The 67,607-nt window shown below is 45.8% G+C and overlaps 1 protein-coding gene across 3 annotated transcripts; it reads right to left on the bottom strand.

The window, feature by feature from the left end:
• Window positions 1-9,104: 9,104 nt before the first annotated feature.
• Window positions 9,105-39,799, bottom strand: FOXN2 (forkhead box N2). 3 transcript variants are annotated; one of them, XM_068186530.1, is made up of 6 exons: window positions 39,638-39,799; window positions 27,335-27,885; window positions 20,521-20,645; window positions 16,915-16,979; window positions 13,855-13,923; window positions 9,105-12,946 (listed from the first exon to the last, which is right to left on the bottom strand). In XM_068186530.1, the coding sequence occupies exons 2-6, from the start codon at window positions 27,869-27,871 to the stop codon at window positions 12,429-12,431; spliced, it is 1,314 nt and encodes a 437-aa protein (XP_068042631.1). In that variant the 5' UTR covers window positions 27,872-27,885; window positions 39,638-39,799; the 3' UTR covers window positions 9,105-12,428. The 3 variants fall into 3 exon arrangements, with proteins under 3 accessions (XP_068042631.1, XP_068042633.1, XP_068042632.1); XM_068186532.1 differs by having other exon boundaries at window positions 16,915-16,976; XM_068186531.1 differs by lacking the exon at window positions 39,638-39,799 and adding an exon at window positions 36,735-36,911.
• Between the last annotated feature and the right edge of the window lie 27,808 nt (window positions 39,800-67,607).

Below are 67,607 nucleotides of genomic sequence, written 5' to 3'. Positions count from 1 at the left end.
CCAACCCCAACCACTCTGTGATCCAGTGATTCTGGCTTTCTGCACCCAGTGTTGTTCTGGAGGGGCCCTTCTGTCGGGGTCGGGTTGGCAAGACCCCAGCAGTGTAAGTCCTTTTTCCCTAGCCCGGCAGCCAAAGAGAAGGTCTGGAAGGCGTAAAGCTGAGTTTTCAAGGTTGTTTATTTCTTCTTATCTAAAATACTTTCTTTCTGACCCACCGAGGTCCAGCTAGTACAGAAGCCATGGCAGTTTTTTGCCCCGAGCCCCGGGCGTCTCCCACATTATCTACTCAAAATTACGTGTACCATGCTTACAGTTCCCATACCAACACCTAAAATCTGTGTTGGACAGTGTGTCCCTATCCTAGACCAACAGAAAAGTGTCACCATCACACCGAGACATGGAGGACAAGAAGAAGGAAGAAAAGGCTAGGGCACGCCCAGATTCCTCCATATTGTACCCCTGAATTACATTCTAAAAAACCCCAAAATTCTACTTTTTCACCCTGTGTCAGTTCCCTTATTTCACTACTCGAGCCCTTTTGGCTTGTAATTCCTCATATAAGGTTGGCAGCCTCTCCCATGGGCTAAAATCGAAGCCACAGGTGTTTTTGACTTGCTGCCAAGGTCCCTGAGCCCCCTGCCAGAGTCTTGAGGCATCCAGAGCAGCCAAAGGGATGTTCTGGACTCCGACACCTTCTCTGCTCTCTTCTTTCCAACGTGTAGGTTTCTATTTCAGAGCCACCTTTGAGCTTCTCCAGCGTTCAGCTATCCTTTGGAGAACGCTGAGGCTCTGCTACTTACCTCCTATTTGCTTCTTTATCCTCAGACTGGCCAAACATTTGAATGGGTATGTACCATCAGCACACTTCAAGCAGAAACTGACAGCATCATAAAAGGTGTATTTGGTCCTGCCAGGTACTCAGCCAATGCAGAATTTTGTTTCGGAACGTGACTGGGAACAGATGTGTAAGGAAAAGAGTAATAAGGCAAAAATGTGGTGAGACTTCACCAGGATATGCTGAGCATCTGGTGATTTGCAGGTTAAGGCCTTCCTGGTCTAGGACAGAGATGTAGCAGCAAATTATTATTTTTGTTCTGTTTCCATGGTATCATTTTTTTCCACTTGATTTCAGCACGGTGTCTTCAGAGCTGTTCCTCAGTAGTGGGTACTGCTAGAGGTGATAAATCTTCGTTTTGTTACCTCCTTTTGTCTTTGTTCCCCCTAAGTAGGAGTGGATAGAAGGCGCCCATAATGGAAGCTGTTTTTTTCCTTAGTCTTGAGGCTTTGATGGTGTGTGTGTGCATGTGTGTGTGCTGTTCTTTTGCTTATCACAGTAGTGAAGTTGGCAAGCCCTAAATATGACATGGGGGCCAGATTAGTAAACATGTCTGTGTCTCCACGGGAAGTCCTAATGTTGGAGGACATGTTGCTGATCCCTATTGCCAACAACAGCACTGTGCATTTTTAGGAAGTGTAAGAAGTGGAGATAGGCAAAACACACATTGTCATCATTCATCCAAATGCTGCTGTTCTGCTTGACTAGTAGAGCTTAAACAGCAATCCTGGAATAAGAAATAAGGAAGCTCTATTTTTTTACTATTAGAGCAGATACACTTCTCTTTCCACTCCATTTTGCATGCCCTACAGAAGTTTTCTAGCGAAGCAAATGGGGTTTACAACTGCTGCAGATCAGGGTTAAGAGCAGCACACCTTCCGTGGTATATCCTTGTATGTCAGTGCAGTAAATTTCCTATAGGAAAATTATTTAAAGCTTTTACGTTTGACTCCAGCCTGTACTTTTAAGTTTGCATTTTCTAGGATGTGTCTTTCATTGAAATGTCACACTGAAATACTTTGAGCACACTTTACAAGTACTCCCGAGTTTGTGCTGCCTCCGAAGTTGCTTTTGTGATGCAGTTCTCCCCTTGTCTCCGGTGCAGTGAATGCTGGCAGAGGGGTTTCACAGGGAATTACAGTGCCTAGTTGTGGCAGGATGAATTGCTTGCCCACTGCCTGCCTGACTGGGCAGCAAGCACTCGAAGTGGAAGAGCACAGAATTTATTCACCTGCATCCACCCAGAGCGGCAAGACCCAAGTGTGCCTCATACAGGGCATTCCTCATAGGAGGCAATGCCAGTTGCTTGGAACAAGTGAAAGGAGCAAACAAAAGCTGGGTGCTTTTACTGCTTCAAGGCTGAGAGCTGGCTGCAGGATTTTTAGGCTCATCAGAGCAGCCCCACTTCAGTGTATTTAAGGATCAGGCCAGCCTCTTGTGTTTTGAAGTGGTACTGTCCCTTGCCCAGCTTCTCACAGATCCCTGAGTCCCTATAATGCCGGGAACATACAAAGTTGTAATTTATCAATTATCCCATGGAGGCTCTTGGCAAACAGCTTAAGCAAATTTCCCTGAAAACACAGGTGACAAAAGCTAGCTTGTTTGTCGGTCGAGGCTTTTTTCACTCTCTCGCAGGAAATTCTCAGATTCATCCTTTTGATTTGCCCCGCCAGCTGCAAGCGCTACTTCCCCAAACATCAGCTGTGCAAAAAAAAACCTCTTCGTTGTTCTGTTTCCTTGCAAGCACATCCTTAATTCTCACCTCTCCCTGGAGAGCAAGGCTGTCCCAGCACTGCAGCCAGGGACGTGAGGCTTCCACAGCACTGACTGGGTAATTGCAAGGGACTGCTCCTCATGTCAGAGGTTTGGAGTGAGAGGGCTCATGGCATGGAATGCCAGGTGGGGTGGGGTGGTTGCCACAGGACCCCCAAAATACAGTATTCTCTAACACACCCGCAGGAATAAGTACAGGTTGTGGCAGCAGAGCTTAATGGAAGCTCAAAGGTGACGTGTGGAGCAAAGGGATCGTTCCCAACACTCATATTTTTGTTTCCATAGACAGTGTAACAGAGGCTGTCCTTCCCTTGTGTCTGTGCTCAGCAGCTGGTGCAATGGGTGTTGAATTCTAGGTGCTGTCTCAAGACAACTAATTTATTTTAAAATTACAATGATTGTTTCAAACTCATTCTATTTTCAAGCTCACTTCTCCTCCCTTCCTGCTCAAACCGTGTCTTCCCCTCTGTCTGATTCGTCAGAACCTGTACTCACAGACCCTGGGAATAGGTGCAGGTAAAGAAATAAACAAAGAACACATTTCAGATTATCCAGGATGTTTCCTATGATTTGGGAAAATAAACTTCACTGTCCTCACTTTTGCCCTCAAAAGTACTCACAACAAAAGGGTTTCTAAGAGACAGAAAAAAATTCATAAATGATTGGAAGAGAGCCATCTTCAGTCATCAGACTATCACAAGCAGCAAATAAACCACATCCTCGGAAGCTGCAAACACCCAAAACCGGTGTTTTGTTTCTGTTATCGTAGCAACGACAAGTCTGAACAGCAGGATGTGTGCTCACAATGAACGCTCGTTATTTCTCATGGTGACTGTAACAGTCTGCTCGTTAAGAATAACCTTTCACCTCGTCAAAACCTGATTGCTCTGATAAAAAAAAAAAAGGCAAGTAGTAAAAAAAAAACCAAAAAAAAAAACCAAAAAAAAAGGTATATGTATGTACAGATAATGCACCTCACAGATCAGTTTAATCATTATTCATTATAGTAATTTCAGTGTTCCCATAGCATTTAAAAATAGAAATGAGAACAAGTCTCTCTTTCTCATATGTCCCTTCCCAGCCCATAGGTTAAATAGCTTGAGTCATCTATAGGGTGTGTGCACGGCCAGGAGAGCGGTGCCTTTGTACAGAAAGAAATTGCTGAGGACGAGAAGATGGAAAAACTGAGCAGGCAGCTGCCTGTGATAAGTCAGAGTTGAACTTTGCAGCTCACATTCCATGTGGGTACAACACATGCCAGCCCTGTGTGCAACAGCAGGAACTGCTGCCCCTCCGCAGCAAATCCTCACTGATGCTCGCTCCAGAAACCAGCAGAACTTAGTAACAGCTCCAAAAGTCCGTGTTTTCCCTTTTTTTTTTTTTTTTTTTTTTTTTTTGGAATGTGGAATTCCCCCTCTCCAGAGAAATGAAACCTCTTCCCTAGCTCTGCCATCCTTTGTTGAAGGTCTGTACATCTTCTACAGCCTCGTTTCTTGCTTTTCTTCACACTTGCAGGGGACATAGCTGAGAAACCTCACACTGAGATTCCAGAGCCTTGCACGTTTGCTGGTGAAAGAAAAATAAAAGCAATATACATTAAATCCCAGGAGAGAAATAGGTGAAAGAAAAATAAAAGCAATATACATTAAATCCCAGGAGAGAAATAGCCTGATTTCACAGAGAAAGAAATAATGGAGGAGGAGCATTGGGAAGATTATGGAGTGAGGAATGGATGCTCTCTCATGTACCCCAGTTGTGATACAGATCTGCAAGCCTTGGGAAGAGGTCCTGACTTACCCATGCAAGGAACATCCACAAACCTGTGGCTGTTACCACAGCCAAGATGCCATGGGATTGTCTTCTCTCCAGAGACAGATGAGCAGAGAGAGAGGAGAGAGCTGGCACATCTACCAGGAGTTTAGGGCACATTTTGATCAGAACTATTCCTGTCCAGGATCTATTTTTTATTATTAGTTTTAAAAGGATTGTGGTGCCTCTGGGAATAATCTGGACTTTTGGAACGAGCTAAAGCCAGGTCTCTGATGTGTAAAGACTGGGATGCAAAAGAAGAGGGGCATGGAGGAGATGTGGAGCAGGGCTCCTCACTGACAGCACAGGGAGAAGGCACAACACACCACACAGGAGGAGAAAGCCATCAACAGTTTTTGGGCAGCACCAGCCCAGCGATGGGAATGGGAACTTGGAGCTGTGGAAGGGAGGATTAAAAGAGTATCCCAATCAAATCGAAAAAAGTACCTTGGCAGGGACAGGTTTGTCTTTGTGGATTAATGTGAAATTGGAAGGAGAGACAGCATGAGGAGCAACGTGCTGTCAGTTTCAAACCCTAACAGGAGGAGGAAGAATCCTAGGTGGGATTATAAGGCTGAGATGAATTATATTAGCATTTTAAATATAAATAATCTAAATTTTTTTTTTTAATTTTACTGCATTTGCGGGGAGGAAGGGCTTGTGCAGTTCTCAGTGTTTTTTCTTTTGTTGTTGTTGTTATGATACTGACCAGTTACAGCAGCATTATCTCAGCTGAATCAGATATCACATTAAGAAGGTAGCAGTGAACTTGAGTGCACTTACAGGGATGTGTAGTAATCAATCAGAGTGACACAGCTAGTCAGAAATATTTTATTTTATTTTTATTTCTTTTTTCTTTTTTTTTTTTTGTAAAATACCTGAGTAGCATTCCAGCCCTCTACATTTTAGAAATAAATGAAATGCAGATAACTATTTAAAAAAAGCCACACCAAACCCCCACAAGAAACACCAACAAAAATTCTCTGTAAAACTCCATCAATATCTGTAATGATTTAAAATAATTAAAGTTTTCCAGTATTAAAAATCCCTTAAATTTCAAAATTGCATAATTTTTTCTCAAATGCCATTAGGTAAGATGACAAGCTTCTTAACCTAGGTGATATACAGCAAAAAACAAGAGGACACATAATATTACTAAAAATTGAAGCTTAATTGTTATTGCCACCAGCACTCATTCACTGGAAATCCAGCATTCCTTAGAAGGAGAGCAGGGGGGAGCCACTTGCACAAGCCAGCAAAGGAAGGAAGATTCCCAGAACAACAATGCAGGATTTTCACCTCTAATTGTGTCCCATATTTCTGTGTATAGATCAGAGCTAAAATGAAATTTGGTATGGAGCTCTACCTGGGGCGTTTTTGCTTCTCGTCGTTCTGAGACATTATCTGTGATAAATAAAACGGCACCACTACGAGGAGCAGGGCATTTGTGAAGTCGGGCACCAACAAGCAGGGATTAACCAGCCCACTGGAAATAATGAACCTTGACAGATCTAGGGTTAAATACTTTAAAATTAGATCCTGCTGAAAGCCGAATCTTGTCGCTTAGCAACGGCCGCACGGGATGCTGCTGTCACTCAGAGGATGCTTCTCTGGGGAGTTCACATCACGCTCCCAGAAAATGGGCTGTGATTGGGGCAAGGTGACATCATATTTTAAGGTAGCAGCCAACACGGTTGCACTCGAGTTAATACCCAGAGATTTAAGGAAACATCTTCTCTTTTGGAAAGGCTCAGCTCTGCCCACACCTCACCTGGCCCCCGGGAAGAGCCTGCGCAGAACAGCGGGACGGGTCGGCCAGCACATCACAGCCAAACTCAACAGGTGGAGTTTTGGTCTTTTAAATTACTCAGAGCCAAAAGAAAAGCAAAATGCCTGCTATTTGTGGAGGCCTGGCTGTATTCAGCGCATGGAAACCCCCAAAGCCAGTGAGAGAGAATAAAATGTACCCTTACTGAAAATAACTGAAAATCAGTTCACTGAGCTAATTTTAGCACTTGTAAAAACTGAGAACCTACTGGATTTTAGTAAGGAATCAAGATACCAAGTTAAATTAAAAAAAAAAAAAAAAAAAAAAAGCCCTTGAGGCACAAAATCTGTTTATCAAAGCAATGCTGTGTTAAGGTTGGTACAGGCACTTACAGAGATTTTTCTGAACACCTGCCTGGCAACTCTATAACACATAAGCACATCAGAGCATCTGAGGTTAGTCTGATAGGAACCATCTCGCATTTCTAAATATGAAAACACCCAGATTCTGAATTGCTATCAGCACCTCTGGAATGGATACAGAAATTGGGAATACAGTCCAACCTAGGATGCTGCCCAATAGGGCCTGGAGAGTCAAGATATCAAGGAAATGGAGATATGGAAACCAGCATAAAAACAACTCAGGTAGACATACCTAGATTTAGGATACTGGATGTCCTTCTCTGAACATTGAAGGAGCACAGACAGGTCCTTCTTTCTTTATTTTGGGCAGGCTGTGCCAAAAAGTTGCTCCTGGTGAGCAGGAATATCACCAGGAGGGATCACAAAGATCATGTCAGATCTCATTAAATCAACTTGCAGGTCTTGAACTACCAAATTTCCTGCTGACTGGGGCCTCACCATTTGGCAGTGATGGAGGAGAACAAAGATAGGGACATACTAGTTGATAATAGGATTAGTCAACTGCACGTGAGCAGGTGAAGGCCATGCAGGCAAAAGTGCTGCAAAAGCAGGGAAATATTAAGGCCAGGTTTCAAAAAAAAGCACTCTAGAAGAGTGGTTTTCACTCTTCTCACGCACGTGCCAGCAGGCTGACTTCAGTCTGGAACTGAGGTACAGAAAAGTGGTTAGGGAGGAATGAAGATCATGTCTTCCAAATGGAAAACAAATAATTCTGGTTTGTTTAACAAGTCAAGGGTCTAAGGAGGGAAATGATTGCTTTTGTACTGATGCAATAGGAAAATAAACAAGCCCCTGTTTAACAAAGAGCTGTTTAAATGAACCTTGGCAGAGGGTAGGTGGTCATTTTACGTTGGCTCTAAGGAGTTTACAACACTAAGAGCAGGCAGCTTTCAGGCGAGCCTTCTGGAGGAAAGGGGAGGGAAAAACCCCAACCGATCTGAAGACTGAAAATTCAAGCAGAGGTGATATTGCTTCTCCTTCCCAGATGCAAGAACCACCCTTATGGGTAAAAACAGGGAAGATTTTTATGGCTAAATATGCTGGGAAAGGTCACAGCAACAGCATTGCTGGACTACTATGCAATTATCTCTAAGCTACATGCATTCACTCAGACTACTCAGAATAAGAACATTTACAGCTACCTGTAACCTCAAAACGTGTGAAAGAATAACCACAGCCTGTGTCAAATTTAGACAACCATTTTTTCCAAATATATCTAATCTATTAGGTATTTCTTCAACAACTGTCCTTAAAATACAGCTGGTGTGAGTGCATAATTGCTGCAGTTAATGCTTTATTTTGAGAGTTGTGGCTCCATACAGAGGATAATTTCCAGCAAAGTCATAACAGAGGAAAACACTCCTGGGAAATTTAACAACAAGCTCAAGGTTCTCAGAATAATATAGTGAATAACAATTAGAAAAGTATCATTAACATACGACACATGGCTGTGATTTTGTCCAAACTAATTAGTGCAGTTGTTCTCTTACTAGCCTATTAAGATGAACACTAAATCAAATATATTAATAGTGCACACACATTCTGTAATGTGATTTAATTTTGTTAGATATAGCAATAAAACAAGTCTCTGTTATCACCTGAAGTACTGAGAAGGTTGTATTGTCATCAGATCCTAGAGAGCAAGCTTCACTCAGTAATTCCAGTGGGTTAAACAAATAAAAATCCAAGAGATGGACCAAAGTCTGCTTTTAATAGAGATAAGCATCATGTCACATCTTGTTTTCCTCCTCTGGTGCTTCTGCCTCTCAGGCACTGGAAGGGCACACACCATGTGTGTGCATTTGAGAGAAAAGCTGGCCCAGGAGCATCAAGCTGAGGTGTAAAATGGGATGGGGAATATTATTTCTGCTAGTAAGAGGGTTTTTTTCCCACCTGTGTGCTTTCCATAAGGCCTTCTGTATAAAGAACCAACAGACATCATAAATCATTAGAGACAGTAAACACTGGGGAAAAAAAAACCAAAACAAACAAACAAGACCTATGCTGCTTTATCCAGGGACCCATTTTTAAATTACCTGTCCTGTACTAGGCTGTTGATCTTTGAGTCTCATCCAAGTAACTTGGCCACAGCAATACAGAAGAGCAAATAATCACAGTTATTTCATCAGCAAAAGATTCAAGCTATTTCTGCTTAAACAAGTGCTTTGCACAGGAGGGCAGAAGTTAGGCAGAAGCGTTTTCAGCAATTCCCAAGATGTCAAAAGATTCCTTAGGTTCCAGGTTAAAGGGTGAAACCTTAATTACTGTTCTTCAAACATCAGGGGCCAGCTATGGATGGATGAGACTGTAAGCAAATCCTGCTGTGGACTGACAGGCGTTTCACAGATGACTTCCAGACAACCAACCCACAATGAATCACACACTGGGCTTTTTGCACTAGTCCAGTCTCGTGGAAGAAGTTTAAATGGGAAGGTGGAATGTTCAGCACCATCTGAGACCAGAGGCACGGTCTGCAGACAAAGAGAGAACACAGCGCTTTCTGTTTGCAATGCTGTTTATTTTAGAAAAGCCCCTTTGATCATCTGAATGAAAAATGTGGGCAGAAAAGTCACAAATGTTATAAAACAAAGTTTATTCTGCAATATTTTGTCATAATGAATTGCATCTCTTTGGTAAAAATAAAATTTATAAACATTTTAATTAACAGAGATTAGCATACAAAAAACTAAACTTTTGTAACAAATCGTCTTTAAAACGGGTAAGGGACTAAACCAGAGGAAAAAGGGTTAGAATTGGTCACCTACTGGCAAAATTATTCTAAACAAACCCAAGGACACTGCTTATGCTACATTAGAAACAAGCTAACGGGAATGGTTTTAAAACAACTCTGGTTCATTTGATCAGAAAGCATTCTTACAATTCACTTTTAAAATAAATAATAGTTACAATGAATTGGCAATTATAAAATGTTTTATATCACTATATGGCAGTAACATAATACTTTTAATTATGCACTTCTTAGTTTGAAGAAATGTACATTTATAAAACTGACTTGATAATGGCACTGGCAGTTAGGTGTGAAGAATGTGCTTTAAGATAAAATAGCAGGTGCAACATTTAAAATATTTTAACTTTTCTTTTCAATAAATATTTTGACCACACCATTATTAACGTGTACGAGTATACTTTGCTTTAATTAAAGCTTGTACTTTTCAGGTTGATGAAAAGTTGCAAACCACACAACTTCCATTTTGCAGTTGGATTTAAAAACGTTTGATGTGACTTCTGCAGATCAGTAACTTAGGATTGGAATCTGAAAAGCCAGTATATGTTTGTACAGTAATCACATCAGATCTACCCTGAACAGAGCAACCTCCCATGAACACAGGTCTCATACACTTCTTCACTGCATTTAAAGAACTGAATGTGGTTCATTAATACTTTTCTTGCCAAAATGTATCCAAGTCAACCATTGGCATCAACATTTTACATATGTCACTAAAAAAACCCAAAGCCCAACAACCAAAATAACTTTTAATTATACTCCATTTATACTATATACACCAGGGTCTTTAACTGAGGTGGCAAACAAACCCGAACCCAACAGATACGCAAGAGAAAGGAAGGGCAGCTCTTCTCCCACTGCCAAGAGAGGTGTTCCACGAGGGAGCTGTCGGCCTGCGCTGCCGAACGCGCGGGCAGAGGCCTGGGACAAGGCACAGGGCAGGGGCACAGCTCACCTGCCTTCCCCTTGGCACGCAGAGAGGGAAGACAGCAAAGCAGGAAGGGCAGGAAGAGCACGGCCCCGCTGCACTGCTCTGTGTCCCAGGGAAAGGCTCCCCGCTCCCACCGCTCCAGCCCTCCCAGCTGGGAGGATGGACGGGATGCAGCTTCCACTGCTAACTGCTGATCAGGTACCGGCTCTCACCGGGCACTGCGTGTGGGGACTAAATGCACTGCTAGCATCCCAGTCCTTCAGATATGCTGAAGTCATTGGCACCAACGTCAGGGTTTTACCAGCAGCACAGCCACACTCCCAATAACACCCTCCAAGTTTATCTGAGGCAAAAAATAATCCAGAACCAAATCAAACCATGGAGCTGACTGTGAACACAGCTGCCAGAACACCTGGACCTTGGTCCAGCTTTCACTGGAAGCTACAGGAAGCTGCACCCACTTCAGCAGGAGCCAGGCAGCAGCACCCCTCTTCAACAGTGTGACACTGAAATCATGGCACCGAGCAAAACCTCAGCTGCTCACAGTATTTCTGAGTATCTGAATCCTCCTTTTCACACTGACACAAGCTCTGCCCTTAGCAGTTTTCCATGAGAGCTCAAAAGCAACCCATGAGCAAGAAGAAGCAGTTGCACCAAGCGTTCACATCTTCAGCTCCTGAAATCCTAAAAACCACTACGTTGGTACCTAATTTTCATTTAAATGGTGAGTTTTACCCCTATTACCCATCAGTATTACATCCAATATCAGATCTAATTGGCTAATGCAGCACTTGTGACAGCCAGAACACACACACGTCTGCACACATGTTGCCCTGTTACAGGTGTAGGCTAACAGGAATGAAGCAGAGTATTTTCCTTCCTTTTCATGAAATAAAACAAATAATTCTTAAAACTGAATTGGAAAAAAAGAAAAAAACAAACAAACAAAAACCTGCAAAAAACAACTTTTTTTTTTTTTCTCTCCTAGTGTTTGTGCTTTAAATTCCAAAACACAGAGAACCTCAAATATTTTATGCTTGATCCAACAGCCATTGAGTCAGCAGGAGCACCACTGTTGTCTTCAAGAGGCACTGGACTGGGCCCTCAGAGCAACAGACCTTCAGCAGAATGGCTGTGCTTGCATTGGAAGTAGACAGCTTAGGACAAGATTCATGAAGAGACTGACAAATAAGGAAAAAAAAAAAAAAAAGAGAAAGAAAAAAGGGGCAAAAAACCCACACTAGTCTAAGAAAGGCATTCAAACAGCCAGGAAAATACTCCCTTAGGGAAAGGTTAACTTTTGGCTGAATCCAGCACTGTTTTCAACAGTGGACATTGGTTTCCTAAGTGGCTCTGCTCCTAATTTTCACCCAGCTTGCCCAACACCTGGTGGAAGCAGTAGCTTCACATTGGTGAGAACGTTTATGGCACATCATGCTACCTTTCAGCAACAGGAAAGATGACCTTGGATAGCTGTACACAATTCTGCAACATACTTAAGGCATCCTTGTATGCACAGTACTGTTAAAACCCACTCCAACAGAACTGCTTACCCATTTTTGAACAGAAAATTTAATAAAAAAAGGCATTATCTACAGGAAGATGTAAGTAATCACCACTGATTTTAAAAGAAAGATAGGGATAAAGTTCAACATACCACAAAAAATATTTTTTGGCTGAAGGATGTCTAGGAACTATAAAGAGGTTCTCTTATTGCAAAATGGATTTGAATCCTTTACATGGAAGTCAGAGCCCTTAGACAGAACAAAATTCACCTCTGCAGATGGGGCCAGCAGAGATGCAAATATGATCCACAGTGTGCATCTGAACAAACATATCTCTGAAAAAAAAAATAAAGTCAACTATCGAAAAGGAAAAAAAAAAAATTAAGAAGTGACCATTAAGAAGTATGCTTTTGGGTTTTCACAAGTCATGCATATCTTCTAATTTGAGAGTATTAAATATTTTCTTTTTAGGTGGTGATTTAAAAATAAATGGCTAAATTATAGTTTGTGCCAAAATAAAAAAAAAAAAAAGCAGTGAGTCCTCTTATGGCTTTGATCTCCCTTGTGAAGGGCAAAAGTAGAAGAAGTATTGCCACAATTAAAAAAAATATATGTATATATTCAACACTGACAAACATATTATTTTTTCCTTTGCTTGTGACAGTGGGTCTTTGCAGTACTTATTAAGGAGCTCAAGCACGTTTGGATGCCAGCAAGGTGGAGCAGAGACCCTGCTGCTTCCTTCAGCTCCTCATCGATCTCCTGACACAGCTCCTCGAGTGCTTTCTTGCTGGGCTGACTCTCCTCAGAGGCGTCTCCACAAGGCTGGGACGCGTAGCCGCTGTCTCCCAGAGGATCGTCTTCGTAGTCGCCGTCCGTGTCCACCTCGCTGTGAAAGCCCTCGCTGCCGTCGCTGCCCTCGTGGCTGGCCTTGGAAATGAACTCGTACACCTCGTCCAGGGAGGACAGGGAGGACACGCTGGAGCGGGAGGCGCAGCGCTGCGAGCCCATGCTGCTGGCGCTGTAGTTGTGATCCTCGCTCGGGTCGATGCTGGCGGCCGCGGAATCGCTCTCCGGCAGGGTTACGGAGCCGGGGGGATCGAAGGCGCTGCCGTAGCTCCTCTTCTTGGGTGTCTTCAGAGGCTGAGGTTTCTCACCTGAGAAAAACAGCAGGTGTCAGTAGGCAAATGCCCCAGCGAGGTCTCCTGCGCCCGGCTGGCTGCAAGGGAAACTGAATTCCAGCACTTAAAGTCACAACGTGCCCGTTTACTGTCACCCACAGAGGACAACAGTCACCACCTAATCTCTGCTAAGAGCTGGAGGAACAGAGGGGGAAATGATGCCTCAGGTTTTTGCTTTTATATTTTCCAAATTCTGTGCTGCTTTAGTGTGTGGTTCTGAGCTTCGCATTAGGGGACAGTAAGCTCTCCACACAGAGTATAGAGACAAAACAATTCCTGCTCCAGCTGGGGACCGAGGACAAATGATCCAAATCTCAGCCCCAAGAGCACAAACAACGTGGACTGAAGAGAGAAAAACAAGCAGGATGGGACTTCACAGCATAAAGCTATAATCGGACAACTAGCTCCAATATGCAAATGGATCAGAACTTTAAAAAAGTGTGAGCAGTTGCCCATTTTGTGACCGTTTTGGGTTCACCTTGGGTGCAGCCCTAGCTGGACTTTTGTGCTGCCCAAGGCGTGTCCATTGAGGCCTTCGAATAAATCCCTACTTTATTCTTTAACTCCATCTAGTCTCTCTTCTAGGTCAGCCTTCACAAGGCATCAAAGTAGCCAAGAAACTCTTCTTACTGTCTAGCACAGAGAGGGCAGGGATAGGACTTTGCAGAAAAAATTAAAAATTACCTGGGAAAGAAAAAAAAAAAAAAGGCTGCTTCTAATAAAACTCTTGCAATGCTAGCTGAAAGAATAATTAAACCAGAATTTCTTTTTGACTACTCTTACTGTTTGGGAACTAGACCATACTTGTTTCCTGAAATTTTATAGAGAAAGTATTTAGTTACTGAGTAGAGCAGAAAAACAAGAGTAAAATGGCTTATGCTTACAGTCCAGCATCCCTTGCTGAATGGAAGTATTTAACAGCATCATTGCAGTAGCAGCATCAATATCAGATTCTGTGAAGCAGAAGCAGCAAAATGTTAGAACTCAGGTAAGCCTGACAAGATGAGGCCTCTAAAATATACAAAGAATACATATATATATATATATATATATTTGCCTGTACTGGCCTACACCAAAGAGCAAGGGTGGGGGGAATGCACAAACTCAGAGAAAGCATGACCCTTGTACAGCTCAATACTGTTCCAGATCAGTCTCATACCTTAACTATGACATTTCAAAGGCCGAGCTCTCACGTTGCACTCACTGAAGCCAAGAATCAGTGACACAATTAGACTTTCATGTGACAATGCTGTTGCTATACTTAACAAGTGCCTTTTGTTTGTACCAGTTGGGAGAGAAAGATTAGAGCCACGGCACAGCAAAGCACTTCAGCAGCTCCATACCCTGGCTGTGTGAATGTGCAGGGCCCAGGGCAGCTGTGCCCATTAACACAGCACTAATTCAGCACACCTCCCTCCTCCAGCAGAATTTTCCACACCAATAAGTCAAATGGAAGAAATTGAAACTGCATGGGGGGGAAAGGGCACTGAACTGCTCAATCTAGAAAGCAGGGGGATCTAAATAATAAATAGGCACATAGAAAAGGTTGAGGTGAATTGTGGCAGTGTCAGCTGCAGTGAGAAGCACTGCTGCAAAATGCCATCCTTTGCAGAGCAGATTGCTTACATTTCTGAAAGGCACCTTGAGGATAACAGGGCAGAGAGTGACATTTCTAACTAGAACAAGGTGAAAGGGAAAAGAAACAAGCACGCCTTTCCCACTCATTTCAGGACACCCTTGTGCCCTTTAAAGAAGAGGAAATCCAATCCATTCTTTGGCTCACTTCTGCAATGGAGGATGAACACTCCTTGTACAGAACAGAAACAGGTATGGTGGACTAAGCAGGCAAACAGGAGCACAGAGACAGTGAGCTCTCACAAGAGCCTGGGTGTCTGAGAGCAGATCCCATCTGAGGTGTGGGCAGGTATGTACATATGCATGAGCAGTGAGTGGAGAACAGGGCTGGAAGGGACCAGCAGCAAGCAGAACAGGCTCTCAGCTCTGCTGAACTGGAACTGCTAAAACAAAACATCAGCACTGTCATTTTTGATGGCAACTGCTTTCCTCCCCACATTACAGGCACTGACTGTATTACTGAATTTAAGGGGAGGGTAGTACTGGGAGGGGGACTGCAGAGTTTGTCAGCGTGGCTTCCTTATCTTGATAATTCTCCCTAACTTTACCCCAGGTCAAGGAGAAATTTGAAGAGCATGACACCTTGGGAATGTTGTACCAAGATGGGAAGGGGACTGAGCTGCTGTTTCCAAAACAGGTTATGAAACATACACATTTTCCCCTTGTTTTCCATGCCTTTCATTTTAAATCCAGCATACTTTAGGCTCTACCCCACTGTACGTGTGATTTTTTTTTCTTTCTGCTTTGCCTTTCTTTGGCAGAAACAGAGCCCTTGAATTCACAGGCAGTATGCACTCAACTGACAAAAAGAAGTAGAGAAATAAAGCATGAAGAATCACTTTGCTCCACTAGTGTAATCAGGAAGTGAAATATTCCCATTCCTTACTTGCTATCCCAGACATTTTATTTTATCATCTGATGCTGGTATCTAAGCACCACCTTGTTAAAATGACAAGCAACCAGAGGCATTAATGCAATGCAGGATTACTACCTACAAAGAGTATTTCTGCACCTTAACACTCCCAAAGAATGAGGAGAGGCACTTCTGCAGTGCTCTGTGTCACTGATAATGTGCTCTGGCTTCATTTGTGATTGCTCTTCTCAACAGCGCAGTATTTCCCAAATTTACACTTCTCCAGCAGAATGGCTGAGGAAGCACCTTATTACAAGGAATTCTGTTCATCTGCACAAGAGCTGCCCTGTGGGACCCCAGGAACATGAATGGCTCGCCTCGAATGCCAGAGAAATGCTCAACAGGCTCCCCCACATGCAGAAACTAAATGATACCAGATCCCTGCCATCATTTTGGCACCTCTGGTGTAGCTAAATGGATGAGGCAACATCAGACTGGCCACCTCCAAAGCTGTCACAGGACACATCAGCAAAATCCTTAGGAGGAGAGGGATTGCTTGCGTCCTCCAACAAGCCCTGAGAACCCCAGATGCAGCAGCCCTGCAGCAGCCAGCCAGCCAAGGGATGTTTCCTTGGCACCCAGATGCCACCCCTGGGGTGGATGGCCATCATCACCTGTGGGCCAGGCAGCTGCTTGGTCTCCAAAAAACCTTGGCTTTGCTGCCTAACCAAGGCTCCTGGTTTGTGCCCAAAAACTAAAAGCAGCTTCCTCACCTCTAAGCCTAGTGAGCAAGCAAATCAGGGAGCTGGGTGTCTGCTCAGGTCCCACCTGGGCACTGCCTTTCACTATCCTGCTGAAAGAGCTGTAACAACACTCCTCTGCAACACCTTTTGTTAGACTCAACCCTTTAAAAACAAGTACTGTTCACTCTTCAGCACTTAAAAAACAAAATAATTACTATTTTTTGTCTAGGACAAGCCTAATTAAGCTTTATTAGCAAGGTGCAAGAGCTGTGCCCAACTGGGTCCTTTAAAAGAAACGCTGCAAGCCCCTGCACACTTTCTAGCTCCCTCTTGGTACCACAAGTTTTATACACTAATGTTTGCTACCTTTGGTTCTCAGGTCTTGGCCAGTAAAACTGACAAAGAGATGAGCAGCTTTCAGATTCATTTTCTGCTGAACTATTCATTAAGTAGGCCATACTTGGGAGTGATGCACGTGCTGAATATTTTGCTGTCAGAACAAGATGGCCCCAATTACACCCTGAATTTCACCTCATGGATTTAAAATTGACACAGGAGCAGCTAACATAACACACGTGCATCGTACTACATCTGGGCTCTTTTGTCATCCAGCAAACCCTTCAGAGCAGGGACACAGACAACACCAGCTGGGCTGCAGCCCATGCTTGTGACCAAAACCAGGGGAGGAGAGTGAAAGGAAATTCCAAGTTTACCTTTGAGAGCTCGGCCGTGATTCTGCTGAAGGACTGAAGTCAGGTAGGGAGGGGACGACGACCTACTGGAAAAGAAATTCAACAGCTCAAAGCCAAGCCCTGATCAGGCAAATGATTTGTACAAAGTAGAGCAGACAAAATATTATGATCATAGAAGGCTAAAAACAAAACCAACCCTATTCACCACAGAAAGGCAAGCAATTTCTGCTGCCCTCAGTAGATGGCTCAGCACTGGTTCATAGTTTGTGCAGCACTATTTAAGCCATCACCAGCATTTGAAAAACACCTCCAAATACACACACTAAGCAGAAATCTTGTGGGCAACAGTCACTGACTTCTACAGATTTTCTACACCTGCCTCAAGGCTGGATTTTAAACAAAGACATGTCTTTTTTAGTACATAAAACCTACATGTGAACAAAACAAGAGTTCATAAAGGGATGCTCAGAGGACAGGTAAGGACCAGTTGTGATCATCTGCTTTTCCAAGCAGTGGTGGGCAATTAAAAAAAATAAAACCATCAAGTAATACCAAATTAAAAACCAAATCAAGACAACAGCTGATTTTCAAGTTGATGCTATCCAGGGTGGTTTTTCATAATCAGACCAGCTTTGCACCAAAGTACCCATAAATCTCTCACAAAATAAAGGGCAAGTTAAAGCTTTCACATGTTTTTTTGTTTTTTTGTTTTTTTTCCCTGCTACACACCCAGCCCTAATTATTCAGTTTATTATAAATATATCAGTGAGCAGTTAGAAGTAACTACAACAAAAATAGTAAACACTATTAAAATTGCATGAAATGTAGCAATGTGCATCTTTTATAGTGCTGCTAGAATAATCTGAAGGGTGATAACAGAATTTTCAAGCAAAACGTGCAAGAGAAACCTCAGCTGAATGGGAAAAATGTGCAAAAATAGGGTTCACTGTCTGGTATCTTTTCCTGTAGCACCCACAGAGCTCAAAGGGAACAGATCCAAAAATGGGTGGGGGAGGGAAAAAAATTTAAAAATAAAGAAAAGCAGTGGTCTAACCCAAAATGGCTGGCTTTGCAGCCCTCAGACCCATTGCACAAAGAGATGCTGAACATCATCATCCTTCTGTCTAAGCTCAGATCCTCCAAAAATCATGTCCACATTGAGCTCCCCCAAAGTCAATTAATGCCTGGTATTGACTAAGACAAGCCAGGCATAAGGTCTGAGCAAGATGAGGACTGTGGCTGTCCCCAGGGCTGTCATTCATGTAGCACTAGAACCAGAATGCAACCAGGGGCTTCACAAGGACTTGTTGAACAAGCTGTGCAGAAATAAAACGCACCAGGCATGCCAATCATCTATGATAATACAAATTTCAGTGTCACTAGACACAGATTACAGTTTTGGAAAGCTTCTGCTCAAAGCAACAGCCTAAATTTTATTTTAAAATCGTGCTGAATGATAGGCAGACTCCCCACAAACACACTGTAAAATAATCATGAACACCAGTCTTCCCACTGGAAAATTCACAGGCTGCCACAGCTGAATTTTAGGATTACTCTGAAGATAAATTTGGACAGCATTTCAGCCTCTCTCCAGCTGAACCTCTGGGCTTCCTCCCTCTCTACAACAAGGCAGATCCTTGGGGGCCCTTCCCCAGAATTAGGCCAGAATTTAAATCAAATCTAAGCATGAAAGGGGGAAAAAATAAATCTGTTTTTCTGCATGTGATGGAAAGTCACATAAATGTTTCCTTATTATTGAAGGAAAATAAACCAGCTTTCATTAGGGAGCACTTTGGTATCTTAGTATGTTGTTTCTTATTTTCTTGTACTCATAAATACAAGCCCTGCAAAACCCTTCCCCTGTTGAAGTCAGTGGGAATTTTGCCATGTGGCTTCATTAGATCCAGGATTTCCTTGTAATTGTTGGCAAGTGCGACTAGTCCTCCAGTAAAGGGAAAAAAAAAAAGTTACCAAAAACAACAGCTTCAAATTAAAGTCCTGCTCTTCCAAGTACTTAAGCATGCAGATGAAATGCCTCCTTCCTCACACCTAATTTTGGTATGTTGCATTTATCCAAGCTAAGTAAACCACACTTAACACAGCTTTAGCTGCACTGATCTTGGAGACCCTGGAGATTTTAAAAGTTTAACTGGTCAAGGCTCTGAACTCCCTGCCCTAGGCTGAGGCTGTCAATCCTCTGCACCTCTGGCAGGACAGACCACTTCCCATCTGGATTATTCTCTACATTTTAAAAGTCTGGCTGTACTAACACAGAAGCTTTCAAGGACCAAAGCTTCACTTGAGTTGTACCCAAAGCCAGAGGTCCATCCCCTTACACAGAGACATTAAAGCCTGTAAAAGCATTATCCTCTAGAGCCCCATTACAGACATTTCAATAATCTTTATTCCCACAAACCACCAGTCATCTCATAGTTCCTAATCTGACTGTTTCTTAATATTTAAGTGTTTCAGGCTTATTTTAGTAGTGCTCCCAATTCCAAGAGAAAGCTGGAAAACAGGTTACCTCTGCCTGGCTTGTTCCAGCCCAGGATGGCACTGGGTTGGAGGGAGACCAGAGACAACTGGTTTTATCTTGTGGTTTACAAATCCCACTGGACAAGCCCATGCCACACAAAAAATCTCAAACCCCTAAGGCTTGCAAGCAGCTCCCAGGGTCAGTGTCCTGTTGGACCATGAGAAAATGTCTCCTCAGTGTTATCAGTCTTACGTCCTGCTCCAGGAATCCCAGTTCCTCCTGTTTGCTAAGGAAACTCCTTGCAGCAAGGTTAAGGCAGAGGGCAATGTACAGACACCTTAATGGCCTCTTATCTCACCCAAATTCTTCTCTGAACCAGATGAACCAGCCACACGCCTCCCTCGGAACCGAGCTCACCCAACGTGCTGCGCTGCGTTCCGTCCTCCTGCCTCCACAGGCTGACCCAGCTGCTGCTCCTCTTCCTCTGCTCAGGAACTCTGAGTCAAACTCTGTATGAGTTTGACTTCAAACTCTCCAAAATCTAGCGCCTAATCTTAAACTGTGTGGGTAAGGAAGTCCTGCATGCCCCACCTCAGACCATGTTTATGGCAAAGGCTGTCTTTTCCATCCCTGCTGCAAAATGCTTTTAAACAGCCTCCGAGAAAAACAACCCTCTCAGGGCAGCATCTCAGCACTTCACACTGTGGAAAAGTTGATTGTTTTCGACAAAAGCACAGAGTAGATACATTTTATATCCAGACAAGTGACTTACAGGAGAAGACACCCACCTCCTCCACAGCAGGCACCACCCTAGCACAGTTCTGATGGACTGTGCTTGAAAGAGGATTTTGCTCCAGGTCCCAGGACTGCCTGCCCTCTTGCAGAAATTGGGCTCTCCAGAAAGCAGCCAGCACACCCCTGACCTTCTTCTTTTACACTCTCCCACAGTTAATAAGAGACTTGAACACGCCCCAGCTGTGCTGTCTGGGAAGCCTGAGCTCATTGCATCTCCCCACCTCACCCAGCTGGTCCCACCTAAGATTGGAGTAGTCCCACTCCAATTCTGCTCTGGGGTGGCAGCAGATAGCAGCACTCCAACACCCTCTGCCACCTGGAGCAACGTGTCCTGCTTGGATGAGAACTCCACCTACCTGGGTGGCGACGCCGGCGGAGTATAAAATGCAAGTGCTGAGGAAAAAGGCTGTTTTTTCAGTGCTTGGACGAGATTGGGTTTATATTTTGGGTCAACGCACCACAAGGACCCTTTTCCATTCACCTGCAATGAAAAAACATAGCAAATTAGAAAATCCAGGACCAGGCTGGTACAGTCCTTCCTAATTTAATATCCCCAAGCTGCAGCACAGTGCAGTGACTGCACGTAGGCACATGACACACAACATCCACAGGCAGTTCCATCCTGGATGGTCCCAAAATTGAGAAAATGGCCCTGAGACCCTCACTATACACTACTGAAGCACCCATCTTGCAGGTCAGGATAGCACCTCCAAAATCCCTTCTCTAAAGCCCCGTTCCCATTTGTCCTCTACATGCTGTAAACCTTATTTTAACACTCAATAAGCACAGCTGTGAGTTTAGGGACCTGTCCAGGCATCAGTAAACCATCAGCAATCTTTTTTCTAACAGGTTTCTAGGTACGAAGCCAAAGCATTTTCCCCCTGGTTTAGATATAGACACATACTCATTAAACTTTACACCACCCTGGAAAAGGATCTTGCTCCATGTCCAGCTACAAAATGGATTATTCCCACTTTATCAGAATCTGAAAACCTAATGAATGTATTTTTGATGCATCTAACAATGTAAGCACCCCTGTGCTAGTCATTCTCTATATTAAATTTGGTATATTGAGACTTAAGGAAGATAAAGCACCTCTTGCTTGTCTCAAAGCTTTCTTCATGAATTTACTAAATAAAGAACCTATTTTTTTTGAGCCTGCTACTTCTTGCTACTTAATTAAATAGTTCTATTCTAAAACAGAAATTCTATAATTATTGACCTGACAGATCAGCTAAAAGCTCTGCACGTAGCAGCACCAGATTTTTGGGGGAAAACAGATGCTATAGAAATGGAAATGTACATGGCTGAAGGATGGGGCAGCAGCTGTACACCTGAACAGTAAGAGCCTTCCAAAGGATTTTTGGGGGCTAAATATCACAGCAGAAACCCAAGCTTCATGGAGAAGCTCCTGTGAGCCCACAGTGGCCAGCTGACCTCCTCCTGCCAGAATCATGGGGGCCAATAATACCAATTTATGGATGGATGCTCCATGATTTACCCCAGACTAAGAAGGACTTACAAAGCATGTAAGTCTGTGGTTCTATTTAAGTCACAGGGAGTTTCTGAGAAGAGGAAATACCTTGCTATCAAGAGAGAAAAATCAAGCCAGGGAGAGCCCCAGCTGAGAAAGAGATGCAGCTGCAATTGCAGCTAAAGCCACTGCCTTTAACGAACATTTCTGAGCTGCTGCATCTCTCCAAGTTATTTCTTTTTAACCTGAATCTTCCCTATACTTACCTTTTCATGCTAAAACTGAGCCCCTGTAAGATACTTATCAAAAGCTTCCTAGTAATTAATTAACAGCCATGGTGGCTGGCAGGATGATTTAACCACCCAGATACTAACAGGAGGCATCCTCTCAGCTGGCTCCATCCCTCATCTCAGTGACAGACTTACACCCTGATCCTTTACTTCTCCCAGACCCCTTTCCCCAGTACCACAACCATGCCCAACTGGCTTTTTTTTTTTCTCCTCCCTCCCTTCCACAGTGTGGAGGCTGCTGCCCCCAGGGAGCAGCAGAAATTCCCCTGAACAGCAAACCACTTCTCTACACTGTTTATCTGCTACCTTATCTGCTACTTTAGGTGAGCACTTTTGCTTCATGCCTCCTTCACTTCAGCTGCTGGGGCTTACTTCCCCTCTTTGATCTTCCCAGCAAGGTACTCCTCCAGCTTGCTGCCCTGACAACATAACACAAGGATTTTGGGTGGGTATTGCAACAGCAAGCTGAACCCGGGCACACCCTGAAGCCATCCAGATACTGACAGATCCAATGCAACAGGCAGTAAACAGGGTGACTTCTTCTTTGGGTCATGTGTAATGTGAAAGCGCACTTCCACCCACCTCTGGAGATGCTAAAAGCAGACACTGAGCTGAAGAGATGATGGAGCTGCTCCTGTGCTTTGCCTGCACCCTCTGCTTAGCAAAGACAGGGGGAGAAGCCCAGCCCAAGTCCGAAATCAAGTGTCACTGTTAGGGGAAAGCCTGCCACAGCTGGAGCTGGAAATGCCACAGAACCAATATCCAGCTTGAAAACAAGCCAGAACAGACTGTGCCATTTCTCCTGGCAAGGACTAATTCAGGACACTCTAAAATGCTAAACTGCCTCTGGAGGTTAGTATCTCACTTCAACAGTGAGGCAAGTGTTGGGATGAAATGTAGGTGTAACTTTTACTTCAGATCTAAAGGAAAAAATCCCTCCAGAGTCAGTGAAAAGAGGCCACCAGGCTCTTCTTGCTCTGCAACTCAAAACAGGGGCAATCATGTAGTTCTGAGATTAGTTTTTGGTCTATCACCTTTTCTGCATCTAATGTTTCTAATCTGACTTGCAGGATTTTATCTAGGCAAAAATGAAAGAAGGAAAATAATTCCTGCATTTTGAAGTATTGGAGCTATTTTGTAAAGACAGTAAGTTCCAGCACCCAGCATTTCAGGGCTGGATTACAGAAATGTGGGCTGGAAACAAAATGCCTCCCATGACCCAGCCTTATCCTTTACCACCACCCCACCACATCCCACACCAGTCCAGTGAGCAAAACCCAAGGAGCAGCCAAAGCAGAGCAGCTCAGCTGGTGCTGGTGGCTCAGGCTCCCTGCAGACACACGTCCCCATGCTGCAGAGAGCTGTCCTTCAGCTTCACACCCGGCCAGCAAGCCTGGCTCCATCAGGGATGGACAGTGATCACCAGCTGCATCCACCCGAGCAAGGTGAACCACTGGAAAATACTGTCTGTGTGCAAGGAGGTAAAAAATACATCCACCAAAAGGTTTACCATAGAAATGGCATCTCCCATCTCCACAGGCATACAGATGGGATCTGCCCTGCTCCTTGCTTAAATATTTGAAAAGCTACAGATTGTTTATCACCATCTCCCGACAAAAAAAAAAAAATAACCTACCACAAACACCTAAACCAGCTATTTACCAAGACAAGGACATTTGTTGAAGATATTCAAGCCCTGTAACCCCCAGCCTCTAGAGGAAACAGCGGCAGGGCCACATCCATGTAAGCAGGAGCCTGCCAAATTAATGTTTGATGCGGATGCTGATCCTGCCTTCTCACACCTTTTCTCCTCAGCATCAATTAATGAGTAACTCCCAATGCCTTAATCATAAAAACACGTCTAAGCAAAGAGCAGGGAGACTCTTCATGGCTTTCAGCCCCAAACCCCTTTTCACCTGAGGTCCTCCTGTGCTGTAGATCAGATGCTGCTCCCTCAAAAAAAGCAACGTCACAGCGTAGGCGCCTCTCTCCCCAGCCCCAAGGCAGCACGACAGTGCTTAAGATGCAAAGAGCTTCAGCTGTATCTTCTGAGGATCACTGACTCACAATCACACCTCCACATCTTCAGGGGCACTAGGGAAGGCAAGCAGGTGTCCCTGGGACTGCTCCAGCATCACCCCCTTGATGTTCATCACCACCATTACCAGAGACCCACTGGGAATCTCACCTGCCTGGCTGACTGCAGACATGCTCTCTACTGCAGCTCTAAAAGAAAAGGTCTTTCAGCTTGTGGGTCTGTCACCTGGGGTAAACCTTGACACACCACTTAGATACAGCAGCAGCGTGCTATGTGCACACAGAGCAGGCAATGGTATTTTAGCAGTGATGATGTCCATGCACCCTGATCCCATGGCACAAGAAGCTCCTCCTCTTGACTGCAATGCTGGCTCATGAGGCATCTCAAGGCACTTACTTTCCCTTCAGCACCACTCATTAAAAGAAAACCACAAAATGTAATTTTTTCCAGTGGTCCAAGCAAGGACAGTCTTACCCCAGTCTCTGTTGGATGCCGTCCTAGACCCCTGAACCTCTGCAAGGATTTAGCTGGCTGATGCAAATATACACACAGAACAATCAGCCACAGATGTGACCATCCAGAGCTACATCTGCAACATCACGGGGCACAGTCTGGTGCAAAGAGCTCTGCAGAATAAGGGAGCTGGTGCTCAGGGGTCACCTGTTTGTGCCTTGGATGTTCTGCTCAGATCTGCACCAGCATTGTGTCCACCTTGTGGACAATGCTCAGAGCACAGTAAGCATGCTCCTGCAGCAATTCTTCCAGGTCAGCACCAGCCAAAATGATTCCAGTGCAAGTGTCCTGAAAGTGCCCTGCAGTGCCAGCTCAGGGGGGGTAAGTGGGGAAAAATCAGCTTTCCTTCAACGTGCACTTCCAATCCAAAACAAAATATCAGCATTATGGCAAAGATGAGGATGGACTCTTCCTTCTTTTGCTGCCTGACCTCAAAGAGATGATTTCACAGCTGACAGCCAGCAGCAAAAGCCAGGGAGGTGCCAGAGAGCAGAGCCTGCCCTGGGATGCAGGGGCACAGGCCATCCATCCCCTACTGTCAGACATCTAGACTGCTCCAACACAAGAGCTCAGACTCAACTGAAAGGCTGTAAAACCCTTCATACCCTGGCTACCAAATAAACCAGGCTCCCCTGGTACAACGTGCCATGGACCTTCCTGCTTCCACAGGCACTTGGCATAGAAAAAGGCTCACTGCGTGCTCCCTTTGAAGTACAAAATGCCATCAACAAAGGAAAAAAAAAGGAAAAAAATACAAAATTACCTTGTACTTTCAGGGAAGCACCCAGAGGCATGGCTAGCACATGGTTACATGCAACAGTATCAGCAAAATGAGCTTGTGAGCAACTGCTGCTTGCTCCAAGAAGTGACACCTGAGGAGCTCATCCAAAGGGGTCTGTAGCATTTCCATCATCTGCCAGATCAACTCCCATGGGGTTCAGGCATGCTGCTGTGTGTCACAGACTTGTTTTGCAGGAAGAATTTGGAGCAGTACCCTCATCTGGTCCTTTTCTAGGGGGGGCAGAGGGTAAGGATTGAACTGCTGTTTGTTGGAAATGAGGAAGCTTCAGCAAAGTTTCAGGAGGGGCTTTTTTGGGGTGGTAGTTTTTGGTAAGCACAGTTTCTGTTCTTCAGAATGACACAGCTGTGCAGTTTCTGGAGCCCTGGGAAACCACTGACAGAGCACATCAGCATCACCTTGCTGGTAGCAGTGGGAGATAGTCTGCATTTTGCTCTTCCTACCAGAGATGTCACATCGAGCAGCAAGCCATCCTCTGAGCCCAGCAATACCCATGGAGATGCCAGGGTAAGCAGGGCACCAGGCAGTGTCAAACTCCTGCCACCCAAATGCCAAGACAACAAGTTTGACTGCTAACTCCTAACTCGTGAGGCTGGAAAACATCACAGCATTTAAGGGCAGATCCACAGACAGAAGGAATTCATACCAATTTAGATTTCCCTTTCCTGCCCTAATTTTTCCGAAACTCATGTCACCTTCCTTGCACACAGCCACCCAGGCCTTTAACAGCATTTCTGTCACCTAAAGCAGCGTGTGGTCCCTGCTCAGATCCAGTCCTCCACACAGGGACAGCTCGAGCATCCCAGTGACCCCACTACAGCACCTTGAGCCACGTTAAGAGCCCGTCCTAACACTCAGCAGGATTCAGCAATGGGGTAGTTAATGGACTTGCCACACTGCAATAAAAAGTCACCTGGTTTTTTTCAGGGCAAAGCTGCTGCTTGTGAAAACAACACCCTAACAATTTAATGCAAAAGCAGGAATATGGAGAAGCAGTGGTGTTCAGCCCTATCAGTACAAGGCAGTCCTCCCCAGTGCCCACTCAGCTCCAGGACCCCTCTCTATAGCGAGAAGCTGTCAAGCACTCCAAGCATTGCAGTCATTTCTGATAACAAGCCTGCTACCACCAAGTCTGACCTCCAAGCACAGGACTTGTTTGTTGACTTTCAGTATGTGGTTTGTTAGTTTATTTAAGTCAGAGCCAGCTCTTTCAGGAACAAGATGGGGAATGAGAGATGGAGGAAGAAAGTCACTAGTAAAATCGTATGTACAGAAAAGAGTATCCTTGACTTTAAAAAGCGTGTCTTGCAGCACACAGAGACACACATCTCATCTTTTAACAGATGTTAAAGCATTACAGTCCATTAAATGCAGGAATTAATAAAGTCATTGGAAAGCTAGAGCTGTGCTAAGTGTAACAAGAGATCACAAGTGGAAGCGTCAATTTAATATCTGAGAAAGCTGTTGGACTGAGAACACTCAACATGCATCCAGTGAGCCCACAAGCAAGGGCACGTTGCAGGGGACCATATCTGCACCCAGAGGGGCAACATCTCTGTTAGCCAAGCAGGGAAGCTGGTTGGCATCCCATAATCTCCTCTGCTTGCCAGTGCGACTGTAGCCATGGCCATGCTGGAAAAGCAGGGAAGGAGGAACATACCCCAGAATTTCAGCACTGGAAAATAGAGAAAGCACTGCTTTAAGAAGAAATCCTAGGAGAGTTACCTGGAATTTCAGGCTGGTTATTGCAGGCTAACAAAATTTTAAGCAAATGGAAACAAGAGTCCTTTGCAATTGCATGTGTGCCAGATTTTAAAAGGATGCACCACAGCTGGGTGTACCTAGGTCAACAATAAATAACAAAACCCAGTGACTTTTGTCATCCTGTGATTTCACAGAAGCAGCATTTCCAAACCACCTCCATCTGCAAATAAAGTGCTAAGAGGACACGGTGGGGTGAAACCAACCCAAACAAAACGTGCTTAAGAGCAACAGAACCTTCTCCATTTCTCCCTGGATTTCCAACCTGCTCCACCTCTCTCCTGCCAGGTCTCACCTTGCCATGGCTTTTCTCCACCTTTCGGAAACACTTGTTCAAGGAGAGGTTGTGTCGGACCGAGTTCTTCCAGCCGGTGGGGGCCGTGGCGAAGTAGGGGAAGCGGTCCAGGATCCAGCTGTAGATTTCTTTGACTGGCAAGCTCTTGTTGGGGGACTGCTCAATCGCCATGTAAATGAGAAGGCTGAAAGAGTAAGGGGGTTTGGAAGTGGAGGATTTCTTCTCGGGGATCTGGTAGCAGGATGGCGAGAAGGACGGCACGCTGTCACCCTCGATGTCATACAAGGGGCTAACGATTGGAAGGCCCTCGCTGCCGAGGCTGAAGTTTGTTAGCAGGTTAGTACTTTCGTGCAGCCAGTTCAAATTTGTGAGCTCATCATCTGCTGAATCTCTGTCCACCACGGTGGCCTTTGGCTTGCCGGCGTCGCCCGTGTCGGGCAGGCTGCCCACCCCATGGCACTGCCGTAGTCCTGCGGCTTTTTCTGCTCCGGGCGTTTCAGCTTTCTTATCCGGAGTCATTCCAGTGACTGGACCCATTTAGCTTGACTGGTCTGCAACAAAGGAGATGGTCAGAAATCATTGCAAACCACCCCAATCACGTCCAGCAGGAGCCCACCAAACCCAAGCAGGGGGCTGCACCATCCCCATTGTTGCCTCAGGCCCCCAGCTGGGTAATAATTAGCGTTGACTCCATGACTGCAGAAGGCTGATCAATTGCTTTATGATCTCATCCTACACTATATTATACTAAGAAACTCAGTAACCCTTCCAGCCAGTCCGATACAGCTTTGACCTAATTGGTCAATCCACCCAAACACCACCCAGTGCCCAATTAAGAAATCATCCTTTGGTAAACAAATCTCCATGGCACATTCCACGTGTGCACAACAGCAGGTGCAACAAGTGGAGATAAGAATGATTTCTCATTCTTTTCTCTGATCTTCTCACAGCCTTCCCTGGGAGAATGCCTGGCAAAGTCTGTGCCTGCTCTAGGAGGCCAGAGAGCTGCTGCCACACCCATGCTGTGCACAAAACACTGAAGCCACTGGTGAGAGCCAGGGTCCAACAGGAGCCTCCCACTAAACCCATGAGCATAAAATCCACTTGGTTTATAAGGAGAGCTTATGGGTAGCACTTGGAAACTGCTGTATCTACCTAGAAACACCAATTCAGACACAGAAATAATAGCTAGTTTCACGTCAACACCTGAAACCTGGAAAACAACCTTAACAGGTAGGATCTAATCCATTCAGATCTCACATTAACTCTTAAGTTACTCATTATCTTGTAAACTGACCCTGTTTAAAAGTGTTTGCCTTTCGTGTCCAAAGAGTGAAAAAGGAATTGCAAAACTTAAATCAGCACAAAGTCTATTTGTGGTCTCAGTGCAAATGAAATCTTTACAACTCCCTACAAGTCACAGTCATTCCCAAGTGCTGCTGCCTGTTTCTACCAGGGGAAGACCTGGCCAGCCTATCTGTTCATCACCTGTGTCCCACAGAGCTGCCTGAGTCCAAAAGATCTTTTTCCCCTCCTGCAAAGGCTTGCTGCCCTACCCTGAGCTTCCCTGCACAGCAGAGAGTGCTGGGACCAGGTCTCAAGAGGAAGGGACCAACCACTGGGGTCGCAGCTCAGACCTGCAGGAACACTGGCTCACCACTTAAGATTAAAAAAAACCCCAAACAACAAAACACTAAAACCCTAATCATAATATTATCTATAAAACACTGCCACTCAATGCAAGGTCTAACAGGCTATCCATGCTTCAGAGGCATTACACCAACAGACACCACCTTGCTTGCAGAGTTTCAAAAAGGGTCTTCTAGCAAACTGTGTTATGGGAACAGCTGTTTTTTCCTGCTGATGTGAGCACTGTACAGATGTAGGGGGTGTACTGTGCACACACACGCACCCTACAGACACAAGACACTCCAACTGTGGATGCAGCTCACAGCTGTAAATAGCACAGAGCCACGCTGCGGTTGATATTAACTGTAAAAAAATCCAACAGAACAACCAAAGAAAAACCCAAACCCCATTCCAATTCCCTGTCCCTGCAAGCACTGCCATTCCGGTTTCATGCTCCAGCTCCCAGTGCCAGAGCTCAAGACGAGGACATATCACATCTCACCAGACAGCTCCACACACACACTGCACGTTTTCTTACACCAGCTCGCAGTAAACACTTGTCTCCTTGCTCTTGCATCTCCTCCTACCAAGGGTCCACTGCCTGGCTGTGCAGACCCAGGCAGCTCTAAGCTGGCAGCCTCACTGCCCAGCCTCCTTTTTTGGGAGAAGGGGAGCGATAGGTGCAGTGGAGGAGCGACGTGGTGACGCAGAAAGGCAACGGGATAATCCATGTTATGCTCCCCAGCCCCTGCCTGGTGCCAGGCAGCCATGAGGGGCAGAATTTGTGCCTCCCCCAGGAAAAACAGCGTGTTTCCCACCAGCAGTTTTTGTTCCTCTCTTCATTTGCTCATACGCTCTTGCACCAGCTATTGCAAAGCTGTGTTGACAACAGCACCTGCACTTATGCTTACCAGTAGCAGTGCTGGAAAACATCCACCAGTTTTTTACTTTCTGTTTCTTATTTCTATGAAGTGCAGGGACAGGTATGATTAACTAGCAGCTCAGTCAGTATTAAAAAAAATAAAAAATTAAAGCAAAGTGAGCTGCTGAAATAGCTGGTCAAAAATAGCTTTGCTCTCCCTACAATTTACTTCTCCCCCAAGGCACCAGAGCAGATTTATACTGGCAGTCAGCAATGGCTGGCTTTAAACACAGCCATATATACATATGCTCATGTCACTCCTTCAATCCTTTCTTAAATTAAAAAAAAAAAAAATAACCACCAAAAAAACAACAAAAAAAACCAACTAAACAAACAAAGAGCTGGTGATAAAATTCATACAGTGAGACAAACCCCATCTCTGCTGCAACGTGAGCTGCTCTGTTCTCTTTCTACTGATTAACTTTGCCCCCTTGTTGAGCACCTCTTTAGGCAGCTACACAGGAGCTTACACCTCACAGCCGTGTTTTGGTAATTTTAGCTCCCGGTTCATGTTGCACGAAATCTCCCTTTACCAATCTCCGTCAGCATGGCAGATCGAGAACGTGCGCATGCTGACACACACATGCAAGTCTGAGGTCACTGTACTCCTTTCTTAGGGGAAAGGGGGCAACAAAAAGTCTGTTTTCAACACAAAAATGGCCTAGGCATGCTCAGTCTTCTCAAAAACATAAGGGAAAAAATATAACAACTTACTAAGCTGGCACTTATAATCAATCAGATGGACTTTGTGGTGTCAGTGCACTATTTGTTTGCATGCTACTGTGTTTTAGCAGAGAATCATTAGCATATTTAATGCCCTACATGAAAATAAAAATTATTTGCAGGTAACATACTTACTGTAAATAATATAGGTTCATGTCATGTTTCTCTTAGTAGATGCATTACAAAAGTCCACATCTCATTGCCTTCTTATCCTAGTTCACCACCCCACACACATTCTACATGAACATATCAGAAATTATTTTCTTTTTTTCTAGAAAAGTAGAAAGGCCATATTAGACTATTATCAACTAATAAATAAGAAAAAATAAAGTCACAGGAGCAACATCAGTGCCACTGGAGCATATCTGAAGGCACACAAGTGGTCAGCTTGTGTGCTCTCCAGAACCCCTCTCATTCACACAGACCCTTAATGACATCCAAAACCCACAGTTTTTTTTCCTCCACTGTGTGCTCTGATTACCTACAAGCAGACACAACTGTAAGAACACAGCTTCCAAGATGTCACTTTCAAGATTACCACTTCCAGTATTTGGGCTTTCATGTTTTACATAAGGGTGATGGAATTCACCAAAGCCATCTTTGCTGTAAGCTGGCAGGGTTTTGTGCTCAAGGATGACCCAGCAGAAAAACCAAAGTAAGAGCAAGGAGAGGAAAGTGTGAGAAAGAAAAAAGCACAGAAGCAGCTCTCCAGTGCAGATGTTTTGATAATTCCCATGGGGACAGCCCCAGCCCTGTAAGCAGAGGCAAGAGGACAGCCTCCAGCCAGGCAAATGCAAAATTAATACGATTTAAGCACACCTCTGAAAAATAGGGAAGGGTTTGTGCTCTGCCCATGTGCTTTACCCTACCAATGAGTACAGAGTGACACAGCACACTGCTGGTCGCTGGTATTAACACTTCCAACTGGAAGCAGAGCCTCACGCATCCAAATCCTAAGGAACTCAAGGGTCTGTCTCCTGTTGGTACCTTCTAAAGAGAGGCCAGACAAAGCATTTACCCCTCAAAGTATCACAGTGGAGGTGCACATCATCTCGCATGGTAATTACAGACAGAGGACTATGATTCCGGGGAAAGAAGATTAAAAGGCTGCTAAGTCAACTGAAACTGCTCAAATAAAAGTTAGGATGCATCAGAAAAGAGGTGAGACACACAACCTTCTTCCAGCAGTCTGATTTTCGGCATCACATAAAAGCCAGGAGCAGACCTCCCTGCTAATCCATGCTAGTCCAACACCCAAAGCCCAGTGAAGACCTGTTCTTCCAGAGCACCCACGAGCCAAGCAGCAGAGCCCAGGTCTGATGGGGCTGATGAAGGCTGCAGGTGTATCAAGGCAGCAGTCAGCTCCAGAGAAGCACAAACAGATCAGAGGAGACTCCATATCTCGAGACAAGGTACTGTTTTTTGCAGCCTTCTCTCTAACTCACTGGAGAGCTAAGCTTGGGAAAGGTTATGAGCACTGAAAGCTCCTCAGCCTAACAGAGCACATCTGGGTTAAACCAGGTTTCTGTGCTCCCACAAAGACCCCCAGCTCTGACTGGATTTTGGTGGAAGACCTTGAGCCCTGCTGTGTTCTGCCACAGGAGCAAATGCTTTGATGTGTGAGCACTTAACAAAGACAAAGTTGCTTTATTAGAAGGTCAACCATTTAATGAAACTGGAAGTCCACTTGAGCAGCTCCTCAGGAAAGCAGGGAAGCACGTTTACTTTGCAGCAGCCCTTCTTGGAAGAAGTCTCGGCTCCAGCAGAATCCAGGCCAAAAGGACAAAGCTGTGGCAGATGCCACCATCCCACTAAAGGTGACCTCCTCCAAACTCAGCAGCGTTGCAGGTGTAAGTGTACAGGTATCATTTCAGTGGCCACCACGCTTGGACTCACTGAACTGGCAAGAAAGAATTCAGCCTTTTTGTCAGAAGGTGCCACAGCCTTGTCCACACCAAGTCAGCATGAGAACAGAGCTGCTCTTGCTGCTCGATCCTTCTTTACAGTGGCATCAGATGAAAGGTGCCCTTTTGGCACCTGCACAGCATCAGTGCCCCAGGTTAGGACAACCTTCTCCACAACTAAATGCACCTTTTCATTTCTGCAGCACCAGCCAAGCAACTAGGTCACCTCTCTTAATAGTGGGAAGACCTGGAGCCTGCCAATAGCACAGTGATTTCCCCCCAGGCTTAAAAATAAAAATAAAATCTTACCGTGCACTGCCCAAGTCTGAGTCGTCGAACACAATTTTAATCCAGGAAAAAAGGTTTCCAGCCATATCACACTTAAAGACAGCAGCTCTGCACCCCCTCTTTGCACCACAAGCTCAGGGTGTGCAGCCTTAGTTACAGAGCCAGGCAGTTGTGCCTTACACACAGCTGCTGTCCTGACACAAACAGGCTCTGTGAGAGTATTTAAGACAACTGGTGCCTGCTTTTGCATGCAAACAGCTACACCAACAGCAAACTCCTCTATTGATTTTTCATATTCCCTTGCCTCTAAAAGAAGCGTAAGGGCTTGTCCTGACTCAAATACATCAATATGTGCTGTCTAAACAGCCCAAGAATTAGACAAATAAATGACTGGCACTGCTCACCAACCCAAGCTGAGGATAAACTTCCAAGTCATCACATAGCACAGGGCCAGCTACAAGTCTTTGCATGTTGGAGGGAAGAGCAACAAAAAAAAACCAACAAAAACAAATGAAATAATACAAACAAACAAACAAAAAATCCTGGCATGACTGATGCAAACCCATCAATAAAAAGCACCCATCTGCCTGACCAGGAGCATTAAAAGGATGACACCAAACCATTTTGCCCCCTTTCAACCTAATTCAACCTTTCCCCCCACTCACCTCCCTGGTCTCGGGCTGCCCATGCCCTGCACACCTCCCAGCCCGCCTGGAGGTCAGCTGAGATCCTCCCCCAGCCCTGAGAAAGACCTAAATTTGATTATAACACTCTGTGATGTCACGTATCCAAGACAACTGAAGGCACTGCAGTTTTCTGAGGATAAAACCACCTCTCAGCCATACATTTCAGCAAGCTGGGACCCACTGTCTGTGGAAGAGATGAACCCCTGGGCGACAAAGGACACGCAGAGATGCTCCCAAGGGCAGCACCTACAGCAGGCAGGGCCCTTCCCACTCCTCCTGGCTTGCAAAGCAGAGGGAAATTAAAAATAATGGGTTAAAAAAAAAAAAAAACATTAAAAAGGCACTAATCACCTTCTCAAATCCAGCCTGAAAATAAAACCGTCCAACCAAAGAACTGGACAAGGCATAAGCTCACGGGCTTCATTTGAACCTTGGCATTGGTGGGCTCAAAGGGGAAGAGAGGTTTTCCCAGGATTTGCAGAAATACTTCCAAGCCTCTCATGTCAACGTTCTCCCACACCCTGTGATATAATTAAAGGCAGGGTGAAGAAAAAAAGTAACAAAAATCAATTCAAAGGTCCAATATTAACAAAAGTTAAGAAATCCTGCAATAGGGAAGGGTTAAACAAACCCTTATGATAGCCCAGGAAAGGGCAGGGAGTAAGAGGAATATTTCATCCAACTTTTTTTCATAAAACTTTGCATTTTTTAAATTAAATACGCACATATGCACACACATAAGTGGATCTGTGTTTGAAACAAATATCTGAAAGGAAAATGATACATGAGCTCAGACATGCCCTGACCCCAATCCAGACCCTGCACACGACCCAGAGCCTCTGGGACATTTATTCCACTGCTGCCTTCAGAGACTTTGCAAATGTGAAGCTTTTCCAAAGGCTGCAGTCACTGCTGGACCTGGTTCCCCGTGCCTCAGATTTAAAACATGCACATAATAACAGTCTAACAGAGAAACTGGGACATGAAAATAAGAATAATAAAATAAAAAAAAAAAAAATAGAAACCCAAACAAGCAGTGAAATTTAACTATTAAGAAAAACCTTTGGTGAGACACCAATAAAGGGGAGGGGAGGGAAATAAGTGCTTTCAAGAAAAATGCTTTACAGCCAATAGCTTTTCAAGAGATGCTTATGGGTCATTTTCCTCAAATTCAATATTGAGCTTGCTAAGTGGACTAAAATGGAAAAAAAAAAAAAAAAGTAAACCACTGATATGTTCACAAGTAAGCCATTTGAGCAAACGACTTGCAAAATAATTCTGATGCTAATTCCCTTTCCAGGAATGTGTTTCTATGTGTTTCTCTACCATCCTCTTGAAACAGAAGTGAACATAGCTACATTTCAGCTGGTGTCAGTACCAATTTACCAACACTAGAAAGCATAAAGCTATCTTTTCCATACAGCTTTCCTGCCTTTAAAGCACCAAAACTCCCAATTTCCAGTGGAAACCCAACAACCTGAAGCTTCACCCCAAGCAACCCTTCTGCAAGACTTAACTGGAAAGCACCACTGGAGCTGTACATTACCAGTACAACCTCGGGACTGCAAAGCTGTCCCCCCTTGCTGCTTCCCAGCTCCTGCTCCTAAAGTGCAAGATTTCCTCCAGAACCCAGGGAAGGCAAAGCAAAGCTCTTCACTGTGCTGACCTCCCTGGCCAACCTGCTTTTAATTTTATCCCACCAGTGTGGAATTTGGCTTTCTGTTCAAACAAACAAGCAAGCAAACAAAAATCTCTCCAACTTTTGACTACTCAACATCCCTAAACCAAACCAAACTGGCTGATAACTGGTCTGGGGATGATCCTCACAGAGCAGAGGACGAGGGATGGATGAGCGGATGCTGCTTAGCAGGAAGCTTCCCAGCTCCCACTCCTTCAGCCCTACTTCATGAAACTTTTCCTGGTGCTGAGCTCTCTTCATATCCAGTACTCAGCTTTTAGGCAGCCATGTACTTGCCCCAAATCTAAGCACAAAACAACCCAGTGACACTGGGTTGAAAAGAAAGCAAGCATGGAACCACGCTTGAACTGGGAAACTAAAAGTAGTGACAAACTGCAAGATAGGAATGCACTGAAAATAACCTGAGAGAAGACATGAACACTGAGTGTGCAGAAGAGTAGGGGTGGGTGATGATGCCTGCAGTAGTCAGTTTAATGGAGCTCCTAACATTCTCCAACCCTTGAGGAAAAAGTAGGGAGCACTAAGTCTAGTCTGAACATAACGGGAAAACATTTTGAATGCACTCAGCAAGAAAAAAAGTCAAAATCCACATCACTGACTTTCAGTATAAGTATTCCTATTTGCACAAATTACAGACTTCGCTTAAAATGGTCCTGGTGCCCCTGAGCAACCACTCAATAAAATGGGTATTCGTGCCCCAAACACAGCTGCCATGTTTCCCAGCTGCTGACCATACAGGCCAGCACTGAGCACCCAGCAGCACCCTCCCAGCCTGCAGTGACCCAACCCTTGTGCTTCCACAGCCATAATGTTTTACAGGCAGCAGGCAGAGTACCAGGGGTCACAAAGATGCTGGCTGCCATCGGGCAGTACTTCTTCCATTCCATGTAATTTAGTACCCAAGCACTGCGAGCTGTCTCTTCTTGCTGACCTAAATTGTATTTTGGAAGCACCACGGAACATCACTGCCTGCTTTTACCCGGCATGGTGTAGGATGAGGCATGAGGATGAGATGGAGAGCTCACCATTACCCAGCACCACCACCAAATCAGCAGGTGCAACGTGACAGGAACAAACACACACACCTATCACACATAAAGATCGAGCCAGGAAAAAAAGTGAAGCCACACCCCAGGGGTTTCTTGTGTCCTCTCTGCGAGACAAGGGAGCCATTGGATTTGGAAAGAGACAGCCTAGATGAAGCCACAGGGAGCTTGCCCATGTGGACAGGGTTTGCAAGCGAGCACTTGTCGAGAACAGAGCCGGGCTCCCCGTGAGTCACCCCGAGCCGCAGGAAGTTGCCCAACACCATTTCAGTTGTGGAGCGGCAACACACGCACACCGGGATGAGGCAGCCGCTGCCTCCATTCACTTCCCCCAGGAAAAGTTACCATCAGTGCAGTGACATCCTACAGACGATCTTACACAAAATGCACTCCTTTACCAGGAGGGGAGGAACGGCAAATGCTCAAGGAGCCAAAGGGAATAACCCAGAAGTTGCTGAAAGGTCGCGAGCATTCATTGAGACTGCTGACAGCCATTTACTTACGGGGACTAGAGGCTGCTTCCCATCAATTTCCATCCATCCAAGCAAGGAAAGCTGTGTTTCACACAGCTTGTTTTGCACCACAGTAGTGCAGTAAGACTATCCCAAAGCAGGGAACAGCATCAAGAGACGCGTGGCAGCGGTGGCTGTGGGCACACTATCACTCCTCCCAACGCCCACCCCTTCTGCCACCTCGCTGGCTATAATCCCTCTGTGCAGCTCTTTCTGATAAGGTATCACAAACCTGCACATGGAAGAAGTCTTCTGAGAGCCTGGGATACTTCCTCTCGTAAATACCAGCTCCTTTTAACCCCAACTATGAGTAGGCAAAGAGAGATGACAGAGCTGGAAGGTGGAATTATAACCCCAGTGAAACCAACATGAAAACTTCTGCTCCTGTTGTGGGAGCCAACAGCTCTGCATGAGAACCATGTCTTTCTCACCAGTTTAAACCATACCCATGTACAGCATCTTCAGATGCCAAACTATGTAATTCACCAGGAGAGCTTGCTTTTAGTCAACGTGTCGGGTTTTCAAGTCTATTGCATTGAGCGGAACAGAGCCCGTGGTTAATAAAAATGGCAAAACTCAGCCTGACATGTCCCTAAGCCTCTGTCTTGTTTCCAAGGCACTCCACTCACTTGCCAGGCAGTACTTCTCGTTCAGCAGGACCATTACACACACCTCTATCTGCTCCATCACTTACTGGACTGGCACGTCCTGACACATGGATTTGCTGGCAATGCTGGTGCCTTCAATCCCAAGCTCTCTAGAGGACACTGAAAGGCTCCTCAAGCAGAAATTCTGTGGGGGCTGGAGCTGTTGAGGCAGCACACTCCTCGGCTGGTGCCCCTTTTAGTCAAAAAATATCTTACTTCTGGGCTGAAAAATCCCTGAGGAGGTCCTTCAGCACAGCCCCAGCAGCAGTACCCAAAGCAGGTCACAACTTCATCCTCTGGTCTAGGCACTGCCAACAAAGACATCAACCAAGCTTTATTCCAGCAAGGTCCCCGAGAGTGCTCAGGGACTGATAAAGGGCCATTGCCTCCAGCTCCCTTCAGGACCTGCAGGGCAGCCAACACAGCATCTCCACCTCAGTCTGCAGGTGCAAACACCACCTACAGCAGCACTGCCCAGCTTATGGGCACATCTGGCAACAAACAAAAAATACTAAAACCACAGAAGAGCCCTATACGTATTTCAGGCAACTCAAACACACAAAGTGAGCATCACCACCTCCTCCCCGTTTCTACAAAAGTGAAGTGGCACAGCTGGACACAAGTGAGCCCCAGCAGAAGCTGATTCGCTGCAGCAGCGTGCCTGAGCTCAGAGATAACACACCCTGGCACCCGGCTAAGTTCATCAGCTCGAGCCCTGTGCTGCACTAATTGCTTCTATCAAGCTTTCAGTTCAGACTGGTGCCCAACTACCTTCTGCAGAGCTTGGGAAATGTGAGTAGGCACCTGCCAAGAAAAAAAAAAATTAAAAAAAACCCAGCAACCTTCAAACTACTTCAAGTTTCCTGACATAAGATAATGCCAGATGAATTTTTCTTGCATAGACGCAGCACCACACCAGATTTTAAGGAGGGGGGAAAAAGACCCCAATCCAAGAAATACAGCTGAAGTGGAATGATTCACATGTCAATACAGTACAACCCACCTATTACTAAATCTGTCTAAATGTAAGCCCACCAATAACAAGATTTGAAGAGTGTCTGTGTGCATATATACACATGGTAAATTATACATAAAGTTATCTTGATTTCATCGATTAGGCACAAAGCTATTCAAATTGCTTTCTCAGCATTTAAGTCCACCGCAATTCAGCACGTTTAACTCCACATTTAGAACACAGCATCCATCCACAGGCAGGCACCACGGCAGGAACATGAGTTTATCGGGTCCTCTTCAAGGTTTATTTTATTTCTTTGTTCCTTTTACTCTTTGTTTGGGCCTTGTCATAATCCAAATCCTTACCAACAAAAGCCAATTTCCGCTCTCACAGAACCTGAGCACCAAGCACGACGGTGTGTCCAAGCAGGAGTAAGGCAGGAAGGCAGTGGGATGCTGCTCCGCTGCCGCCACCAACTCCGCGCCCAGCTTCGCCAAAAAAAAAAAAAAAATCCCGAAAAAGATGGAAAACTCCGAAGGGCCACGTGCAGATCCCAGCCTGACCTCGAGCACTCCGCCAGCACTTTCCTGGATTTTACCCCAAAACGCGGGAACCCCGGAGCGCCTCTCCCACACTGCCCCCGCCTCTGCAAGCCGCACATCCCTGGGGGCTCCCCGCCGCTCCGGGGACAACGGGGCGCGGCGGAGCGACGCCGGGAGCGCCTTTATTTCACCAGACGAAGCGCCCGAGCTTGACGGGGTGACCCGGCGGCCAGCAGCACCTCGGGGCCGCGCTCCCAGGTGCCGGCGCCGGGCCGGCCGCGTTTTCCATCATCCCGGCTGGAAGAAGCGCGGGCTTGCCCTGCCGGGGGAGCGGGCGAAGGGGCGGCCAGCCCGCGGGCGGAAGCTCCGCGGAGCCGCGCCGGGAGGAGGAGCTGCGGGCGCACGGCCCCGCGGGGAGGGGGTGCGCGGGGAGCCCCCCAGCCCCGTTCCCACGCACCGCCACCGAGAGCGGCTGGAGAGGAAGCGCGGCCTCCGCGCCTTGTCCCCAACGCGGGGAATGAGGGGACACCGGTCACACCGCCTGCCCCCGGCACCGGCGGGACCCGCCGCCACGCTCCCCGCGCTTTCCCCCCCTTCCCACCGCGAAACCCTCGCGGAGCGCCGGGAACAAAAAAAAAAAAAAAAAAAAAAAAACTCACCCCCCCCAGACCCGCGGCAAAGCCGAGAGCTAAACCCGAGAGAGGCGCGGGGGCAGCCCAGGCAGGCGCGGGGGCGGCGGGCGGCACTCACCGCGGTCATGGAGCCGCGCGGCCGGCGGCGGACACAATATGGCAGCGGGGGGATGTGTCAGGGAGCAGCTGCTCCCTGCGCAGCGGCGGCGGCGGCGGCGGCACCGCCCTCCCGCTCCCCATGGCAACCGCGAGCAAGCACGGCCCCCCCGCCGCCGCCGCCGCCTCCCTCCTCTCCCTCCTCTCCCTCTCCCTCCTCTCCCTCCCGGCCGCCTCCCCTCGCTCCCTCCCCCGCCGCCGGCAGCGCCGCCCCGCGCCCGCGCCGCCCCCGGGAAAGTTCCCCTCTCCCGCCAGAAATACCACGCTTTCTGAGTTTAAAAAATTGTAAAATAGAAGTGCACCGACCCTCCTTTGAGTTTCACTTCCCTCCCCTCACCTTCTTTGTTTATACATATGTATGCATTTATATATATATATATATTTTTTTTTTTTTTTTTTTTTTTTTTTTAATCGTCTTGACAAAAATGAAGCCGGCGCCGCCGTGCTCGCCCTGCCTTGTAGCGCATTGCCGTCCGCTTGTTGCTTTCAGCTTTGCAGGGCAAGGGCTCTGCCGTTTGCCCACCGGGGCTGGACAGCCCTGAGCGCACTGGCGCTTTTACAACATCATAAAGAGGAAGGACCCCGGGAAGTCGCTCGCCTTGTTTCCGAGCTGATCTTCCACTGGGAAAAAAAAAAAAAAAAGTTTAATCGCTTTCCCAGGGTTGCCTCACCTTCTGAAGGATACAGCTGAAGCTTGCCTCGTGTTGACTTGTGGTAATTTTATTTCTAAGGAAAGATGGGAATGTGTTTCAAGGAAATTCCCCCACTCCACCTGAGGAGGAACCAGTGGCTGGGTTGTTTCTTTTTTTTTTTATTTGAAACAGTTTCAGACAACCAACCTCCTGCGTTTTTAAAGAGTAAGGATATATCAGGCTCAGGGTTATAGCAGGCAGAATAATCTCCCAAGGGCAGAGCATCGAATCCAGTGACAGAGAGGCTCCTTCCACTGCACCATGAAGCATGGCCAGCTTCAGAAACAGAGCCCAGCCACCGAGTTCTGATCAGAAAAAATTATTCTCAGCAACTTTCATTTAGCTCCTACCTAATTTCCACTGACGGAATGCGTTATGATTCACTCAACCTTTTCTTTTTCCTTTCACAGCCTCAGAAGTTAGCCAGGGCCTTCCAACCCTCTCGGCAGACAGCAGAAGTGCACTTGTATGAATTATGTATTGCTGAAAGCATCCTCCATTCCCAAATCATTAAAAATAGACCTAGCACTGCTGGTACCAGCAATGCTTTGCCCGTAAGAGGCTCTTTTGCCTGAATTCCTGTCTCTCTGAAAGTGCACATCAGGGTGCCCGGTGTGCCTTCCACACCTCAGCTGCCTTGCCCCTTGGGATCAGGGTGTGTTGCTCTGACTTTTGCCCTGCTGGGCGGCAACCTGAGAGAGAGAGACGTTGGAATCCAGGATCCCTCCAGCTTCGATTTATTATGTGGAAGGTCGAGTTTGGGCCACCAAAGGTGGTGTCTGCTCTCAACCTTTGATTGCATTTACACCCTGGCCTTTAAAGTGGGTCTGCTCACAGGTTCTTTCCGCTTACCCCTTAAAAATGCAATCTGAGTTCAGCAGGAACACACGCTATCTCCCCCTTTAGAGTTTAGTGGAAAAAACCACCACAAAACCAAACAAGAATTAAAAAGATAAAAGCTGTAAGTGCCCTAAAGTCGACACCCCCTCAAAGAAACAAAAATAAAACCTGGCCTTTGAACAGGCATTTTATTTGAACCAACTTGGAGCACAACACTTCAGATAAAATAAAATGTCTCTACACCTCCTGAAAAACATTGTCACCTTTATCTTCCTCAGTCCTCTCTATTCCTCAACATACCCATGCTAGGTCTTTTTGGCTTTAAGCCGTACTGCATTTTTCCAAATCTACCAACTTTTCCTCAATAAACACAGTAGCCAAGATCTGAGGTTTTCTGGAGCACCTTCTGCATCTCCCCTTCCTCTCCAGGTCCACCCACTGTCACCTTCACTCTTTGGCAGCCTGTGAACTCACTGGTGCCTGCAGCAACGCATCTGGGACAGGGGACAAAGAAAAGTCCAGCCTCTTAGCGAGGCTTAAACTTTCTGCCTCATGTCCTACTCATGCCCATAAGGCTCAGTAGGCAGAGCTAAGCCTCCCAGCCATGCATGTACAGTTGCAGTGCTGCAACAGCTTGTCTGTGCAGGGCTAGAGGAACTCTAGCTGGCCTGGCCTAGTGGGGTGCAGAGGAGTTTTGGGTCATCGGGGCTGCACTCACACCTCTCCCTGCCTGTACTGACTCCTGACGGGCAACCTCAGTCAGCATCAGGATGCCTCACTTGGGGCCCGGGCAGCAGCCAGCTGATCGAGGGGACTGTGTTTGTCTCTGCTCAGTGTCCACACCACATTTGATCCCTGCTCCCTCGCCATGATCTATTTTCCCTGCTGAATTCTGCCTGTGATTAGTGAGAGCAGGAGGGAGCAGGTGGTGGAGGGCATCGGACAGAGCCAAGGCCACCGCTGTCGTCCTGCCGTGCATTAGATCACCTCCAAGAAGCTGAAAGCTGCTTGCTCCCACGTTTCAGCCCGAAGGCATTAACTCATTTTTTCCTGCAGTGTCCCCTGTCCCACGAAGGAGGCCTGTGGCTGCTGGCAGCCTGAGCCCACACGCCGCCTTGGTCTCCCTCTTGCTCCATCTTCGTTTTCTACTCAGAGCTCCGGAGGGAAACCCGCAGCAGAGCAGCAACCACGCCAAGCAGAACTCATCCAATAAATATGACAAGGACGTGGTGCTATTTTCCAACACAGACCTTTAAAATAGGTGGGACAGACATCAGTCATGGTACTCCACGTGGGTCTCTGCACAGCTCCCCAGGATGTCCTGCAGCACCTCCTGCAGCCCCCCCGAAGCAGGAGGTGTGGGGAAGATGGGCTGCAGGAGCCGAGGCAGGTGCTGAGGAGGTGGCAGGAGGTGCCCTCCACCCTGCCCTTGTCACCTCCTGCTTTGAGCCAAGACAGACTCACAGAGGCTGCTGGTGCCTCCTGGCCCAGCTCCAGGCTGTCCTTGAATGTCCTGCCCACTGAAGGACAGCCGTGCCTGCTTTGCCAAGGCAGCTGTCATCACTGCAGCCCTCCTTCCTGCCTCCTGCGTGGTTTCTACCAGAGGCTGGCTGTCCTCTCCCCTTCAGGGCACAGCCATGGTTCTGGTTGATTTGCCATCACCACAGGTGGTTGAATGCAAGAAAAAACTTAGAAAAACATGAAGTGTTTTTGTTGTTTGGGTTGTTTTCTGCTATGGGCAGAAAATCAGGCCTTTCACCTCTCCCGCGTCAGGGTCAGTATCCTCAGCTCCCCACTCTTACTTCAATGCAAGATATGGATGGAGAAGGGCATCCTGGGAGAAGGCTCCCTGAGCCTTCATGGAGCACAGTCATCCAAACCTGTCATGTGGAGGACAAGCCCACTGGGAAGACATCACCTGCCTCCTGGCAGTGGCGATTTCCTTCTCCTGAGAGGAGAGGGCACAGCAGGGATCCTCCAAGGGAGGCACCTGTGCCACCCAGCACCATGAAAGCACCTCCTCGCCCGAGCTGTCATCTAAAGCTCAGTGCATGTTCAGCACTGCACCCAAGAGTGTGGAGAGCAGGGAAGGGCAAGAAGGGAACTGCTGCAAAGCAGAGGGGCAGGTGCTGGAGGTGCCCTGCCATGGCTGTGTGCTCCGAGAGCCAGCGAGCCCCAGTTACTGGGCTGGGATTTCTGCCACACGTGTGGTCAGCCAGGCTTCATAGTGTCTCAGCACTTCTCCTCATGAAACCACAAGCCCTTTGATCCTGGTGACCTACATCTGGTGGATCACCAGGTGAAAAGCTGGCATAAGAGTTAACAGGTTAATCCATCTGGGAGCAGCACTGTCTCTTCCACGGGAGCAAACCAGGCTGCTGTTCACGGCTCTGGCTAACTTTTCTTTTTGCGCAGGGATGCTGTGAGAGAAATGCTGGCCCAGCACTGGTTGGACACCTGCTTCTTCTAGGAATTTTTGTTGCAAGTGGCATCTCTGATTTACATCGACAGCCCCATTTGAAGTACTAACTTCAAAGGGACTTGCTATGACTCCAGGTTGGTGCGTCTGCCTATTCAGCTCCCACACCGTAACTTTCTGCTTGCGGTTTCTATCTGGCAATGTCTCCTGCTTTGCTGTCTCCTACCACTAGCCTTGTTTAGCATTTGATCTCTTCCCTGGCCCTAGGCAAAGCCACAAGGGACATTGTGCAGTTTGTGGTTCACAGCATTTCTTCTTCCACCACCCTGCTGCCTGCCACATTTACTCGCTCTCAACTCTATGTCCTGAATGGCTGTCAGTGCTGAAATTCTTGTTCTTGTTGTAGCTATATACAGACAGCTCCACAGTCACTCATTTTAGGGACTGAATATGCCCTCAGCATTTTCCTTTTCCCCTTAGAAGCTCCTCCTAGGACTGAGGGTCTGTCAACATCTGCCGAGACCCACCTTTCTGTGAACATCTCACCAGTGTAAATCCAGACCTCAGACACACAGGTAAACCATAAAGGAAATCATAGGCGTAATGTTACCTGTAAAAACTGATATTTAGATGACTTCTCAGCCATACAACCACTGATGGGAAAAATGTGCAGTGTTGGTTGCAGTATTCCTCCCATGTCTCATGTCCAAGAACTGAATTAAATGTATTGAATTACCATCAAAATATTAGGACTTTTCAACATCAGATCTCCAAAAATGTTTGCAGAGCTAAGAAGTTACCTATATTAGAAAGAACCTGAGAATATTGCTAGTCTGGGAAACACTGTGTGTGGGAATATCAATCCTAATTGCACCTGGTTTTTTGGTATACCTTATGCTAGCTCAGTAAATGATGTAAGCCTGCATGAGATGGTTCTGCAAAAACAGAATAGTGAATTTTTTTCCAGTTTAGCTGTGAAACTTGAGGGTGACTTTTTTTTGTTTGTTTGTTTGTTTGTTTTAATCTTCTAAATAATGCAGCTGGAAAATACACACCAGGAGACCAGACAAGATACAGTCTCATTTGAAAGCTTGTGCAGAAGAACTTAAGAATGGACAAATCAATCATGGAGCGAAGCGAGTGTGGTCTACCTTAGCAAGATGTCATATATTTACCACTGCCATCTCTTTGCTCTTAAGCAGGAGTGTAGACTTGCTATCCTCTACAAAAGATGAGGAATAAAATCAGCATCTTCACTATTGGAAAGAACCATGCATTGCTGAGAGGTAACTTACCTCCCTCTCTTTATGGGTAATACAAACACCTTACAGGAAATAGTAGCAATTTCCTAAATAAGACCAAGTCAAATGTTTTTGTTGTGCACAAACAAAAAGATTCATGCCTTTTAGTATCTAGCCCACTATGTAATGTGCCAGGCTGAATTACCCAGAGATACTTTGTTTTGAAAAGAGTGCAGAAATCCTGCAGGTTTAATTGCCAATAAATCAGCATGACCTACAGTCGCTGACACCTTTTTTTCACAATGATCTTTTCAAGCAGAAAATGAAGAGACTGATTTTTACAGTGTGTGCATGCTGCCTTTGGAGAGATAAGAGCAGTGACACACAGGCAGGTTCCTCCATTAAAAGCTATCCTAGATAATGAAGGACTCAATCAATGGTGTGTTCTGTTTGCTTTCTGCTTATTTTCACCTTGTGTTATGGCACTGTCTTTTTGTTGTGATTAGGACAGTAGTTACTTGTTTAACAATTGGCTTTCAACTTGTATTCGGCAGTACTTGAAATGAATTTACTTGTGGTTCATTTTTATGCTGATGCTTTCAATTTTAAGACAAATGGCAGTAGTTCAAATTCTGATTTGAGGTTAAATATCTGACTAAGGACTTGGTAGCTTGAAGAGAGCTTGAGTACTTTTAAAAGAAACTATTTTGATTTCAATGCAAAATACTCATTATGGTGCCTCTCAGTCACAAAGTTTTATGGTTTTACATTATTGTTCAAAAGAAAAGGTATGATTTAAAGCCCAATGAAAAACCTGAAAGCTACCCCTCAATCTTTCTGCACATGATAAGCTTTGCTTCTCATACCAGCTTTTGCTTAGCCTATCTTTAATACAAATATCTTCAAGCATTTACAAGCGCTTAGCTTCAAAACACCAACTGAGGCAGCTGGTTATTATAATCTCCTCTAATACAGATGAGTTCATACAGGGGGGCCTGGGAGGGGAACGGCATCTCATCATTCTGCAGTGGTGGGCTGGGGTTCAGCATCTCTGAAATAATCCCCAGAGAGATTTGCTTTCGTCCTGCCACCAGGATGTGTTTTGGCAGAATTAGGAACAGCACAGAAGATCTGTGCTCTCGGACGCTTTTGGGCTCATGTTACACGTGATGCCATCCTCATGTTCAGCAAGAGGAATGCACAAGCTTCCCAGGGCTGGGAGGACAGGTCTGGGACATTGCTCTCTGAATGTCCCTTTTGCACATGGCACTTACAAACCGAGGAGCACCTGGCAAGGGACAAAGCAAGGCAGTGATCAGCCTACCAACTCCTTGTGCCTTCCTGGGTGCTTTGTGCAATGGTTTCAGCTAGGGCAGAATTAATTTCTTCCCAGTAGCTGTTGCAGTGCTGTGTTTTGGATTTGGAATAAGAATGGTGTTGATAGCACACTGATGTTTTGGGTTTTGCTAAGTCATCTTCGTCCTAAGTCAAGGACTTCTTCCTTGTCCACATTCTGTCAGTGAGGAGGTACCCAAAAAACCTGAGGGAGCATAGCTGGGACAGATGACCTGGCCTGACCAAAGGGATATTCCACACCATGAAACTTTATTCCCAGTATATAAACTGGGGGGAGTTACCTGGAAGAGGGGACGATCTGGGTTCAGGAAGGGGAGGGTCTGGCATCTGTCAGCTGGTGGAGAGCAATTGTGTTGTGCATCACTTGCTTTTGCCCTTTTAATTGTCATTATTATTTGCCATAATTACTGAATTTTACTCTATTTTCCATTATTAAACTGTTCCAATCTCTCTATTGGACTGTACTCTTTCTAACCTATGAAGTTTACTTTGATTCTCCTTCTCATTCCAGCGAGGTGGGGAGAGGGGAGAGAAGGGGGTTGAGAGAGCAGCTGTGTGAGAGTGGCCTAATGTCCAGCTGGGCTTAATCCACAACCAAAGCTTTTATGTCAAGAGATTGCTCCAGAGTTATGCCATCACTGGTATCGAAGTTTTGACTCGGGCGGTACAAGCTACCAGTTCCAGTGACTTCAGGATATGATGAGAGCTCATAAGAAGAGTAGTGTGGAGTTCTGGTCCTTCCTGTCTATAGCCAACACGATTTCAGACTCCAGGTACATTGAAAATTGTGGGCTTGCAGCCTGGTTCAGCAGGGAATTTACCCTTTGTCTGAATCTCCCCCCATTCATGAAGTTGCTTGTTAATTTCTCCACAAGAGAGAAACTCGGGAAATGTGGTCCTTGTGTGAGGCAAATAGCAATGGCTGGTTTGGTGCAAACAAATTCCCAATGAATTTTTCAAGCAAGCTAAGAAATTCACTCTCACATGGATGATATTCCATCATGAAGTGAAAAGTCACGGCCTGTTCCAGTCAACGATTTCAGACAGGCTCCCTGTCTGGAAATGTTAGAAAGATAATGGTCAAGGACCTTGTGTTCGGTTGCTGCACGGTCTCTGACAGTCAAAACCACATATTTGTTAGACATTCTTTTTCAGGGGATGAACACTGAAACGCTTATCCCCACATGCCGGGGGCTGGTATGGCTCCTGCTGGCTGTTTCTGAGGGGCTGGCTTGGAGAAATGGAATGAAGGCATACCAAGTAGATAAAGATACTGACCTGTGACATTGCCATCACTCAGAGTATAAAAGGCATTGGAGACAAGGGTGATTGAAACAGCTTCTTTATTCTGTAGACAAAAAATACTATTTCATTCTTTCATTGCCTGGGCAGGATGTGCTGGGCAGAAGGATCAGCTGCGTTGAAACTACTGGCTATGGAATGAGATTTGTCCTCTTCAGTGCACTGATGCTGGGTGTAATCTCATGAGTCGGACCAGGAGATGGATGAGATGTTGGAAAACAATCTGGACTCAGATGTCCTGTTGGTTATGGTCTTATTTGGAGGGAAGAAAGCCTATTCAACAGCAGCCAGTGCATTTCTCTGTGGCATTCAGGAAGGCACCTTCAAGTTGATTAAGGGCAGCGTAATGATCATGCAGCATTTTGTTTGGTTGACATATTCCTGTACTTACTGCAGCCAGCAAACTATATGCCACTAATGGTCCTGGTTGAGTGTAGGAAGCCTTTTCTCTGCGAGCCCGTCCTTTTAGGCACATTCACAATACCCATCACTCACAGATTATCAAGGCTTTAATCCACTTCACTATCAAAGTGCCGACAGCTGGCTTGCCAACGTTAAGCCTGTGGATCATGGATATGCCAGGTATCTGAGGTAGCCGTGCCAATAATGACTGGGGGTGTAGACCTCTACACAAGCTGACACATCCTGCTGGGGAATGGCCCTTGAGGTGCTCGAGTGGCATCTCCAGCCCTTCAGCTGGGTGGCTTCGGCAGCTGCCGCAGCCTGAGCAGGGCTGGCAGGTCCCTCTCAGCACAGGAACATGCAGCACAGCACCTCCCAGACTCCTATCACCGTGGCATCCGGCTGCAAGTGGACGATGGAAGCTCCCCAGGGATGTTTCCATTTGTGAATGGGAATTTACAAACTGATAAAAAGCAGATTAAATAAAGGATGGGCTGAACGCTGGGAGGACAAAAAGCGATTCTGTGCAAAATCACACATCTGCACACGTACGTCTAGAAAATGTCCTGATCCCCATCTGAGGCTGGTTTTAGTCAGGAACCAAAGGATAGTCATCCTCCTTCTCCTTCCCCAGATTATTGTTGTTGGCTCTCTTTTGGGACAAACAAAATGTTGGTGTCCAGTTAAAGATAGTCCTTAAACCCTTTGTTTTGTTCACCAAGCACAAGTCTGTGTTGAATATGCAATGGAGAAAATGCACAAAAATGCTGTCTGAGATTCATTTATGAGCCTGTCATTGCCCTAAGGGGGCTGCTTTGACCAGACGTGCTTGGGTGCCAGAATGAGACCACAGAGTTCATTAAAATGTCAGGAATTAGGAGTGTGTATTCCCCACATTCTGTTACTTACTTTTCATTTGTACTTTTCAAAAGTCGAGTGTTTTGCCCTTGTATGAATCCGTCAGGGAAAAAAAAGAAGATGATTGAATCAGAGATCAAAGGCAAATAAAAAAATTAGAGCTCAGATGCAAATGCACCTGATAACTTAGATATGCCTGTTGAGGGGCTCCCAAGCCCAAATGCAGGTTGAGGGAGGGAACAGGGTGGGAAGATACATAGACTATCCTCCAGGGCATAATCTGTAAGCAGAGCCAGTTTTAAGAGGCCACTTTGTACACAGTTGGTGCTGGGGAGGAAGACCCAACACCACGTCCCATGAGCTTGGTCTCTGAGCTATGGAGCCCCTCACCAGAAGGCATCTCTCCACTTCTTATTTCCAACGTCTTCAGAAAAAAATAGTTTCATGACAAATATTGCTCCCACATCCTTGGGAAAAAGTTGTGGTTTTATGACCAGGATTTCCTTTTCGTTTTTCCAGTGCAAGATTAGGTTTTGGCCAATGAAGTTGCCTGCTGAGATTTGGAGAGCTGGTGGTGTGTGTTCTGTACCTGCAGATGCCAGTGGGGTGGTTCTGCACTCTGACTTGGACAGGCTATAACAGCCTTGATGTCCTGCTCTTTCTTTCACCTGTAAAAACCCAAATCATTCAGAACTGTCTATAACTTAAAGCTATCCAGGAGAGAAAAGTTTTCTCTGTCTTCTGCCAGTCCTAAGGCTTGAGATGATCCAAGGTGGAATTAATATTCCTTCAATCTCGCTGCTGCCATATATCAGATTTCCCTAAAACAACTGTAATCAAAACACTTATCACTGAACATTACACTTAACAAGCAATTTCCACATTTGCATGTAGCATTGGTTACCACTCAGCAGCAGTTTACAGCTCTGTAATCATTGCAAGGAATTTTCTCCATATGCCCCTGACAATATCCAAGCTGGTGTTCCTGAACTGGACTGTTGAACTTATTTGTGGTTACCCTCATAGAAGGCTTTCAGAAACACTATGAGCTATTGATTGTATTATACCTCTACTTTTTTTTTTTTTGTCTTTTGAAGCTGAATTTATTGTATATATGTGTGTGTATATATGTGTTTTCTTTATATGTGTCAATATATGTGTCTTTTGTATATACATAATTTAACTGTATATGTATAATTGAACTGTAACATTATACTGAATATTCAATATAAATTCACTTTTTTATGGGTGTGCATGGGGGTTCAGCAAAAGAATGGGCTGTGTTCAAGTTAGAATATCTGGGGTCACAACAAGCTGAAGAAAAGTAGTGACAAATGGCTGGGCTCAAACACAGTAATCCTCATTTGAGTAAATTTCCTGGGATTTTCCTGGGCATGTTGCGTGGTTTAGGATGACAGAATCTGCCTCAGAGCAATTTCTTTCCCTTCTGGAGTCTGTGAGAACATCTCCAGCAGGGTGCCCAAAGTCAAAAGCACCTTCTGCCCACCTATTTCCCATATTTGATAGGGACTGCCTCTGCCAATGCAACCAGGGGCTTTCCCTGCCCCTTCCAAGGAGGCAGAAGAGACCAGAGTTCAGGCTCCAGCACCTTTTCTCCCAGTCAGCCTAAGCTTGTGGTTGCAGGATGGTTACTGGAGAACCTTTTAGAGGACTTTGTCCCCGAGACTGGAGCAGTTGCTATAAAACCCATTGTAACTCCTCTGCAGAGAAGCAGCTGCCACTGTGACCCCGCTCTGCAGAGCACCTGCACTCCCTGGCAGTCCTGCTGGCAAACCTGCAAGCTCTGCCTGTTCAGAGCATTGTTTCCTGCCTCATTTCTCTGTTGTATCTCTCTTGTGAAAGCCACTCCTGATTTGCAGCAGCATAATTTGGACAGGGTAACTTAGATCAAAATCAGGCTCCGAGGTGTGCACCAGCTATTCTCTTCCATAGACCATTACACTTTATCGCCAGAAATCTTTAGATTCAAATGATTTGGAGAGTTAGTTAGAAATCAACACACCTTGGTACTACATCCTACCGGAGGGGCTGTGCTGTGGGCAAGGAGAGGAGGACTTAGATGGTGCCTGTTAGCCTTCCCGAAATATAAATGCTTCTGATGTGCACATCTGTGCAACAGCTGGCAGGGATTACTGCCTGGACCTGATTACAGCTGTCCAGTGGACTCATACATTCTGGCATCTGCGTGGGGACAGCCTCTGCCATAGCTGAGGATCCATCTATTTCTGCTTAATCCACACAACGGATCTTGCGTTAACAAAATTGCATTGTTTGCCTTTCTTGAGAGAGCCCAAGGCCTCCAGACATTGCAGGTGCCTTGGCCAAAAGTTGGGGGTGGAGGAAAGCCTCCAACCCACGTGGAAAGCACACACTCATCCTGAGAGAATCAGTGGGGAGATGGGAGCCTGATGAGAAACCAAATAAAATGCAAATCATCGTTAACGTTTCATGTTACGTTGTTTGACATCCGTTCTGGCACTGACCCCTTTGTCTGAGAGAAAAACATCAGGCAAAGTCAGGGGACTGAGAGAAGAACAAGGTTTGTTTAATTATCACAATGAACAAAACCTGCATTTAATTCTCTCTGGACTGATGTCTTGCTCAAATCAGTTTTGACTTGGAAACATGGAAGATGATCATCAAGAAGACCAAATTAATTATTCCACTGGCATGTCTGAGGTGGTATGAAACCATGCTGTTGTTTTTCCTCTTTACTGCAGCTTGGATTTTGAAGCTTCAATGGATCAGAATGAAGCATAGAAACTGCTAATCCTTACTTGGGGGTTCATTTGATTATTGTAGGAACTCGTGAAAGGTAAGTTAGACAAACCAAGTTTATATTGTGTAACTTGTAACCTAGAGAAACATTGCATGAGTACAATTAAAATGAATGTAGGGCTAGGCTTTCATGTGGAGCTTTTGTCACAAATCTATAACTAAATCCACCAGCAATAAGAAATTTTGCTCTGTTAAATTGGAAAGATCACATCTGCTTAATTAAGATGATGAATTTACTTAATATTTAAGAATAAAAGTCAGTCAAATAATATTAAAACTTATTTTTGGTGTTATTCACTGTTCCTATGCCCACAGGTTTGAGACACCAATAGGGCAATCCATCCAAACTGATCACCAAATAAAGCACTTCATGTTGCCAGGGATCCACACAAGAAGGCAGCAGTGTTGCCCCAAGCCCTCCTCTTCTGAAGACTGAATCATTAATTATGCAGAGGCAGGACCTCAGAGAGAGGTGATCTCTGTGAACCATCATTGAGAGGCTGTGTTTTGTTCCTGAAAGCCACAAATGAGGTGACAAGGTGGCCACGGTCACTCCAGACAAGGACCCTTCTGGCCCATCATTCTGTGCCCAGCCATGGCCAGAGGTGGACAGTGAGGGGAGGGCAGGAGCAGCATAAGTGTGACATGATCCTTCTGTCCCTGATATTCTCCCAACCTCTCCTTATGTTCAGCTCAGGGGCTCCCAGAGCCTGCTGCACTTTGTCATTCAGTAATCAAAGGGCCTCTCCTCCAGATACTTTGCCATCTTCCCTTTGAAATCATGAAACACCATCCAAGCACCACCCTCTGGAAAACACTTCCTGAGGTCCTAAGCTCCACCACTGCTTCCATGGAGCACCACCTCCTTTTGTCCTGACCCTGGTTTACTTGCTTGCCTCCCTGTAATTCGGTAGCAGTCAAGGAGAGGTCACCCCATTCCCTGTAGGAAATTCCAAGATCTCTCTTCCTAAAGACCAGCTCTGTGTGACAAAGGCTGGCCAGCTCCACAAGTATTTTGGTCCAGAACAAATGTTTGCCCTTTAACAAAGGGGAGTTAGGATGCATGGATGGATGGATTGCCCAGGAGATGGAGGCAGGTGGCCATGCCAGGGAGCAGCTTTGTGGCCAGTGAGGTGACGTAGCACTGGGTCCATGACCAGATGGGGGCATCCAGCAGGCACATGAGGAGCAGCCAGGGGTGGGAATGGGGTGCGTGGGGATCCCAGGAGCCAAGCAATGGCTGCACTCGGGGCCCTGGCAGCCAACAGCAAAGGTCAGACACACTGCTCTAGGGGTTTTTGGCTTGCTTTCTGCCTTCAAGAGGAAGGAGGCTGTGACAGGAAAGTAGGAATTAATCTCCTGGCTCAATCTCAAAGTCCAGTCTGTTCAGCAGTTCTGGTGCAGACTAGAGTTGGACGCTTCCCAGGGTTTAGAAAAACCTGTGATTTTCATCCCAACACCAGGAGTTAAACACTGGCTTCCAGGAGGCCATTCAAGAGCTTTTTCAACTTTATTCTCATTTGGTTTAGCAACGACAATAGTGACACTGGGTATTCCTGATCGCGCCCGCTCCCCTTTGAGAACGGGAGGCAGTGGGGAAGCGGAACTGGAAACGATTCCTGTGGCTAAAATCTGCAGAACAGAGGTGAACTGTTGGCTGAGCCAACACGGGCTCATACAGATATCTCAGAGTGTTCTGGGCAGGAAAACTCTTCATCTGGGAAACAGGAAGACCCCCCCAAAAGGCATTAGCAAACCTTTTTAAACTTCCCGATCACATAGCTCTGTTTACACCACCCGCGTTTTTTACTGGCCGTGTGCTTGACAAGCACTTAACATGAGGAATACTAATTCAAGGTGGCAGCAAATTTCAGGAAGACAAGCATTTTTCAACCAACATTTTTTCAATTAATACTATTTCCAGCCTTACCAAAACACGGGAACCTGCTTATATGGAGATCTGTATGGTAAATAATTTACTTTCTCCATACATTTGTTTCAAAAATATGTAAGAAATACTTCTCTTTAATTTTCTGCTAAATCCAAATGATATTCTCTTAAGCAAATGAATAGTATCGCACCTTTATATACTTGCTGGTTTTCTGATTTCTGTGTCAGAATCTCTTTATATGAAGTCTGAAGGGAATAATATCACTTGCTTCAGCCCTGCAGACAGTTGCCAAAGGAATGTATAGTGAGAATAAAGCCAATTAGGTATTAGGATGGCCTCTCCTGCTCTGCCAGGAACACTTTTATATCCATAGCAAACGTTTCTCACCCTCAAGTCAGTTGTAGCTGCACTCACTGTTTTTCACAGCTTCCCAAAAGTGAATGACACAGCAGCTGGGGCTGGCTCCAGTTTGGGAGGGAGCAGGAGTTTCATTTGTCAGTCAAACAGCCAGAGTTACAGAGATTTTGGCAGCATGGATCAAATCCCTGTCCACAGCACATCATCACATGGAATAGATTGATGAGGGCACAGCAAAATCAATCCCCTGTATGCCATAAAAACCTATCGGCACGTGCGAGGACACGTGTGATGTGGTATTTACGTGGTATTTACAAAATTGCATTTACACATGACAGTAGTTTCCTCTGTTTATGTAATCATTGTATTGGCATTCACTGCAACCTGCTTTCAGGAGCATATTTTGAATTTTCAAAGCATGGCTAAGCTGGCAGGTGCTGTGTGAGTCAACACTGAACTGCAAAATTGCATGTGAGTGATGTCCTAGCATACGTGAATATCGGTGCTACACAAGGACACGAAAGAAACCCTCACAAGGTTTAAGTTCAGTATACTTTAATTAAAATTAATTATGGCAACGATCTCAAACTGGATGCAATCACAGCTGATGACTTTGTTTAAAAAAATGTGGCAAAAGTTCAAAGCACAACCCTGAGTTTTAACTGCTGGAGATGTCTTTTTGCTTGTTTTTGCAATCAGATTTTCAGATTCTCAGAAAGTCCCTAGAGCTTTGTTGTTGCTGATTATGTAAAAATACACATTTATTTATTTATTTATTAACCCCTGTGACAGGGATAATAAATAGATATTGGAAATCTAGACAGACAAAACCACTTGGCTCTGGCATTACACCTGTCCTACCACAGGCCCTTGGTGATATTTGTCATCACTAAGAAAAAAAGGAATAAAAGTTCTGTAAGTTCAAGTGCAGTAGCAATAACTAATAAAACTACACTGGGATAAATTTTACATGGAGGGAAAACAGAAGGCAAAAAATGAGTGTACTTTTAGAAGTGACAAAGAGAAACATTGAAGCTGGGACTTTAAAGTGTTTGGAGAAGGGGTCTAGAGGAGAGAAGCCTATAATGAAAAAGCAAAGTGTCTGTTAAGGAGAGGGTGGATGAGCTGTAAAGGATTACACACATCCAGGCTTTTGCTGGCTGATACAACACATCCTTGCCATGTAGAAGGGCAGTGCCCCACACTCTGCCAAACTGAGCCACCCAAGAAGAAACCCAGCAGCCACCAAGGTGGTTAGCCAACAGCACTGCCTCTGGGGCTCCAGCTCTGTGCCCTCAGCTCCTCCCTTGGGCCCTCACCATCCCTTTCTGAAAATAAAGGAAACATGTTCCCGGGAGCAAGTGACAGTGCTCAGGCTGGGTATGGCTGGGCCAGGCTGCAGGCCACCATTTTAGACCTGGGAAAAGAGGGAAATTTCTCCTGCTGATGGAAGTGGTTCAGCCCCACTGAGCTCTTTAGGAGGATTTGTGTTTGCATCAGCTGCACGTCTGTCTCCCAGCTTCCTTTGCTTACTGCTTCCATGGATGGAGGGGTCTGAAAAAGAGCCCCGGAATGTCACTCTGAGTGACTGTTCGGATGCAGGGACGGGCAGGGCAGAGTCCCTTGCGCGCGACAAACCAGGCGCAACATCGACACTATCGACGTGTGTCGGGTGTGCTGCCAGCTGCCCTGAGCCACCCCAGCCTCGGCAGCACCAGCAGCGCTGGGAGCGTGATGGGAAACAGCAGGCTGGCAGCTCCCAGGGGGAAGCGAGGCTGACCTTGCTGTGCCTCATCCCCGAGAGTCTCTCTCTTCGGGGGCTATCGCGTGTGCAAATCCAAGACGCCGAACTCGACGGCAAGTGGGAACTTTGCGGTTGGACTCCGCAGAAATGCAGTGAAGTCATCAGTGTAGGTTAGCTTCATTTTCTTTATCCACGGAACATCAGGCTGATCCAAGTCCCATGGTTTTGCTGCTTAGAGCTGCTTTCTGGTTACCTTGGTGGGCACATCCTCTGTTGTGTTTCTTCTGAGTTTTCCCTGCCCTCTTTTCCCTTTTCCCATATCTTGCACAATGTTGTGCTGGCTGTCAGCATTTAGTGAGCTACAAAGAAACAAAAGGGTAAACTTTTCCCATGAGAATTAAACCCAAGCACAGCAGAAGGATGTTCAGCAACTTTATGAAGAACAAGGGAAGCCAGCAGGGCTCCTGAAACACCTCTGTAGCAGTGTCTCATTAAGTTTTATAACTAAATCAAGGCTTAATGCTTTATTGCATTTGAAATAATGTTGCAGACTCAGGGCAGGGATATTTTCCTCTCAGTTGTGTGAACAAACATGCGCTCCACAAAGCCACTTCCAGGCTGCTCAGGTGAAGGCTTCCATCCGTGGTCACTTTGAAACCAAATGTGGAGCCACAAGGACAAGAAGAATGCTCTCCCACTGATGAAGCAACAGCGGCAAAATAAGCCACCAGCACATGCAGAAGCAGCAGCAGCAGTAGAGTCCCTTTACTGTATTAATGACATCGATTGGGGGATTTTTATCTCTTTAGGAAAAAGGTAAGTTTTATCATTACAAGTGCTGTCTCTACTGCAGTCTTTGCTGACAAAATCCTACCAACAAAAACATCTATACAGCAGCCTTCAGTCACTCCTGGGTGCACATCTTAAGATGTGGATGCAAATATTCTGTTTGTATTAACTGAAAAAGCCTGGTCTTTCTGCTCCTGGCAGTATTAAACAGTTCCCCACACATCCTCTTATTCATATTAATTTATTCCCAGCTTGAAATATGTTTTCCCAGCTGCTAAAGCAAACCTTATTCACACTTATGACAATAGAGATTTAAAATCTGTATCAACCTGATAATATTAGACAGTCATCTTGAAAACACAATTTGAGCCACGACCACAGAAGCAAGTGTACTTGTTTATCACCACTGGGGTTTTTTGTAACACTGTGGTTGCTTCAAAAATACAAGATTCTTTTAAGTAAAGTCTTTTGGCACTCACTAAGATGTATGTAGATGTAGATAGCACATTTTCAACAACTTCAGCTATGTATTCTCAATAATGGCTGTAACAGTGAAACTGTTTTTCATGTTTTTACTGATGTGATAATTGGTTTGAATATTGTAAATTATGGGACACGAGAATGTGTGGTTGTTAAATTTTGAAAAAGCTCTCCATTCTGTTTCCATAACACAGGGGAAGTCATAATTAAAGTAATTTGTAAAGATGGTATTACATTAGTGGTGCCACACAAATCAAACAAGGCAAATAACTGGTTGAAAGTGTTCTCAATATCCACCACACATTTTGTGCAATTAAAGTGATGCTTCTGTAGCTGCCAGTTAAAAAACCCTTAACCACCTCCTGTAGTGATGCTCAGTAATAAACCAGAGGTAAGAGCTGGATTTGATTTCATGGGAGAATGGTGAGCAAGGAGAACTATAACGCATTTCTTTTTTATTTTTTTTAACAGCCATTGGAGGAGACAGAATCAGAATCAGAGTAGCACAACACTTAATTTAGCACTGAGTTTTAGAACAATCTTAATGGCAAGGTGAAGACTTTAAACAAAAAAAAACCAGAAGAGCCAATTTCACCCACGCTGTACTTCCAGAGGTGCCATGAAGATACTGAGCTACTTCGTGGAAGAAACAAACCCTGCTGCCTTTATTTTTCAAGAGTCACATCTTGGAGACTTTGAGCTGGAGGGATCTGTATTTGCATTTTCAGGAGACAAGGCAAGATCTTCAAGCTGGCACAAAAAAGGCAGCGTTGCCACCTTCCACCCGTTCACCATGGATGGTTCATGTCCAGCCCACTCACGCTCAGGATGTGCTTCCAGGTGACACCCTGCTTCCTGTTTTGGTTTTGAGGTTGCTTTGATATAGGATTTTTTGCCTTCCAATAGTAATTTGCTCCCCTTAATACCGAAGCTGGAGCTCACAAGTTTCCCCAGCAGATGCTGGCTGCAGATGGTGGTGCAGAGCCCAGCTGGTGAGGGGTGGCAAGTGTTCAGCACAGATGGCACTGCCAGGCTGCCTTGCTGCTGTTTTTTTTTTTTTTTTTTTTACCCTAAACCCTCAAATGACAAGGTGAGGACTAACCAAAACCCAGCTCTGTTGTAGCGGTGGGTTGGAAGAGTGAGTCACTTCAACCTCACTGCAGTGGGGAGCAAGGCTGGGGCACAAGCCACATCCTCATCCTGCATCCAGAGGAGTCTTTGGAGAGCTGTCCCAGGTCATGTGCAGACAACACAACTTCTTCATGAGGGGAAGAGGTGGGGCAGGCACTGATTGATCTCTTCTCTCTGGTGAGCAGGGGCAGGACCCGAGGGAATGGCCTGAAGCTGTGCCAGGGGAGGTTGAGGTTGGATATCAGGAAAAGGTTCTTCACCCAGAGGGTGGCTGGGCACTGGAACAGGCTCCCCAGGGCAGTGCTCACAGCACCAAGCCTGACAGAGCTCAAGGAGCATTTGGAAAATGCCCTCAGGTACATGGAGTGACTCTTGGGGGACGTTCTGGGCAGGGCCAGAGTTGGAGTCAATGGTCCTTGTGGGTCACTTCCAGCTCAGGACATTCCATAATTCTGTGATGACACTGTCGACACAACCTGAATTTCCAGTGGCTGCAGGGATGGAGCTGACATGGGAGCTCCACCTGGTCACCCCACTCCTACTGCAACCAGCACGGATGAAATGCACAGTAGCCAAGGGGAGGGAAGTGATTTACTGAGTTAGTAATCTGTGAGGCACTAAATGTACTAGGAAGAGAAAAAGAGAATGTCTTAATTGTTGAAAAAAGTGATGGTAGAGGGTGCTTCAGGGTCTTTTTTTTTTTCACCACCCATTTCCTAGAGAGGTGAGGCACAGACACAGGACAGGGATGCAGATGGACAATTCCTGCACCTCACGACCCACATGACACTAAAATTACTGTTCCCCACTAAACGAGACAAAGTTTGTAAGAAGATATTACATCTTTTACCAAAGCAACTGCCCACATAGGAAGAAAATTATCCACCCCTTTGGGTGCACAAGCTCCTTTCCTAGGCATGAAGAGGACTTGAGAATAAGACACTTGAAGAACCACACAGCTGCATTTGGCCACAGGTCATGGCCTGCCTGAGGTTTCTGCACAAGAGATTTGCCTGTCTGCCCTTTACCGTCATTCCAGCTCACAAAACCAGTGCTCAAATGCCTGATTTTTAATAACTCACCTCTCCCAGAGGCAATCTGACTACATGTTCTCAATTACTGCTGCCAAGGAAAAGGGACCTCCGTGGTTTTGGGGATTCAGGAAAAGACAGCTCTGCTGCAGCTTCTCAATTAGCTGCCCTAAAAGAGTAGCTAATAATATAACCAAAGTGTGCTAATAATATAACAAAACTCGCATGCCAGACCTGGGAATTTTCTGTGAGGATACCCTGGTTTGACCCTCAGGAAATAGCCACTGGCCCAGGGAGCACAGGCAGTACCTGTTGGGAAAGGACACCAGAGGCATCACCAGTGCTCTGTGCTCCACTCACACAGAGAAATATTATTATGGATTGGTTTCTAAAACATCTGAAAATGCAGTGTTCCTCAGTACTGAGACACTAAACCCAAACTCTAAATGATATTCTGCTTGTACCAATATTTCAGAAACTGAGCACCTCGTGATACTGTGCATAAACTATTCACAACAATCTGACTGAAACCAACATTGCTGATAGAAGCCCTTTTTCCATTTCTTTGAACTTGTAGGGCTGCAGGAATGTTTTATCAGTGCAAGAGGAGTGTGGCTGGGCAGGCAGAGGATGTGGCCTCTGTGATCTTTCCTTGGTCACTGTTTATCTGTGTGGTGGTGGATGTTGATATACCGGTCAAAGATAACCTCAGCTGGGAGATTTTCATGGAAAATATTTGAACATCTGAATATTTTACCTGCCTTTATGGCATCTATACTGAAAAGGGCAATTTGTGCACTGAGTCAATTTTGTGCTTTTAGCCAAACACCCAGCACCAACAGGGTTTCACAGGTGAGGGTTTAGGGTCATGTATTCAAAGCATGAAAACGGGCAAGGAGGGAATGTCCAGTCCAACAGAAGCTTTCTTCTAAATCCTGACTAAGGACAGTTGTCTCACATCTAGTTTGCAGCTCATCTGATGTAATTGGGGAAATTCTCTTTGCTCCCATAAGCAATCTAACATCTGCTCAGCTCCTGTGTGTACCAACTCCTGCCCCAGAGAGTGCTGTGCAGAAGTCCCTCCTTCCCTGCCTTCAGTGCTTCTCCACAAAGAGAGACAGATAGTGCTTTTGGTCCAGGCTCTGTGAACACACAGGTATTTTGTGCTGCAGTCCCTGCAGCTCTCAGCATCTGCCATCAGTTCAGGGCCATGGCAGGAGCAGACACCACAGGGTCATGCTGAAAGACACGAAGGAGTGAAGGAGCAAAGGAACTTGACCTGCCTCTTAAATCTGCAATGCAAATGCTCCTTGCTCGATGTGTAATGGAAAGTGGAGCTTGTTTCTCTTGCTGTTGCTGTGACCAGCATGAGCAAAATATTAGATGGAGCACAGAGCAAAATATGAGGAAGGCGATATGGGACACAGATTATCGCAGCCCGCATGTGATGAAAGCAGGCTGTGCCAGTCCACACTGCCTGCAAGGACAGGGCTGCTGAGACATCTAGGAAAACATTGTCTACTCCATGGCAATAAACAGTTTTGTTCCACTTTATTTTTAGCTTGGTTCCTCCTCTTCCTCCACACATATAAGCCCTCCAGCTCAAGGCAAAGGTCCAAGAACAACAGCATTTCAAGCAAAGGACTAACCTCACAATCAGACAACCAGAGCCTAGATATGACAGGCTGTGTTATTTACTAACACAGAGCACACAAACCCAAACCAAACCAAAATAACCTACTTCAATATTTTTCCTTCATAAAGCAAGGAAAGCGAGTCTCCCTTGCACTCAGCTGTGATGTGTTGCCATGAGGAATACCCTGAGAAGTCAGATGAGATTTATTTAGCACACTGAAACCCTTGTGTGTATGTTCTTGCCATAAATTCAAACCTCAGATGGAAATGTGATTTGAATTTAAACACTTAAAGCTGTGGCCTTAACAGTAGGCACTTTTGTATATTCATGCTCCTGCCACTGTCCTCAGTCTCCCGTGGTCTTGAATGAAGTGTTGTTTTTAGACAATTGGCTTCTTGTCTGCAGAAGAGCAGTTTGGCCCTATCCCTTCCATTGTCTTCTATGTCCTGCAAGGAGAAGGGGGGAGGAGACTGAAAGAGAGAGACAGATTTCAATCAAAAGCCCTGCATTGATAAGGGATTAATAAAAGCCTGCCTTGTGATCAGATGAAACCTAACAGTCAGCCTGGATGCCTTATATTTGATAACAACAATGATCCCTTCCAAGTGTTGCCCGTGGAGTCGAGTACCTGCGTCACCTGGAGCAGCAGCAGCTGCCAGCAGTGCCTGTTGCTGGTGGGTTTGTGCTCTGGCAGACCCTGCTATGGCCAACTCATCTTAAGGACAAGGATTTGTCATTTGAGTAGTGTAAGGATGGTGTTTGACAGCCACAGTTAACGCTGGAGACACAAACAGCTCTCTCCTAAAGGCACACAGCAGAACCGGTGCTGAAGAATAAAACTGGCAAAAGCAGGGAGTCTGCTGAGCATGGTGTTCCAGCGCTGCATTTTAACTGTTCCAGCAGGTTTTTAGGGCTCAGTGTTTTAGGGGCCAGACATCCCCTGGCTGTGGAGGAGCCAAGAGGCACCAGCCAAAGAAGACACTGCAAAGGGAGCACGGCACTTTGGGTGCAGGCTTGGGGATGTGCGAACTCGGGCAGAGGCAAAGTTCTAAGCACATGGTGGTGTTTCTTGGGGGACCCAAACCAGTCCCCAGTGAGGAAGGCAGCAGAAGCACCACCAGTGTGTGAGAAAGGTGCTCTGGCTATGAGAGCAATGCTCAGAGATTCCAAAGAGAATGAACTGTCGTGGATGCTCACGCTATCCATTGGGGGCATCCACCCAGGTCTCTGGGGATGTGTGATTCACTCAGTGAACTAACTCCATTGCAATCCCATTCCCACTGCTGCAGACAGCTGCTACTGCACCCAAACCAGCCAGTCATCCTTTATCCTACTTTTCACAGAGACAATTCAGGGTTTGACTTACTGTCACCACATTTCACTTCTTTTCATTCATAATTTTACAGCCATGTGTATATTTGACCTGGACCAGTCCCAGGGAGCCACTGAAGGGAAGGAATACCTCTTAGGGACCTGTTTGCCAGCTTTGATTGCCCTTTATGCCCAGGGGAAGGGAAAAGGGGGCACATCCCCGTGTCATTTTTTTTGTTGCCACCATGAAACACACAGAGGTGCTGTGTAGATATCATAGGTAAACGCGGGGTGGTTACACTGAGAAATAAACCAGCTAACAGGAATAGCAACTACCTCATGCTTTTTGTTGGCTCCTCCTCAGCCTCTCACATGGCTCACGCGGTTTGCTGGGAGGAATACCTGCCCGTGCCCACACTGTCCCTGTCAGGACACTTGCTGGTGACAAGCCTGTCTGTCACCACTTCCCTCAGACAGAGATAATTCGGTCCCAAATTATTCTCTGAAGCTGAAATGGGGTCTCTTCCAGGCACCCACCTATGGCACAACTCTTAAAATCTGCACACAAAAAAGCAGCACCCACTGCATGTGTACAGAAAGCCTTGCCCACAGAAAGGCATCTCGTGTACCTTCAGCATGCCAGGTTCACCACACACAAAATGAAGAGGCCCTCTTGTTTTGGGAGCCAGGATTTCCAGGAATCTGTCAGGTTACCAGGAAATATTGGAGGATGTAAGATTATTGGTAGAAGTGATGACCCAAAGCATCTGAGCTGCCTGAAAGAGGCTTGGCACATCAGGAAATGTTTGTCAGGTGCAACAACTGGGAAATCAGTGCAGGCTCAGAAAGCACTAGCAGAAGCAAAAACACCCTAAATCTGAGTCCATGTTGGCCCTGGTAATTCACAGTGTCTAGGGATGTTGAGCACAGAAATTGTTTTCTCTCACCTGGCCCAGTTATTCCAGCACCTCTCCAGTGATGAAAACTTCCCATTGCTTCCAGCCTTCCCCATAACCCTTCTAAACACTCCCCTCAGTCATTCCTGTTGCTGAAAGTTTCATAGAATCATGGAATGGTTTGGATTGGAATGAACCTTAAAGAACATCCCATTTCAACCCCCCCTGTGATGGCCAGGAACTCCTTTCACTAGCCCAGGTTGCTCAGAGCCCCATCCGACCTGGCCTTGAACACTTCCAAAGACAGGGCATCATCAGCTCCTCTGAGCACTCTGTTTCCATGGTCTCTCTCATCCCCTTCCCTTTGGAGCAGAGAAAGGTCCCATTAGCTGCCTAAGTCGGCCCTTGCCACCACCTACTTTTGTGAGCCTTGATACAGCCAGGACCCACCTCAGGTGTGCACAGAAATGTCCTTGGACAGGTATGGGTGACACAGTGGTTCACACAGCAGTTTTCACAGCAATGGCTCATACCCCATCAGCTGTGATTCCCAGATTCCCCAGCCCATCACAGAGTGGTGCCCATTTTCTCTTTGGACATCTTCACCTCCTACCTCTGGGAAGTGAAATAGAAGAGCCAACACTGATTCTTCAGTCAGGGTGAATTTGCTAAATATTGAGCTAAATGCAACACAGTGGATTTAAAAGGCTCCCAGGAATGGCTGCAGTGCTGACCAGCGTGGGTTTGTCAGAATTCCATTTGCAGCTGTCCCATGGCCAGTGAGTAATCCACACCTGCAGCCTCTTGCCTAAGTGTGTCCCACAGACCCCTCATGACCACTTTTGCTGGATAATTTGGCCAGGTCCAACACCATGGAAGATGATAGTCTATATTTCACCTAGCTCAGGACATCACAAAGGAATGCTGGCAATTTCTTGCACGGAAGCACAGTCACATTTTCCATCCCATCTCAGGTGCACGCTGCCCTTAGCAGCACCTCACCTCTGGAATGAGGAGAAGCAGCCATATCCTGGCTCCACAGCCCCATCCCTCGAACAGCCTGACAAGACTCTTTAAAAATGACACCACAGATGTTTCACCAAGCTCCTGTTCACCATCTGCTCCAAGTGACACCACCAGTTTTCCTCACAAAAGGTCAGACCCGGCGTCAGCGGGAAGACGAATGAGGCTCTCACGTGCTCCGCTACAGCTGCGCTGTGCCTGGTTACGGGGTGGTCACACAGGGGCCACAACAGCCCGGCCCCTCCTTATGGAAACCAGCCCTCCTTATGGAAACCAGCCCCTCGTTATGGAAACCAGCCATCTGCCCCAGGCAGAGCCGGCAGCCAGGCAGAGCAGAGCCAAGGAGCCCTGGGAAGCGGTGGGGAATAAAGGCACAAGCCCTTGTCCAGCAGGAGGGGGAACAGCTTCGTGCCACGCTCTCTGTGTCAGCCTTGGCTCCTCGAAGGTGTGTCATCTGCTGGGCTGCTGCAGATGTACCTGTCAGGGTGGTCCTTCCCTATGGGGAGCAGAGATGCAGCTTTCCAAGTGTGCGTTAATCGCAGTCCGAGTCCCGGGAGACAGTGAACACCTTGTGTTACAGACAATCAGGCACTGCCAAACCATATGTAGTCACACCTTCAGAACAAATCACAGGATTTACTCTGACACTCCCTCGCCTTCTCACATGAGGTGCTTCAGCTGTGTCTGTACAAATAAACCAAACTTCAGAGCAGGATAATGTACAGTGGCAGCATATCCTGCCATTAAGGCTACATTCCAACCTCATCTATAACCATTCACTTCACTGGTTCCTAAGCATTGACAAAAAAATTCTTCTCAGACAGCAATCTTTTATATTAGACTTCTATTTAGAACCATAAGGGTTTGTTTTTTTTTTACCTTGAAAGGAGCTGAAGAAACATTTCTTTCTATAGACAGAATTAGTGAGCTCTGAGCATTAGGTTCTGCTCACTGCAGGATGTGCAACACGGTTAAGTCATGATATCACAATTTCTAACACTTTTATGCAACTCACACATTTAAAACAAGAGGGAGGGAAATATAAAAGCAGCTTGGAGTTACTTTTGAAGCATGAACTCCATAAGACTCAGTGCAAGGGAATTTTGACTAACAGAGATCCCAGGCGTGGGGCATGCAGGTAGTATCACACAAGCAGTGCCTGCAGGAGCCACCATCACCCAGCCCTTGCTATCCCACGAGCTACAAGGAGCTCAACAGCTTTCACTTTGCCTTCCACTTACAACTTCCAAGAAAGTTTTCAAGAGTCTTTGCAATTCAGCTGAGAAGTAAACAGGGAATGCCCAGGGGCAGCTCAGGCATCTGGGCATATTTATTGATCTGTCGCAGTGAACACAACTCATTTAGAGCTCCTTTCAAAACCAAGCCAGGCAGCAACTCCCAACACAACACATCTTCTTCTGCTCTTCCAAAGCACTTTGCTTGACAACGAATTCCAAAGCAATTTGTACATCTCAAAGGAGGCATACAAGTGGGCTTCAGGGGGAACGACAGTGAGGATGACAGGAAGAAATCTAAGGAATCTCTAAAGATGCCAGTGTGAGGATCCCCACTTAAAAAAAAAGACAATTAAAGCCCACCAAACTTAGGAAGAGAAGACCCTTTGTACATAGCTATGTTTTTAGTGGGGAGTTTAGGTGAAGGGCAGCATAGAATCCTGTCCCTGTTATTCTTATAACATTTGCTGTTGTACAGTGCCCAGGTTGCTTCTCATGGACTGAGGCTGCTGTGGAGCTTTTCATGACAAGAGAAGCAAGATCTCAAGCCCAAGGATACCTACCCAGATGTTTCAAGGCATTCTTGACTTCTGTTTGAGGGGGTTGGTGTGTATATATTTAAACCTGGTTTATAAATATATATATCAACCTGCCACTGTCAGATTTTCTGAGATCCCAATAACCTTTAAGGCATTGCAATTGTGTAGTTTTATATCCTCTTTTTATATTTCAGTATCTAAGGAGCAGAGAGATCACATCCACAGGGTATTCTTTGGCATCCAACTCCCTTCAAGGTGAAGTGGAGGATGAAAACTACTAAAGCTAAGAGTTAGCAGGGAAGATCTGTCTAGACAAACTTCAAGAAACGGAGCAAGCCCAACAGAAAACAATGCCCAAAACATCCTCAATGATGTTTTAGTCTGTAAATTTTCTCAGCTCTGGAGTTGGTTGGGGATTTACTACCTTGCTTTGGGAGATGGACTACACAGCTCCAATGAAGCAGTAATGGAGCGTTAACAGAATTAGTCCACTGGAAGTGCTTTGTAGGCTGGAGTTAGACATTTTCATCCGGGATGATGGGATCACTTTCCTGCAGTAATTAGTGGAGCAGCTGACATTAACTCCCTAAGTGACCTGTTTGTTGCCACCACTGTGAATCAAAATTAGATTAGCAGCCCCCCTGCAGGTGTGGCTGCAGTGTGGAGGTTAAGAGCACACAAACTGCTCTGCTGATTCAGAGTGAACCAAACTGCATCAAAAGGATTACATAGTGTTTGGATCAGCTGCACACAGAGAGGATTTGGGAGAGATGCTATAGCCCCAGGGAAGGGAGGTGATGTGTCAATGCAAGAAACAGTTCTTGCTAAGTATGGAAATATTTATTCCCAATCCATCACGAAATTTACAGTTGTCCCAGGTTGCACATATGTGCTGTGTTCAAAAGCAATGGATGAAAACAAATAAAAAGAACAGTGGCTTGCATAAAAAAAAAACCCCAGAAGCCTCCAATGTAGTGAAATGTGTAAAAACACATTTTGGGAGAAGATCAGAAGAACTGGCATCTCTCAAATTATATGTCCTGCAGTACTTGGTTGTTTGAAGTGATGGCCCCTTAAATTTCAATTTTATTAAAAAATATAAAGTTTTAGCCTCCATGGTTGCAGAACAAAGCTTGAAAATGTGACCCAAATATAGCCAAAGGACTTCTTAAAAACCCAGACAAAATAAAGAGAGCTCTAATCTCTTAAAAACAGTCTCATGATTCCTGAGCTACTCTCAAAATGCTGTGAGGGCTTAGCAAAATTTATAACACTTCATTTGTTTCAATTCTGTTGTCAGGCATAAAATCCAAAGCATGGGGGAAAAAAGAATTTAAAACCAGAAAGAATTAAGAAATCAAGAAACAACTTCTGGAGCTGCATCCTTTAACTTTGTTCATTGCTCCATCACGAACCCAGGAAAACAGTATGCAATGTTTAAAGCAGGCCAGCTCAGGGCTTGGGCACAGGAACAGGTGAGGAAAGGGAGAGCTCCTGGAGCAGAGACATTGGTGCCAGCACATGGCAGAACCCAGTGCTAGACCTGCAGGACAGAGCCTCTTGTAACTGTGGAAGGAATAAAAGATGGGAACAAGCTGGCATGGAAGGGAACAGCAGAAGGAAACAGGAGTCCAGTGGGAGAAAGTCAATAGAACATTGAATAGCAGCAAGGTTAAAAAAAAAAAAATTAGAAAAAATAGAAAAAGCATCTCTGACTGAACCAGATGGGGAACTTTCACTTTGCACAGGCCCCTGATCATATAATTAGAAGAATATGTATTGACCATAATGGATTTTCCATAAATCCTAAGTGTCTCTGCAGAAGCTCTGTTGTTTCAAGCACACAGACATCAATCCGTGTTTCTCTGAGTTCAGATTTCTCAGATGGTTTCAGGATAATTAAGGACATGCACTGCCACAGAGAGGAAAAGCATATCCTTATATTTTCTAGTGTAAGGAA

Source organism: Anomalospiza imberbis, chromosome 3, assembly GCF_031753505.1.
Source record: "Anomalospiza imberbis isolate Cuckoo-Finch-1a 21T00152 chromosome 3, ASM3175350v1, whole genome shotgun sequence".
Classification (NCBI taxonomy): Eukaryota; Metazoa; Chordata; class Aves; order Passeriformes; family Viduidae; genus Anomalospiza; species Anomalospiza imberbis.
This window is presented reverse-complemented; position numbering and strand designations above follow the sequence as displayed.

Bases quoted from the DNA above. Each gene is read 5' to 3' on its own strand.
- FOXN2 (XM_068186530.1), bottom strand. From the start codon at position 27,871: ATGGGTCCAGTCACTGGAATGACTCCGGATAAGAAAGCTGAAACGCCC. The intron at 20,646-27,334 runs GTGAGACCTGGC...TTTTCATTGCAG, and splicing joins TGGAGAAAAGCCATGGCAAG to GTGAATGGAAAAGGGTCCTT. The intron at 16,980-20,520 runs GTAGGTGGAGTT...TTTCTTTTCCAG, and splicing joins CCGCCGGCGTCGCCACCCAG to TAGGTCGTCGTCCCCTCCCT.